The 67,813-nt window shown below is 50.2% G+C and overlaps 5 protein-coding genes and 1 long non-coding RNA gene across 11 annotated transcripts; 5 read left to right on the top strand and 1 right to left on the bottom strand.

Annotated features, from left to right (window-relative positions):
- Nucleotides 1-11,256: 11,256 nt before the first annotated feature.
- Fis1 (fission, mitochondrial 1) lies at nucleotides 11,257-15,559 on the top strand. The gene is made up of 5 exons (XM_020173678.2): nucleotides 11,257-11,415; nucleotides 12,267-12,399; nucleotides 14,411-14,487; nucleotides 14,909-15,014; nucleotides 15,246-15,559. The coding sequence occupies exons 1-5, from the start codon at nucleotides 11,371-11,373 to the stop codon at nucleotides 15,341-15,343; spliced, it is 459 nt and encodes a 152-aa protein (XP_020029267.1). The 5' UTR covers nucleotides 11,257-11,370; the 3' UTR covers nucleotides 15,344-15,559.
- Nucleotides 15,560-16,532: 973 nt separating this feature from the next.
- Cldn15 (claudin 15) lies at nucleotides 16,533-22,116 on the top strand. 3 transcript variants are annotated; one of them, XM_074075650.1, is made up of 7 exons: nucleotides 16,533-16,759; nucleotides 17,061-17,143; nucleotides 17,311-17,747; nucleotides 20,357-20,521; nucleotides 21,300-21,381; nucleotides 21,484-21,600; nucleotides 21,682-22,116. In XM_074075650.1, exons 3-7 carry the CDS (start codon nucleotides 17,531-17,533, stop codon nucleotides 21,782-21,784), a joined length of 684 nt encoding a protein of 227 aa, XP_073931751.1. In that variant the 5' UTR covers nucleotides 16,533-16,759; nucleotides 17,061-17,143; nucleotides 17,311-17,530; the 3' UTR covers nucleotides 21,785-22,116. The 3 variants fall into 3 exon arrangements, with proteins under 3 accessions (XP_073931751.1, XP_020029278.2, XP_073931750.1); XM_020173689.2 differs by having other exon boundaries at nucleotides 16,533-16,787; XM_074075649.1 differs by having other exon boundaries at nucleotides 16,533-17,143.
- A 2,712-nt stretch (nucleotides 22,117-24,828) lies between these two features.
- Nucleotides 24,829-31,693, bottom strand: Znhit1 (zinc finger HIT-type containing 1). Of its 3 annotated transcripts, none has more exons than XM_074075652.1 (5): nucleotides 31,560-31,693; nucleotides 26,969-27,139; nucleotides 26,214-26,293; nucleotides 25,918-26,087; nucleotides 24,829-25,816 (listed from the first exon to the last, which is right to left on the bottom strand). In XM_074075652.1, the coding sequence occupies exons 1-5, from the start codon at nucleotides 31,576-31,578 to the stop codon at nucleotides 25,795-25,797; spliced, it is 462 nt and encodes a 153-aa protein (XP_073931753.1). In that variant the 5' UTR covers nucleotides 31,579-31,693; the 3' UTR covers nucleotides 24,829-25,794. The 3 variants fall into 3 exon arrangements, with proteins under 3 accessions (XP_073931753.1, XP_073931752.1, XP_020029284.1); XM_074075651.1 differs by lacking the exon at nucleotides 31,560-31,693 and adding an exon at nucleotides 31,177-31,390; XM_020173695.2 differs by lacking the exon at nucleotides 31,560-31,693 and adding an exon at nucleotides 30,639-31,092.
- A 44-nt stretch (nucleotides 31,694-31,737) lies between these two features.
- On the top strand, nucleotides 31,738-39,006 carry Plod3 (procollagen-lysine,2-oxoglutarate 5-dioxygenase 3). Of its 2 annotated transcripts, XM_020173693.2 has the most exons (19): nucleotides 31,738-31,871; nucleotides 32,280-32,371; nucleotides 32,514-32,650; nucleotides 32,754-32,917; nucleotides 33,061-33,173; nucleotides 33,588-33,651; nucleotides 34,058-34,155; nucleotides 34,330-34,431; nucleotides 34,577-34,702; nucleotides 34,873-34,994; nucleotides 35,183-35,287; nucleotides 35,403-35,528; nucleotides 36,001-36,142; nucleotides 36,260-36,373; nucleotides 36,566-36,634; nucleotides 37,225-37,329; nucleotides 37,719-37,865; nucleotides 38,165-38,290; nucleotides 38,554-39,006. In XM_020173693.2, the coding sequence occupies exons 1-19, from the start codon at nucleotides 31,760-31,762 to the stop codon at nucleotides 38,707-38,709; spliced, it is 2,220 nt and encodes a 739-aa protein (XP_020029282.1). In that variant the 5' UTR covers nucleotides 31,738-31,759; the 3' UTR covers nucleotides 38,710-39,006. The 2 variants fall into 2 exon arrangements, with proteins under 2 accessions (XP_020029282.1, XP_073931749.1); XM_074075648.1 differs by having other exon boundaries at nucleotides 36,001-36,373.
- Nucleotides 39,007-42,005: 2,999 nt separating this feature from the next.
- On the top strand, nucleotides 42,006-50,526 carry LOC141424000 (uncharacterized). The gene is made up of 3 exons (XR_012448785.1): nucleotides 42,006-42,379; nucleotides 47,652-47,783; nucleotides 48,088-50,526. It is a non-coding gene; the product is annotated as an uncharacterized lncRNA (long non-coding RNA).
- A 12,266-nt stretch (nucleotides 50,527-62,792) lies between these two features.
- Nucleotides 62,793-65,081, top strand: Nat16 (N-acetyltransferase 16 (putative)). The gene is given in 8 exon segments (XM_020173683.1): nucleotides 62,793-62,814; nucleotides 62,817-63,049; nucleotides 63,896-63,932; nucleotides 63,935-64,018; nucleotides 64,021-64,115; nucleotides 64,716-64,782; nucleotides 64,785-64,992; nucleotides 64,994-65,081. Coding segments are annotated over 8 exon segments (834 nt in total).
- Nucleotides 65,082-67,813: the final 2,732 nt, after the last annotated feature.

The raw sequence follows: 67,813 nt of genomic DNA, 5'->3' as shown, positions 1-67,813 counted from the left end.
CTCTATCCCTAGCCAGGCCTTGACTCACGCCTATAATCCAAGCACTCAGAAGGCTAAGAAAGGAGGTTCTTGAGTTTAAGGCCAACCTGGGTTATATTGTGAAATCCTATCTTCAAATACAATCTATTCTAAGGTACTGGACTTAAGACTTCACTACTTGAATTTGAGGACAGGGGGAGGGACATGCGTTAGCCTGTAACAGATATAAAGGTCAGGCTTTTTTGTTCGATGTTGAACAAAAACTTTCCAAATATATAAAAACTTCTCGAAGTGAGAGATTTCTTCACAATTTTCCACTGCTTTCATCCTATCTCAGCGTTTTAAAAATACCTTAACGACTTTGACATTGAAGAAGGTTCAATGCCTTAGCAAGTTCGCAGATTTGCCCAGCTTGATAGAGTCATGTTTTTCAGAGGAAGCAGCCTCCACTCAGCTCTTAGTCACAGCTGGCCTTCTGGAACATCCTTTGTAGCATTTGAACACTTCCAAGTGGTGGGAGGGGACGTCTTTTCTATACTGGGACATTTTGAGTAATCTGACTGTAATAGCATTCCTCTTCCTTCATAAATGACTGAGCTACCAGAAAGGACTGGTTTCTTTTTTAACCAGAAACAGGTGATTGTACATCAGAACAACTTTTTGAAAAAGTTGATGTATCACATAACAAAAGAGGTGATACGGTATAGAAATATGACCAGGGGTTGAGAGTCAAGAGATCTAAGAAGGCTTTATTACCTTGAGAAAATTAACTCACCATTTTGATCATGTTTTATGATTTGAAAAATGAGCAACTGAATTAAATATCTATAAAATTCTAAGATTTTAATATAATAAAATTCTAAAGTTTTATGAAAAAAAATTTTTTTAGTGGGACTGGGGTTTGAACTCAGGACTTTGCATCTGCAAAGTAGGCACTGTATCACTTGAGCCACACCTCCAGTCCATTTTACTCTGGTTATTTTAGAGATGAGGGTCTTACAAACTATTTGCTAGGGCTGGCCTTCAACTACAATCCTTCCAATCTCAGCCTCCCAAGTAGCTAGGATTACAGGTGTAAGCCACCAGTGCTCAGCACTAAGGTTTTAATATAAAACAAACACACAGCTGGGACGGTGGCTCATACCTGTAATCCTAGCTACTCAGGAGGCAGAGATCAGGAGGTTCTCTGTTCAAAGCCAGCCCGAGCAAATAGTTCTGGAGACCCCATCTCAAAAAAAACCTTACCACAACAAAGGACTGGTGGAGTGGCTCGAGGTGTAGGCCCCAAACCCCAGTACTGCAAAACAAAACAAAACAAAAAACCACACAGCTTTCATCACACTGGCCTCTTTCTAATTTACCCTTTAAAATGGAAATTATTAAACCAAACATGGTGGCATACACCTACAATCCCAGCACTCCAGAGGCAGAGGCAGGAGGATTACAAGTTTGAGGACAGCTGTGGCTGCGTAATGAGACCCTGTCTCAAATGGTTTAGGGGTCCAGCCGGGCACCAGTGGCTTACACCTGTAATCCTAGCTACTTGGGAGACTGAGATGCTGAGGATCGCAGTTCGAAGGCAGCCGGAGGAAATAGTTTGAGAAACTCCATCTGCAAAATTAACCAGAGCAAAAATGGACTGGAAGTGTGGCTCAAGCAATAGAGTGCTTGCTTTGTTAAGTGTGAAGCCCTGAGTTCAAACTCCAGTCCCACCAAAAGGAAAGAAAGGAGGGAGGGAGGGAGGGAAGAAACTGATGAACAAAAATCATTGAGATCAAACTGCAATTTCTCCCACAGAATTTTCCCAGTGTTGTTCTAGGTTGTTCATCTAAGCAGGGACATGCCCAAACTCAGACACAGCTGTGTGGACCACAGTCCATGAGCATCTTCTCAGGAAAGCATTCACTTTCCCAATATCTTGTTCTTACTCCTAGTCTCACATGGAAAAAAATGTAAATATCATTAATGCCTGTTCAAGGAAAAGGAAAAGAATTGGGTATCATGGAGTTTTAGATGCAAGGGAAAAAGTGCTTCTGAGTATCAATATAGTCTGTCACTATTTGTCTTTCATAGCTAGCAACTTTACTCACAGTAAGTAACAGAAAAATATTTGTAATTTGAATGTAAATAGTTGGAAAGGAATCCTGTGAAAAATTGCTTTGGGTTTTCTAATTGATGGATATGATGATCATGTATTTTTGTGGTGATGGTAATTTGACCTATTTCTTTTTCTTTCTCTCTCTTTCTCTGGGGCTTGAACTCAGGACCTCACCTTGAGCCACCACCAGTCCTTTTTTTGTGATGTGTTTTTTTGAGATAGGGTCTTGCAAACTAATTGCCTAGGTTGGCTTCAACTGAGATCCTCCTGATCTCTGCCACCTGAGCAGCTAGGATTATAGGCGTGAGCCACCATTTTCTTTCTCTCTCTCTCTCTCTCTCTCTCTCCCTCCCTCCCTTTCTTTCCTTTCTTTCTTTCTTTCTTGTACTAGGTTTGAACTCAGGGCCTGTCGCTTGCTAGACAGGTGCTCTACCTCTTCAGCCATGACTCCAGGCCTTTTCCTCTAGTTATTCTGGAGATAGGATCTCACTTTTTGCTCAGGCTGGCCTGGAATTGCCATCCTCCCGAACTCAGCTTCCCATATTGTTGGGATGCAATCACTCCTAACTATTGGTTGAGATGGAGAATTGCTAACTTTTTTCCAAGGCTGGCCTCAAAGTGTAATCCCCCTGTTGTAATAGTTTGAAAATAAATTTAATATCTGAATTCAAATATCTCCTCTATTATACTACAACATATTGTTTTTCTTTTTCTTTTTTTTTGTGTGGCAGTACTGGGGTTTGAACTTAGGGTCTTTCACTTGGCACTCCACCACCTGAGCCCCACCTCCCCAGTCCTTTTTTCTCTAGTTATTTTTCAAATAGGGTCTCGAGTTTATGCCTCACTGAGGATTGCGGTAGGAGGACTGCAATCCTCTACTTGCATCTCCCACAGAGCTGAGGTGTGCCAGATGCACCACCATGCCCTGCTTATTTGTTGAGTCAGGGTCTCTCTTTTTGCCTGGGCTGGCCTTGCACCATCGCTATCCTCCGAATCTCTACCTCCCAAGTAGCTAAGATTACAGACGTGAGCCACTGTACCCAGCTAGCAATGTATTCTTGAGAATCTTATTTTTCCAATGAATAAACTTGCATTCCAAACCACAGACAGAACATCATTCAAATCATAGCTCTAATTAACAACATAGCAAAAAAGAAAAGACTCAACTATTCTAAAAGTAGGTTCCAGGTGTCATACAGTTATCATAGGAACCTTTTTTACTAGCTGTTCATTACCCAGGGCTGTTGGCCAAAGACCTGGGTCTCAGGGACCTTACTGCTATGCAAAGTTTAATACCACAAAAATGAGAAATGAGTACTCTTCAGATTAGCACTTGTTCTGTCTGCTCTTAATACTTCTGTGGCTTTTTTTTTTTTTTTTAAGTACTAGGGTTTGAACTCAGGGCCTATACGTTAAGCCACTCCATCAGCCGTTTTTTGTGATGGGTTTTTTCGAGATAGGGTTTCACGAACCATTTGCCCAGGCTGGCTTTGAACAGAAGGATCTGTTCTCTGCCTCCTGAGTAGCTGAGATTACAGGCGTGAGCCACTGGTGCCTGGCATTATATACATTTTTAACCTAAACTATAGAGAACTGTATAGCTCTCTACACAGGAATTTTCTGTACACAGAAATTTGCTGTGCAGATCTTCAGGACTGGAATGAACATCTTCCTAACATCTTCCGATTGTGCGTTAGCGTGATCCAAAATGGGATGGCATTGTGAAGAACGACAAGAAATGTCATTCGGTAGCAAACGTTAAGTGGAATGAGTTTGAAGGCGGTTCCGCCCCGCCCCTCCGGGGAGCTGAGCACGTTGATTGGATATCGTATCCAGTAGCCCCGCCCTATTTCTAGCCCCGCCTCCCCGCGGAGGACGGCTACTGCGCAGATGCCAACCTCTCTTTCTCACCTCCCGCGGTACCTTTGGTCCTCCAGACCACCGAGCCCTCCTCCTAGAGCAGCCCCTGCGGAGGTGCCCCCTTCTCTCTCCTCCCCGAGCCAATCGAACCGCCACCCGGAAGTGCAGATGTTCGAGAGGAGTTGCCGCGTCCTTTTTGGAAGGCTAGTGGTTGCTCAAACATTCACCCAACAGACGCCTCTCAGGTGGCAGTCTATGTCCATATAAACGACTGATAATGTTGTACTCCAAATTTCGGGATGCTATACCAAGGCGGGGCGGGAGGCCGGATGGAAGCTTGGAAGGACTTGGGCCTAGCAGCAGCCCGACATGTAGGCACGCAGGTGTCTAGGGACGAGGGGACTTCCGGTTGGTCCTCTAGATCTCTGAAGAAAGGCGGCTGTCATGAAAAACGTCAGCGAGTGTAGGGTGCGTAGGTGCCCGGAGATGAAGCTGGAAAGGTAAGCAGGGGCGATCCTGAAGGGCTTCGTGTGCGCAATGAGAAATTCAGAATAGTATTTTAATCAGGACATCATAGGAGCTCTGTTTCTCACTGTGAGATGCTACTGGTAGGTTGGGTTGGAGAGGGACAGTGGAGGCGGGGAAGGCCTGACGTGTATTCGTTCGTTAGCATCTAGTCTGATCCCCTAAGGTGTAACTTCCACGAGAGCAAAGACTCTTTAGTTTATCTTATAGCATTTAAAAGAATTCCTGGCATATAGGAGGCCCTTAATAAGTGTTATGGATGGATGGATGAGTAGATTTGCTCCTGATGGGATAGTAGGATGAAACTGGGAAGTAGATGAGACAGACTACGGAAAATTGGAAGAACACAGAGGAATCCTGGTCTATAGGTGTTTTTTGAGCACTTCTCTTGGGCTCTAGCTGCCAATGGACTCCACTTAGGAACCCAGAACCCAGAATCCACTTATACAGAACAAGTACCAGTTCTAGGTTGTAGTCTCACCAACCAAAAACGTTAGTTTCCTTTCTGCTCAGCCACATGACTGGATTTGGGAAGTACATGCTTTTTTTTGTTTTGTTTTGAATATTTCTATCTACTGCACAAAATCCATATGACTGTAATTTTAGGCCTGTATTATTCCATTATATTGATGTATTGTCATTGAATAAAACATTCCTTGGCATTTTTTGTTGTTTGCTTACTTCTCAGATGATGCAGGAATGAGTATCTTCACTGGATTTTAGCCAAAAGGCTTAGAAGCAATAAGAATGATTATCTTTATGGCTTTCTTTCTTCTTTTTTTTTTTTATTGAATGTGTTCCCAAAGGATTAGATTACTTAGCTAAATAATACTGCATTTTGCTGTATATTACCTTTTTTTTTTTTTTTTCCTTAGCGGCATTGGGGCTTGAACTCAGGGCCTACACCTTGAGCCACTCCACCAACCCTTTTTCAAGATAGGTTTGCTTAAACAGTCTGCCCAGTATTGGCTTCAAACCAAGATCCTCCTGATCTCTTGCCTCCTGAGTAGCTAGGATTACAGGCATGAGCCACCAGTGCCTGGCACTGTATTGCTTTTTAAAAAGTTAAAAATGACAAAAGTATCCATTTATGCAACAATTATGAATCAAGTATTGGTGCTAGTTACTGAACTGGGTTCTGGGGGCATCACATGAGCAAACAGACATAGACCTTGACCTCATGATGCTTCCAGTCTGGGACAGGAGGCCAATGTTAATCCCATCATCACTAAGTGTAAATTACACACTGAGAAATAGAAGGAAGAAAAACTTCAGGCCATCAGCCAAGAGATTAAAAATGAGGTTTACAGTTTCAGGAGAACTGGTGGTGATTGAAGGGAGATGTTTCTTTTAATTTTACTACCTAAAAAACAGCTCCTCGGGGTGCTTGTTTTGGCTTTGAATTAACCTGAATTGTTCCTTCCAAGTTCACCTACTACTAAAGGGTACTAGTGGGCGATGCCTCTAGTGTAGGTCAACAAAAAATTACAAATGTATGCTTAAATTTTTTACAGATGAATGACTAAGAGATAATTAGGAACTTGTCCTAACCGTTGTTCCTGTTTGTCGTTTACATGATTTGTCCTCTAAGCACGCAGCCCCATCTCTTATCTGAAAAGGTAGCAGAAACCAGGCAGGAGGACAGCACTCAGGTTCGAATCCCAGCTCCTCTGCTTCTAGCTCTGTGACATTGGGCACACACAGAACCTTCTAGAGCTTCAGCTTCCTTGTAGGTCAAAAGGAAGCAAAAAATAGCACCTTCCAGTGTGTGGTTTTTGGTCTTGTGTGAGCATTCCGTTATGTGGGAAAAAAAAAATAGGTGACAGTAGAATAAGGGTTCTGGCTCCTGGTGGCTGTATTGCCACACTCCTGTACTAGAATGGCTCGCAGTGCTGGCAAAATGGGTATGTGCATAGTACACACAGTGTATGATCTGAAAATGTAGACCTGAGAATGCTGTCTCTCTCACAAGATGCCTCGTAATCAGGGATAACTATGAAGGCCTACCCTAAGAAGGGCCTTTGAACTGAGAACTTGGGATTAGATGAGAATTCACTAAGCCAGCCAAGGCAAAAATCTCTTTGTTGTCCTGGTCTCTTCTCATATATCAGTCCATCAGCAGGTCACACCCACTCTCTCTTCCGATCATATATCCAAAATCCCACCTCCATCACTTCTGCTACCCACCAAGTCACACTTTTGTTTGGACCATCTAGAATCCTGCTTTTACTCTGATCCCTGCAGCCTTTTCTCCACATAGCAGCCAGTGGGATCCTTTTACAATGGATAGTTTCACTCTGTTGCTTCAAACTCTCCATCTCACAGAAAATAAAACCATGTTCCTTACCAGAGCCTACAAGGCCCCAAGATCTGTGTGTGGCTACTGTCTGTCCTCCTTTTCTTTTTCTCCCTTGCCCCCTCCACTCAGTCACAATGGCTTCCTTCCTGAGCTTCAGACAGTCAGGTTTTTGCCCTTCCTCGTTATCTGCCTGGAATGTTCTCCCATTGTACCTTTGTGGCTCATTCATTCATGCCCAGACTCTACTCAGATGTCACGATCACTGAGCGGGCTTCATTGAGACTCCTACAGGATCCTTCACTTCCTCAGGTCCTATACTTGCTTTATTTGTTTTCTTATTTTGGGGCGGTAGTGGGATTTGAATTCAGGGTTTCACACTAGGAAAGCAGGCAGTCTACCACTTGAGCCAGACATCTAGTCCATTTTGCTCTGTTTATTTTGGAGATGGAATCTGGAGAACTATTTGCCAGGACTGGCCTTGAACCTTGATCCTCAGCCTCTCAAGTAGCTAGGATTACAGGTGTGAGCCACTGGTGCTCAGCCTTTATTTGTTCTCATAGTGCTCTCAACTCCCAATGTTACTTTGTTTAAATGGAAAAAAAAAATTTCTCTACTCCCAAAACACTTTAGCGACCAAATGTGTAAGGTTTTCCCACACCAAGTGTGATGGGTTAATCTTGACTGTCAACATGATTGGATTGAGAAGGACCCAGGAGATAAGGAAAGCACACTTCTCAGTTTTCCAGAGAGAATTAACTAAGGTAGCAGTACCACCTCATGGCCAGGGGACCTGGATGGAATAAAAGGAAGAAAGTCCACTAGCATATGGACTCTGACTCACTCTCTCTCTCTCTCTCTCTCTCTCTCTCTCTCTCTCTCTCTCTCTCTCTCTCTCTTCCCCCCCTTCTTCCCTCCCTCCCTTCCTCCCTCCTTCCCGACCACCATGATGTGAGGTACTCTGTCATACCACACCCATGCCTTCCCCACAATAATGGACTGAAACCATGAGCCAGAATTAATTGTCCTTTCTTAAGTTGTTTTGCTCAGGTTGTTTTGTCACAGTGATGAAAAGTCTTAACACACGAAGCAGTTCTCCAGTTCTCTGTAGACCCCATCTTGGTGGCCTACAATTCATTGCTGACACTATCTACCTGGTATTTAGCATCTGATCCTACAAGTTAAAGAGCTTGGTCCTGGGCCAGGCATGATATGCATTCCCGTAATCCCAGGCATGAGGGAGGCGTAAGTAGGAGGCTCAGGGTAAGAGGCCAGCCTAGGCAAAAATGCAAAGTCCTATCTGAAAAATAACTGAAGCACAAAGGGCTGGAGGCATGGCTGAAGTGGTAGAGCGCCTGCCTAGCAAGCTAGGCACCCTGTATTTAGAACTCCAGTACCTTCTAAAAAAGGAAAAATAGAGCTCAGTTCCACAATACTGCCCCCACTTCAGATGCCAGTCACACCTCCTAGGTTGCTGTCTGTATTTCTGATTAACTAGTAATAAGCATTCCCCTGACCCCCACTCCCCAGGGTTGATAATTTGTTATAACAAATTATCACAGAACTCAGAGAAATTTTACTTAATATTGTCAAGGATACAACTGAGGAACAGCCAATGGAAGAAATGCCCAAGGCCAGGTATGGGATGCATGCACCAGCTTCCCATGATGCATGCACCACTTTCCAATGATCACCAGTCCAGAAGCTCTCTGAACCCCAGAGTTGAGGGATTTTTATGAAGGGATCATCATGGAGGCCTGATTAATTATTAACTCAGTCTCCAGCCCCTTTATCTCCCCTAGAGGATGGAAAGTGGGTAGAGCTCAAGCATCCAAGCTTTTAATCTTGACTGGGTCTTTCTGTGACCATCCCCAATCCTGAAGCTACTCAGGACCCACCAGAAATCACCTCATTAGAACAAAAGATGCTTCCATCTCCCAGGAAATCTCAAGGGATTTAGGAGCCTGTGTCCAAGATGCTGTCATCCCTGCCAGGAAAATACAAGGGTTTTAAGAGCTCTGTATCAGGACCTGGGACAGAGACCAAATATATATTTCTCATTTTGTCACAATGTTTTTATTTTCTGCTCAATTCTTTTTGTTTTTACCCCACAAAAATGTAAGTTGCATACAAATAGGAATTTTATCATTGCTGATCCCTAATGCTTAGACAGTGCCTAGCACATAGTAGGTGCACAATTGATTATTGTGTGAATTGAATCATGAATGAGCCAGATAAACAAAGGAGAAGGGATAGGCATAAATGTGTCAGGCGGCAGGGACTGCATATGCAAAGGGTTATAGCCCTGGGGGTTTCAGAACTGTGAGACAGGGAGAGCTAATGATAAGAGCAATGAGGAGAGAATACTGGACTAGACCGTAGAAAACTGTGTAGGCTGTGTTACAAGATTTTGACCTTTGTTCTAGGGCAATGAGAAACCATTAAAGGTTTTCCTGTGGATTGAGAATTACGTTTTTATAAGATCCCCCTGGTTACTTGCTAACTCTGTAGTGATGGGGTGAATGGCAGCAGGGGACCAGCAAGACAGCTGGCCATGCTTTGCATTCAGAAGCTGGGGGAAGAAGATGGAAAGAGACACAACTTGGATATAAAATTAACTGGGAATATTTCCTGTTCTAATCCAAAGTGGCTGGTTATGCCAAGTAGACTGGAAGAGACAGACACAAGCTAAGATTTAGGATCTCTTCATTGATACGAGCCAAGCAACTGGGTGCCAGTGGTTCACATCTGTAATCACTGCTACTCCAGAGGCAGAGAGCAGGAGGGTTGCAGTTCAAAGCCAGCCCCAGACAAATAGTTCATGAGACCCTATCTCAAATATACCCAACATAAAAAAGGGCTGGAGGAGTGGCTCAAGTGGTAGAGCACCTACCTAGCAAGCATGAGGTTCTGAGTTCAAGCTTCAATACCATTAAAGAAAAAATTGAGCCAAGTAAGTAAGGCATTCTTTTTCCTCCATGTAAATATTTAATGAGTCTTAATGGAGCTTTTTAAAAATTTCGTAGCATAAAATAATTGTACCGGGGGTTCATTGTGATATTTCCATTCATGCATATAATGTGCTTCGATCAAATCCACCCCATCTATGTTACTCTTTCTTAAGTAAGAAATAGTTTTCAGTGGGTTTCATTGTGCTGTTACGTACATGTACATAATGCACTTCAATCCTGATGGAGCTTCTGCCATGCACCAGACCTCTGCCAAGAGCTGCAGCAAACACATCCTAATGAAAATCGTGCCCATTTTGTCTTTCTGTACCTCCCCCCTTGCTGGTGGTCACTTCTTTCGTTCTTGTTTTTACCCATCTGCTTCATATTATGTACATCTTTTTTGTCCTCTCTACCTACCCCAAGGCCCAGTCAAAGTTAGGTGCTCAATACATCTTTGAATGAGTGTAAATTTTTCTGCTTAAATGCTAGTGGTCCTCGGGGAGCCAGTTTCCCAAACTGGGGTTTCTCTGCAAAGTTTACTGAGATCCTTATATCAAAGCCATTTCAACTGTCCTAGCCAGTTAAGGAAGAACATCTCCTGACTACCTATCTCATAAGACTATTGTTAGAATTTTAAAAATTAAGGACTGGTAGAGTGGCTCGAGTGGTAGAGCGCCTGCCTAGCAAGTGTGAGGCCCTCAGTCCAAACCCCAGAACTGCCAAAAAATGTATAAATTAATTAAAAATTATTAAAGGGGCTTTGCAAACATGAAAGCTCTTTGGATTATAATCCCCTGCATTCACACTGCTCTCTTTATTCAACAAATATTTATTGAGTACTCACTATAGGCCTGTGCTAGGTGCTGGATGGACAGGACAATCTCTGCCCTCGTGGAACTTACACTTCTTGGGTACTAGACGTCTGTGGGTCAAGGTGAAAAGGATCTGAAAGTCTAGCCGCTGTCACTTCACAGAACACCCCAGAAGCTGGCATTTCCCCTTGCTTCGCACTGCCAAGCTCCTCATTGCCCACGAGGAGCAAAACCCTCAGGTACTCCCAGAAGATGGTTTAACTAAATAATATTTGAATAATTGCACCCTGCAAGCGACAACAGCTTTTCTTTAGTCTTTCCCCCACTAGTCTCTGCAGTGATTATGTTTATAATCTGATTGTTCAGTCCAGTTCTCCATCCTCTTGCATTGTCAGTCAGCAGAGGCCTAAGAAACCCTGGTCCTAATTATAGTTACGATTTTGTGGCAGGCAGTGAAGTCACGTAGCTTCCAGAACCCTAGATTTCTGGGGGACGTTAGGGTGGTCCTGAAAATGATGTGATCCCTGCTGGGTTTCCAACCCTCCTCTTTGAACTTTATAAGCCTCGGTTCTGACCACCAAGACATAGTATCAAAACTTTCCTGGGGCAGCCTCGATTTGGGAAGGCACAGGCTAGGGAACCCGGGGAGCAGGATGCGGTACGCGGAGACGGGTTCGAGCGTGCACACTAGCGCCCTCTCCGGCCAGATGGCTCAAGAAGGGGCGGGGCCTCGCCTGACCGGTCTGGGCGGCATCCGCTGGGCGGCGGAAGTGCTTCTCTGCTCCTGCCACTGGATTATGGAGACTGTGGCACTGTGAATCCGGTGTGCCGATTGCAGGGGCAGTGGCCATGGAGGCCGTGCTTAACGACCTAGTATCTGTGGAAGATCTGAAGGTGAGGCCTGGCCCCGAGGGAAGCAAAGGGGAGAGTCGAAGGGAGGGTGCCTCGGATAGTCAAGCAGAGGCCAAATCCTCTCCCAGCCTCGGCTTTGTCGAAGGAAGCCGAACTATAGCTCCCGACAGCTTCTGCGGTGCCAGGCTCCTGCCCGAAGGGTGCGCTTTGCCCCGGAGGCTGGTGGGAGTTGTATTTCTTGAGCCTGCTCGCCTCAGACCTAAGGCCTGGAGTCTAATGGTGAAAGGCTGATGAGTTCGGGGTTCGTGCAGAGTTGGGAGCTCAGGGTGCCCCTTCAGTGGTGAGGCAAAACATCACCCATCATAAACTTTCATGTGGTTTTGAGTCTGGCACGTGATGTGTTCATTGCATGCCGTATTCCAATCTTTGTAGTTGGAGAAGGGAGGCACTATTTTTTGCCGTTTTTCAGGCAGATGACGTCCATATCCAGTAGGGTGGGGCAGGATGGGGCTGGCATCCTCGGGCGAGGACCGCATCCTCGGGCGAGGACCGCGTGGGATGTCGAACAGTTCCGACAGTGTGTTTACTGTTCAGCCACTCGGGGTCAGCTGCTGCCTGGAGCTGCCACCAGGTGGCATCTCCCCTCGGTACCACGGGGGGCGGGGCGGGGGGAGTTCCTCTCCAAAGAGCTGGGCCTCCGGCACCAAGAACAAAATGCCTGGGTCCCCAGGGATGGAGATTGCAGTGGCTGGGGTACTAAGTACCAAGAACCTTGAGGAGATAGGGACAGACACAGGAAAATGGAGGGTAACTGGAACATAGCCTGCCAAGTCCAGATAGAGAAAGATTGATGCCCCTCAGTTCTAAATGATTCCTCTCCTCTTCTATGGCAGAAGTTTGAAAAGAAATTTCAGTCTGAGCAGGCAGCAGGCTCGGTGTCCAAAAGCACGAAGTTTGAGTACGCCTGGTGCCTGGTGCGGAGCAAGTACAATGATGACATCCGTAAAGGCATCACACTGCTGGAGGGTGAGGCGCTGGGCTACCCAACTCCCCTTGCCAACTGCCAGCGGGGCTGTTTATTGCCATTGGCCTCATTCAACTTACAGTAATGAGTAAATTACTCATTACTGTAAATCTGCTGCACAGTTGGACCCCTAAGTCTACAGCTTCCACATCTGTGAATTCACTCAGATGAAAAATATGTTGAAAATAAGACACATTCTCTACTGAACATTTATAGGCATTCTGTTGTTATTCCCTAAACAATACAGTATAGCAGTTGTTAACTTAGCATTTGCATTATATTAGGTATCATAGTAATCTAGAATGATTTTAAAGTATGTGGAGGGAGAAGGGTGCTGTGGCTCAGAACTGTAATCCCAGCTATGAGGGAGGTGGAGATTAGGAGGACTGAGGTTCAATGTGAGCTCCGACAAAGAGTTATCAAGACCCCATCTCAACAAGCCAGGCATGGTGGCGTGCCTGTGATTCCAGCTATGTAGAGATACAGATAGGAGGGTCACAGTCCCAGGCCAGCCCCATTCAAAAGTTCAAGATCCTATTCGAAAAATAACTAAAGCAAAAAAAGGTATGGGGGCCTGGTTCAAGTGATATAATGCCTGCCTAGCAGAACCTGAGGCCCTGAGTTCTAAATCTCAGTACCACCAAAAAAAGGTGTCTGGGGTGGCTGAAAGAGTGTCTCAAGTGATAGAGCACCTGCAAGCATGAGGCCCTGAGTTCAAACCCTAGTACTACCAAGAAAAAGTGTCTGGAGGACATGAGTAAATTATATGCAAATACCACACCATTTTATGTAAAAGACTTGAGCATCCATGGATTTTAGAATCTGAAATGATTCCTGGAACCAGTCCCCCTCTTGTACAGATAAATGATTTTTTTTTTGTTTGTTTTTTGAGGCAGGGTCTTACTGTGTAGCCAGGCTGGTCTTGAACTGGCTATGTACCTGGAACTTAAGATCCTCCTGCCTTAGCCTCCCAAGTGCTGGGATTGCAAGGCATGTACCACCTCACCCAACCAAGAGTCTGTCTTAATGCAAATACTGACACCGTATAGTTGCCAGTTCCGATTTTTCAGGTTTCCTCTATAACAGGGCCCAGAAGTAGAAGTGGTGTTTGAGCATTGCCAGTCTAGTTGAGGACACAGTGAAGACTCTTGGGAACATTTCAGAGCCAGCAAATCTACTTATTGGCAAATTCATGCATCAAGTATAGCCTGCAGGAAGGCGCCAAATTAAGAGTCAGGCTGGGTCACTCAGGGAAGATGAGTTAAAGAAGAAGGAGGGCAGACATATTAACAATAATTAGGCTGGGTGCCAGTGGCTAATACTGAAATCCTAGTTATTCAGGAGGCAGAGACAAGACCCTATCTTGAAAAACCCTTTCACAGAAAAGGGCTGGTGGAGTGGCTCAAGGTATAGGCCCTGAGTTCAAACCCCAGTACCAGAATAAATAAATAATTTGGTGGTAGATAATTGCAATGAAATATACAACAGATGCCAGAACAGAGTAGAGCTGCCTTGTTTGGGTTTTTGTTGTTGTTGCTGCTGCTGCTGTTTTGTTTTTTTCTTTGCTTGGCAGTACAGGGGTTTGAACTCAGGACCTCATGCTTGCTAAGCAGGCATTGTACCACTTGAGCCACTCCACCAGCCCAAGCTTCCTTTTTTGTTTAGTTGGTTGGTTTGGATTTATTTTTGAAACAGGATCTCACTGTGCAGCCCAGACTGGCCTTGAACTCATGATCAATGCCTGACAGGGATAGAACTTGACTTCTCTGGTGCCTTGATTGCCTGTTGCTTCACAAAGTTAACTGTAAAAGATTCCCAGATGTCTGTCACTGGGGTTTTGAGCAGCCCTGGCTCATGCTGCCCCAGCTCTTAACTGGGAAGCTGAGACTGACCAGAGCTGACATGCAGGTCCAGGGTGGTGACTTTTCCGGGATCATAGAAGGAGCCAGAGAGTGATGGGGGAGGGGAGGACCTAGAAGCAATTTTCACCCTCTTCCCTCCACATTCCCCCAGAGCTGCTGCCTAAAGGGAGCAAAGAGGAACAACGAGATTATGTCTTCTACCTGGCTGTGGGGAACTACCGGCTCAAGGTCAGGCAGCACGCCTCCCTTCTTCCCACCTTACCCCCAACTTAGGAGACCACCTTCTCTAGGCAGAGCTTATCAGGAAGTCTAAAGAAGGGCAGTGGACAGGGGTAGTGGCAGGTGTACAGATGCAAGGTGACATCAGGACAAGACCCTGAGAAAAAGTTAGAGAGGATCAGGGTGCTGAGGGTGTGGGTACCAAGATGACGTCAGGATTGGGGTGCAGCCCCAAGCCTTAGGCTGTTATCTCCCCTGGCTTATCACCCCCACACAGTTAGGTTGTTTGTGGACTCTACTCCATTGGGTGGGGCTGGCGTGAGGGTGGGGAGGAGCCTGGGCCAGAGAAGGACAGGCCCCTGGGTTAGGTAAGAGGGGTGCTAGAGTCCCAGGGTGCCTATGGTGTGTGATGTGTTTTCCCTGAGTACAGGAATATGAAAAGGCTCTAAAGTACGTGCGAGGGCTGCTGCAAACAGAGCCCCAGAACAACCAGGCCAAGGAACTGGAACGGCTCATTGACAAGGCCATGAAGAAAGGTGAAAGCTTCTGCTTTGTTAAGCCCTCTGCCTTCCCTCAAGCCAGGGCCCTTTGGACCCCTCCTCTAAACAGTTTCTCAACTCCCTCCTTAAGCCTTCTGTCTGCAACCCTTGGAGTCCCATCCCCAGACTCCTCTCGTCTGTGCTGCAGCAGGGCCTGGGGGAGGCCATGGTCAGGGTCCCTGGGGGGCTGGACTGAATTCCTGACAGCCTTCCTTTTGCTTTCCCCAGATGGACTAGTAGGCATGGCTATCGTTGGTGGCATGGCCCTGGGTGTGGCAGGACTGGCTGGGCTCATCGGACTGGCTGTGTCCAAGTCCAAATCCTGAAGGAAAACCGCACTTCTCTGCTCGGAACACCTGGGAGCCCGTGGGGGACACTTGAAGAAGGGCCTGTCCGTTCTTGCCGGCCCTTCCCTGTTCTTCACCTGCACCCTGTTATTATCCTGTATGGCCTTCAACCTCCTCTCCCCTGAGACCTGTTGTTTAGCCCCAAGTCATGTGCTTTGAGATGAGTGTAAATAAAATTGGGCTCTGGCTTGGGAACCTCGAGTCTGTGTTGAGAGAGGCGCATATTCACTGTGTGCACTGTGGTGGTCACCTTTGGTCCTTCCCTGTCCTGTGCCCATCTGCCCCCACCCTGCAGCTGGTGGGTTCTCTTTTGTCCACTTAGCAGCATAACCACACACTTCCTTCCTTCCTTCCCCCCAATACCCCAAAACTATGTCCTTGAGCTGTGGTGGACAGCACGGAGACGTGTCCTTTTCATGGTCCCAGAATCCTGGTGGGAGAGAACCAGAGGAAGGAACGGGCTGGTATTTATGACTCTAGTCTCCTCTGACCCACTCAGCTGCTTTAGAGTGGAGTTTTCCACACTAGGGGGCTGCCACTGGGCTTCCTCCCAGACCCCCTCCCTTTGTTTTCCTGTGTCTCCCCTTCCTCTACACCATCCTTTGAAGGGGCTGCCACAGCAAGGGGAGGAAGCTCATCTGGCCTGGAGGAGGCAGGGTTTGGCGGGCGGCAGTTAGGGGCACAGCCTGCCCCAGTCCCAGCCTGTGGGATGGAAGGCAAGGCCCCACCCAGTCTTGTTCGTCCCACGCCCCCTGGTGCCAGGCTCTGCGTGGGCCTGTTTGGCTTCACTGCATACCTCTCGTTCCATAGCCCCTGCCAGGCCCCCTGGAGCCCGGAAGAAGCACCTGAAGGGAGCACGCAGGAAGCCTGACATGGGGAAGGTGGGGGTGTTTCCCCTTGGCCCGCACAGTGATGTCTCCTCTGACTGGGACTGAGCTCTAGGGCCGTTTGCCAGGAGAGCTGGCCCCGCTGTGGTGTAGAGGAAGGAAATCGACGTGTACACTAAGACAGGTGTTCAGCCTGGCTTGGGGTGGGGACCCAGAGACTTACAATCCATCATAATTAACTAATAGAGCAGGTGACAGTTTCTGGTAATTAAATGGATTAGAGATTAGCTGCAGGTCAGGTTCTGGGCCTGTGATCCACCCCTGGGGCCTTTGGCAGCAAGATCAAGCTCGATGCCGGAAGTCAAAGGTCAGCTCGAGGAGGGGGAAATTCAAGTTCAGGAAGTTTGGAGGAAAGCAGCTCTGGCCGCCTCACCTCAGTCCTGCGCACTCAGACCTGGAACGGTCCCTAATGTGTGCTGAGATTCCAATTCCTTTAACAACCTAGGAAGCCAATATCGTTATCTCAGCAAGCCCCAGGCAGCAGAAAAATCAAGTCTGAGGCCCTTTGGTAAATGATGGAGTCTAGTTTGAACAAGGTTGGCTGGATTCCAGAGCCGTTGGTCTCCCCCAGCTGCCCGCCCCTTACAACCTTCATCGTCCTTGGAGACTCAAGTGACCCAGCCCCTAGGTCTTCAAGTGCCTTGGATTGTTCTCACCATCCAGAGGGGGTGGCTGTGCTCCCTGATCCTTCGTGGATGGTCGTGGTGGGCTGGTTGGGTTCTTTCTCTCTCTGTTACCATCTCTGTCACTTGTCTCTCAGTCACCTTACCCCTCTTTGACTCCCTCTGTCCATTCTCTGGTCTTGAAAGCTGAGTCAAAGTCAGTCACTTCCCCTTGGCTCCTGATGCCTCCGGTGAGGGCCGTTCCTGGTCTGTATCCGTTAGTCTTCTGGGTAAGTCTGCACCCCCCGCCGCCACCCCCCCCCCCCCCCGCCCCGGTAGGGCGGGGAGTCTGGGGCAGCCCAGAGGCTGGGGGAGGGGGTGGACTTTTGGCCCGTTTATTCCATCCATCTCTGTCAACAGCTGCCTCTCGGGCTTGGCTCATTCCTCTGACCTGCAGGGAGGAAGAGAGACCAAGACAACCGAGGAGACAAACCTGGAGACAGACCTGAGCCTGGAGAAGACAGACAAAGGCCACAGCTGGACTTCTGCTCTTCCTCTCTCTCTCCCCCCAGCCTGTCTTAACACCCTTCCTTAGCCTAAGCCCCTTTGAGCTCCCTAGGGGTGTTACCCCTGCCCCTCTCTGGGGCCCCAGCCCCTTGGGGGGCCTGCATCCCAGGATGTCGATAGCTGTGGAGACCTTTGGCTTCTTCCTGGGGGCCCTGGGGCTGTTGATGCTGGGGGTGACCCTACCAAACAGCTACTGGCGAGTGTCCACCGTGAACGGGAATGTCATCACCACCAACACCATCTTCGAGAACCTCTGGTATAGCTGTGCCACCGACTCCATGGGCGTCTCCAACTGCTGGGAGTTTCCATCCATGCTGGCTCTCTCTGGTACAGAGTGGGAAAAGGGAGGTGGGAGGAGGAGGTCGGAGAAGCCCTAGGAGAGGAGGCTGCCTTTGGTATGACAGGGAGTAGGGATCAAGCTCTGGGTCCTTGGCTGCCACAGCCAGGAACTCTGGACACAACATGATCTGAAACTCAAGTGAGACCTTGTCACACGTGGCCTGCTGTCTTAATGTGACCCTCTGCCAGTGGTCACAAGAGCGGGCCCTCAAGTTAAGCTCCTGCCTTTGCCAGCTTTGTGCCTTGGAAAGTGATGGAATGAGCTTCATCCCAGCCACCTGCAAGCTTAAAGAATAATAGTGCCAGTCCAGAGATGGCCACGAGGTGGTTAGCTCACTGTTACCATATAGGCATTTATTTATAGGTATTTCATGCCAGAGGAAATGCTGGGGTTGGCAGGGTGAGGATGGGACCCCATCTTCTACTCTTAGTGATGAATACACTGCCAGTCTCAAGTGCCCATGGCCTTGAGGTCTCTGCTCTGCTGAGCTCCAAAGGGCCCTAGTTGAGGCTTGGTTGCAGCAGAAGGGATGCAGGTCTGAACGTGCGCAGTAGAAGTGGTGTATGGACATGCATGTGTGTTTGGGCTCTCACACTGTGTTTTTTGAGGTTCTCAGAGGGCTGCAGCCTGGGCTTTAATTTAGGCCTACCATTCTCTGATGGCTGCAGCTCCTCCTGCCTCTAGCTTACCCCGTAGGACTAGCTCCACCCCTGTCATTTTCCTGCTGTAGACCAAGATGTGACCATGAACATTCTGTGGGGGGGGGGTCCCCCACTCTGGGTCCTGGTCTTGCTCTTCTAACCACCCAACTGGTGGGAGGGGAGGAACTGAGGCCAGCACAGAGCAGGAAGCAAGGCCCCAGCAAGCCTCTCCTGGAATCTTGAAGATGCTCTGAGAGGTTACAGGGTCTGGGTGGGTCCTTGGTGCCTCACACTTGCCAACTCTCCTGAGGCAGGTGCAGAGGTATCATGCTTTCAGCCTTCTCTCCAGTGCATACTGTGTGTCGGACAGGTGCCACACCCCCTTCCAACCCCTATAAAACTAAGTCCAATTTCGGTCAAAAGTTCATAGCAATGAGTGTCCAGAAGGGGCTGTGGAGGCAGCAAGCCAGCAGCCTGGCCACCCACTGCATTGCTGTGAAGAGGACACTTTACTGCCAGCCTATCCACCAGAGAGGGGCCCCATGTGGCACTGTTGCCCTTGGCCTGCAGGAGGACATGAGTGTACAGAAATGACATGCAAGAGCTCACTGGAGGGGCTGGGTGCAGGGGTCACAGAGTTCCAGGCCTCCAGGTGCTCTTGTCACCCACCTCACCTTCTTCTTTGCATTGACACCTGTCCTTTCCTCACCTGTGCTGTTTCCTTAGTGTTCGCAGTAACCCTGCCCTGGAGATGCCAAGGTTAGCCTCATTTTACAGAAGCTAAACAACTCTGCAGAGCTAACAACCTGCCCAGTGTCACAGAGGTGGCAGAGCCGGGGAGCTGGAATTCCACTTCATTGTGTCTGAACCCAGGGCCCAGCTTATTACTCCATGGCCTGTTGTTGGGTCCCCAGAGGGATCCTGACTGTCATTTATCACCTTCCAGCTCTGCACCCTTAACCCCTTTCAGCCACGCTCGTGCAGGCCCTCTAATCACCTCTCCTTTGGTCTCCAGAGTTTCCTTGGGATTTAGAGTTGGTGGGGGAACTTTGGAGGGAATGCCTAGGAGTCAGAACATTCTCCCCGAGAACTTTGTCCCTCATCCCTACCCTCCAACTCCAGGCCACTTCACCTTTTCCTGGAAGGGACCCAGCCTTTCCCCTTCAACACCAAGCTCCAGCCCCACCCAGAAAAGGGGTGCAAGGTCGTTGGGAGTGTTTGGCAACTATCAGAGATGGAGGAGGAGGAGGAGTGGGGCCAGAAAGGGAGCCAGCAGCTTCCCTTTTAAAAAGGGGAAACTGAGGCACCCATCTGAACTAGACTGACTTGGATAGGTTCTGGGCCTTGGGTATCCCACCTTTCCAGATCAGAAACTGCCTAGACACTCAGCCACAGGCCACTGCTGCCCCCTGATGGTTATTCTGGGAAGAAACTCAGTTCAAGATGTCCCAGCCTTGTGCTAGGCACTTGGGTGGTGCCTGGAGAAGAAATCAAAGGTGGGGACCTGGATGGGGTGATCAGGAGCAGCTTCTGTAACACATGACAGCATGTGGTTGTGGTCTAATAGAGTGGTGTGTCTCAACCAGGGGAGATTTTGCATTTTCATTGCCACAGTTTGGGGGAAGGGAGAAATTGCTACTGACATCCCCCAGGTAGAGGTCAGAGGCACTGCTAAATGCCTGCCAGTACACGGGACAGTCCCCCAGAAACTAAGTATCCAGCCAAAAGTGTCAGTAGTGCCGAGGAGAAGTAAATTAGCAATATGTGCCCAGAGCAGGGGACGAAGGGGCTTGCTTGGATGGAGCTCAGAGGGGAAGGAGAGAACCTGAGAAACTGTAGGAATAAATCAGTGAGAAAACATAACTGAGCAGGGACTGCAAGGGGCTAGCTGTATGGACGAGGGGAAGGAGAGAGAGGGGCAAGGCTGACAGCTGCACCCTCTTCTCTTTCCCCAGGGTATGTCCAGGGCTGCCGAGCACTCATGATCACCGCCATCCTCCTGGGCTTCCTGGCCCTCTTTCTAGGCATTATAGGCCTGCGCTGCACCAGCATCGGGAGCATGGAGCTCTCTAGGAAGGCCAAGCTGGCAGCCACCGCAGGGGCTCTAAACATACTAGCCGGTAATTGGGGAAAGGAGATGGGTGGGGGTGGCTGGCTGCCACAGACCTTTGGGTTCTTGGTCCTCATCTCCAGCTCCCCACTCCTGGCTCTTCCACTCTTCCTGTCCACTCCACCTTCACACCTAGCCAGGTGTGAGCCAGGTGTAGCAGGGACTCCAAAGCCAAGAATGAGTATCTTCCTTACACCTGGCCAAGAGGCAGAATTGCACACAATAGCAATTCCATAGACGGGCCATCACTTCTCAATTTGCATCTTTCTGCAGAGGTCACCTCACAGTAAGCTTTGGAGGCAGGGATTGTCCTGTTTCCTAGATGTGAAGAGCTAAGAAAAGTCAGGTGCTTTCTGAAGGACAAGCCTCCAGCCAGTGAAGCAATGATAGTCCAGGGCTGTGAGGGCTTTATGAGGTCAAAGAAAAGGGAAATTTTCTGGCTTCCAACATGGTTTTGGGATACATAGATTCCAGGTAAGGGAAGGAGGTGATCAAGGCCCTTGAGGTAGGAATGAACAAGGCGGGTCTGGAATAGCATGGTGGAAGATGAAGAAGGAAGGTTGGGTTTGGGGTCCTGAGTGCTAGACAGTTTACAGCCCACCCCAGGAATAGGAAGGTTTATAGGCTGGAGCAAGACAGAGGAATTGAATGAAACCATTGCTCTTGGACTTGACACACCACACACCCACAGCCCTACTCTGGACACCCCCGGCCTGCCCTTTCCCCACCACCCACCTGGCCGCTGCTGGCCGACGTGTACTAGTGCGATTCTCCCTCCGCCTCCCTAGGACTCTGCGGGATGGTGGCCATCTCCTGGTACGCTGTCAACATCACCCAAGATTTCTTCAACCCCCTGTACGCTGGAACCAAGTGAGTGAGGAACCCCACCCTTCCTCGGGGACAGCAGGTGGGACTCGGCCCTGTCCCCCGGACTGGCGCGCTCACCTTTTACCTCATCGCCCTTGCGCTCAGGTACGAGCTGGGCCCTGCCCTCTACCTGGGCTGGAGCGCCTCCCTGCTGTCCATCCTGGGTGGCATCTGCCTGTGCTCCAGTTGCTGCTGCGCCTCCAAGGAGGACCCAGCAGGCAGGTGAGGAGGTGGCGAGCGGGGGAGGGGGCAGGGAGCAAGGGCTGTGCCTTTCTGTGATGTGACCTCCCCCCCCCCCAACAGGGCTGGGTTTCCCTACAAAGCTTCTGCGGTCGTGATGGCCCCCGCCCTCTCGGATGAAGGCGACAGCAGCTTTGGCAAATACGGCAAAAATGCTTATGTGTAGGAGTGCTGGCCTGTGAATCCCATATCCCTTCCTACTGCCCCCAATGGAGAGGGGACCCAGAGACCCACCCTCCCTGTAAGAGCCTCGGGGCAGGCCACGCCCAGGCTCCGCCCTTGCCTCAGGGCCATGCCCCGTTCTGGGCTCGCCTCAGACCTTGCCTCTGCTGGAGCCACGCCCCGGGCACCCTTCCTACCTGGCCCCTCCCAGGTCCAGGATGACTTCTGAGTACTCACCTCGGCCGGTGCTGCTGGACCTGAGGGGATGGAGGCGTCCCCCAGCGTGTGGATTCTCTATAAATACGTGCATAAATAAATGTATACTGTGACTGTTCAGGGGTTGTAGGTGTCAGGAAGTAGCTGTCCAAGCAAGGGGTGGGAGGTGGTGCTGGAAAGTTCAGTTCTCTGTCATGTTACCGTCCACCACCTTTGGACTGTCTCGTCCAACAAAATCGAAGGTGTTACAAGGGATGGTACTTAACTGCTCAGAGTCACTATGGGGCAGAGATGGGAAGCCCAGCTCCAAGGAAACTGGAAATAGCATAGACACCCTTGGCCAGTTGGAGTTAGCAAATCCCTCCTTTGACTCTGTCTCTCACAGCTGCACAAGGGGCCTGGGCAATGGCATCAGGAATGGGTGGCCCCTTTGTTCTGTGACAGATCAGCTGAGTCTGGTGCAGGTACAGTTCCTCTAGGATGGTTCAGCAGCATCCAGAAAAGGCTCTGAAGCTCTGTGAATGTGCTTGGCTCACTGGTGACCAACTCAGAGCCAGTACTGGATGGTGGGCAGGCTTGGCACAGACCCAGAGGTACCCATTTAAGACAGGAAAATGAGGTCACTAGACAGAAGCCTGGCACCCATCAAGAAAGAACGGATTATGTATCCTCTGCAGCCCTGACTGGTGGCCAGTCACCTGGAGTGCCCTTGCCTCTGCCAGCAGCCCCACCTCATCTCTAACATCATCGACTCCCCTGCAATGACTTTCTTGTCTGCCTCTTCTCACACCCTTCCTTTCAGGAAAACTAACCTGAACCAAGCTCCACAATTGGACACCTAAGTATGTGCCTTAATATGATCACTAAGTGGTTTCCATTTCTATGTCCATCACATGATCACATGGCTATGAAGGGCTATGGGCACATTTACCCCCTTCCACTACACTTACTGACTTTCTTCTTGCTAGAAGCTATGAGGGTGGGCACCAAGACACAGACCCTGCCCTCAAAGAGCCCAACCTAGGAGCAGAGAAGTAAATACAGGTTACTATCCTATGGCCTAGAGGCTGGGGTTGCTTTGTGGAGGGAGCTGGCCATGAAAAAGCCCAACAACAATCTGCTCTGGGTCTTGGGCAATGTGACAACAGTTGTCACTACTAAGCACTCACTGGTTGCCAGGCACTGGGCAAAGTGCAGTCTCACTCAGTCCTTGCCATTATCTGTGAGGTGGCCATACCTCACAGAGAGGCAAAGGACCTATTCACGCTACATGACTGGTACTAAATGAAACCCAAAACTGAAAATGCAACTTCCCTGCTTCCCAGGATTCTTAGTTCTCCTAATTCAATTAAATGCAATGTTCATGGAAGGTCTCTTAATTTTCCAGACCCTGGCACTGACCTCTTCCCATGTTCCCAGGAAAGAGCTGTGTTGCCTCTATCATGACAGTAGGTGTGACTTCTACAAGCTTTTGGCATACAGCGGATCTCCCAAAGACCAGATGAATCCCAACAAGTGGTACAGAGAAATCTGGTAAAAATTGTTCTAGACTTTGTTTGGAGACCTCTGGTTTTAAACAGGGTCCACACTTTCTGGATGACTCACAGAGCCATCAGCCTTGAAGAAAGGGTTGGACACTGAGGTCTGGCTATAGCTTCTCAAGGTAATTTGGGAAGCTGGAATGTATCATTAATGAGAGAAATCTTATACCAAGCAGAATCAACATGACTCTTTCGATGACAATGAAATATAAAGCAAATCTAGTGAAGATAGAGAAATGGCCCAAAAAGGGAACTGGGCTGATACACAATCCTTACATGGGCAATTGGTAATGCAGTCTTTCAGTCCTTGTGACTTCTGTTTTCTGGCTTGAGTATAGTTCCTGGTGGAGGAGGAAAGATGGAGGAAAGGAGAGAAAGATTTGGATTTTCCTTTCGTGGGAGGGCCAATGAGCCCAGGCAGGTGCTGCAGCAAGCAATAATTCCTGGGTCCCTGTTACTCTTGCTGCTGACAAGGCAGTCCAAGACTCAACAGCATAAGCCAATGATTTGCATATGCACACAGGTCTTTCAGCTCAGGAATTCAGACAGACACAGTAAAATGGCTTATCTCTACTCCAAGATGGGAGGTCACAGTTGGGAAGCCAAACAGCCGAAGGTGACTTGATGCTGGGGCATAATCACCTGGAGGCATTTCCACCCTGAGGACTTGAAGGCTTGGTCCCTCCAGGCCTGTCAACAAGGGTCCCTGCACGTGGCCTCTCTGGATATCCTGGACTTCTCATAGCACAGTGGCTTCAAGAAAGCTACATTTCCTCCATGGTTCCTCAGGGATCCAAAAGCAGGTGTCTCAGTCACAAGGCAGGAACCTTGATGACTAAGCCTTGGGTGTCACATTTTCTCACTTCTTTCATTCTCTGCTGTTGAAACCATCATAGGCCTACCCAGATTTTAGGGGAAAGGACAAATACCCCCCTCCACCACACACCTTTCCATGGAAGGTTTTTGTTTTGTTTTGGTTTTGGTTTTTTTGATATAGGGAATCACTAAGAAGCCCAGGCTGGCCTCAAACTCACAATCCTCCTGCCTCAGCCTCCCAAGTGCTGGGATTACAGGAGTGTACCACCATGCTCCTCTTTAAAGTCATTTTTTAACCACCACACTTGGATTATCTCTAAACCCTGTGGTCACCTTCATATAATAGGAAGCTTTCACCAACACCACTTGCCCCTCTGCAAGTCTTCAAAGAAAAGGAAAGCAAGTCCCCAGGAAAATACTGTCCCCCAAGTAGGGGAAAGAGCCTAAGAAGACACTAGCATTGAACTCTGCTGGATCTCATTAACAGTTTATTAAGGCCATTTATTCAACAAACACTTACAAAGCTCCTGCTCTGCTATGTGCTTAACAGGGTGACTTCAAGGAGCTATGATTCCAGCTTGCAATCCACTTAAGACAAGATGTAGGTGAAAAGGTCTAAAACTACAAGTCACAGCATCCAGGGCCACCAGGGACAGAAGCCTCTACATCAGGAATCCCCTCTGCTTCCCAGGAATTCTTGGGGTTCTGTGCTGCTAATCATTTCACATGCTGCCTCCCTGGACAACAGGGGCTTCCCAAGCACAGCTGCTCCCACAGACTAGTGCAGCCAGGGACAAGGGCCCACCTGACCATCCTATTTGGTTAAGTACTAGATGACAGATAGGATGGCACCCATTCCCTAGACCTCACCCTATTTCCCAGTCACCCAGCTCTGGAAAATACTCAGAGGAAGTAGATTAATTTAAAAAAAAATAAAGGAAAAACCTAACTAGATTAATAAACAAGACAAGAAGTAAAGAAACAGCCAAGAAGCCAGGAGTGGTAGTGATCTGCAGTTGCAGCACTTGGGAAACAGAACTAGGCTGGGTTATACAGTAAGACCCTCTTCTCAAAAAAAAGCAGCAGCCAAGAAAGGAAAAGGTAAGACATGGGTGGGAGTGGCAGGAGAATGGGACAAAATCTCAGGGACACAGAGGAACAGACAATAGAAGACAGAGTAAGAGAGACAGAGCAGTAAGCAGAAACAACAGGAGATCAGGGACCCTCACTCCAAACACCCCATGACCCCATGAGGCAGGTTCCTCACACTAGGCTTTTATTACCATGCACACTGCAGCTGGGCCCACCCCGCCAGTCCCTGGATAAGGTTTTCTCTGGCCTTCCCTGGCAGGTAAGTTGTAGCTTTGCTGGGTAAATGAACAGCTCCTCTCTCGATATTCTGGTGATGTACAGAGGCCCTTCCTCTCTGGGAACGCCAGGTTCATACAGTCCACTTCAGACACCTGCAGACAGAGGAAGGCCAGGAGGAGAAAGCGGTCTCAGAATGCCAGGTGGGAACAAAACAGGAGTGTGAACAGGTTGAGGCCTGTGTGTCTGGGCTCACCTGGTCTCCTGATGGGTGCCAAGACAGCGCACAGTACAGTACCGGGCACCACAGCTGACACAGGTGTATGGGGATGGGAAGCCACACACAGCACAGAAGGGACGCTGGGGCCGGGATGGGGGCCCTGCACAGGCTGTCAGGTAGTTGGGGCCCTCTGCCATGCTCAGGTTCTGCAGAGGCAAGTGAGGCAGGATTCATGACCAACCTGCCCACCCACGTAGCCAACACCTGCCAACACCTGGGATCTTCCCAAGTTCACACCTTCCCAAGGGTCCCCCATCACCAGTTCCTCTCACCTGCTCCTCCAATAAGGCCTGGAAGTTTTTCCGGAAGCGAAGTTTAAAATGATCACCCCGAGTTTTCTTCTTTTTCTTCCCTAGGGGTCAAGAGCAATGATGTACTTGACACTTGCCACCTTTCTCTGGCTCATCACACAGGAGACCTTCAGGTCCAGCTTCTACCCACATCTCACCTGGGGACTGAATCTGCTCTTGCCTGCCATACCATGTCACCAAAGCACAAAGGGAGGAGCTGCTCGCTTACTCAACAAAGCCAGAGAAGACCTTCCCCAGGGACTGGCTAGCAGGTAGGCCCACCCTGCAGAGTGTGCGGTAATAAAAGGTCTAGTGCGAGGATTATGTCTGCTTGGTCATAGGGTGTTTGGGGTGAGGGTCACGGGCCAGCTGTTACTCCTGCTTACTGCTCTCTTTTCTGGCTGACCAATCATCCTTTCCATTGTTTGTCCCTCTGTGTCTCTGACCACTTCTAGGATCCTGGCCCAGTGTCATCCCCCAATCTACACACCCCCAATCTATAGCGTTATGTCAACCTTTCTACTCTAACCTCTTTATTCCACTCACATAGGGAAACAGAGACACAGAAAGGAGAGGGTGGGTGTTCATGCTCACAGGAGCTAGTCACTGGTGGAGCCAGAAGGAACTCTTAGGATGTCTGCCTCCTGGTCCAATGGCCCTCCACAATCCTGACCACCTTCCTCAGTCTTGTTTCCCAAGACCTGTCTTTCCCTTTCTCCAACCCCAGCCCGTCTCACCTGTGTCTGTATCATCATCAAACTGGGGCAGCCTCTTGCCGAGCTGGGGAAGGCCTGCATGGGGGTCATCCTGGAAGTTGTCATTCTCCAAGGCCTCAAGCTGCCTATTGATGCGCCGCTGCCTGGCAGCCCGGTCCAGCACCCGCCGCTGTCCAGGGTCCTGGGAGCGAACTAGATGGGCAGGACAAGAAGAGTCATGGGGGTATGGAGAAGAGGGACACTAGGGTGGCCTTGGCTCTGGGCAGTGCATGGAAGATGGCCAGAGGGTACAGAGCCATGGTCCTTTGATCTCATCCCAATCACTACACTATGCACTCCTCCCACTGTGTCAGCCCTCCAGTCTTGCTTCCTTCCTGCTAGCTAAGACTATGTCAGCCCCTCGCGCTATTTTCTAGCCCTCTGAACCCTTCCTGAAAGCCCCTCACTGCTGTGGAAAACACAGCCATGCTGACCATGTAGGCCACTGTGCACTCAAGCTCTCAGTCTCCACTGGAACCTTCATGTACTCAGCAATCCTGCTCAACAATCTCATTTCCTATCTCCGAGGAAATGGATCACCTACAGGTAGGCACACTCACTTTCAGTCTCACATGCATCCCAGTGGATGCACTGGCATGCACCCCAGGCCTGCTGCTGAATCCAGCCCTTTACCTCCAACTAGAGTCCATCCTTCTTTCTACCAGCTATGGTTCTTAGAGAGCGATCTGCCATGTCTCACCACCTTGTCTCCCATCCTCCACGCTCCCAATCTGAGTCCCACTGACCATTCAAAAAGAACTGCCCACACTTGGGACACCAGTGAGCTCCTAAGGCCAAGTCTAGTGTGCATCTCTAGAATATTCCCTCATCTTGAGCTCTCTATGCCCTCTGGCCATGGTGACCACCATCCTTTGGGTAAAAGAGTCCCTCTGTCTGCTTCCTTGGCATGACTCCAGCTTTCCTTCTCTCTCTCTCTCTCTCCCTTCTTCCCTCTCTCTCTGGCTACGCCTCTAGTCCCCCACCACCTCAGCTGCCCCCCAGTCTCTGGGAATCTCTGTCTGTCCTTCTTCTTAGTCTATATCCTTTTCCTAGAATTTCTAATATAAACACAGACCTCTATCACCCACAAGCAAATCATTCCAAACTTGATTTTCCCAGCCCAGAACCTTCTTCTGAGGTACAGAACTAGCTACACCACTGGCTGTAGGATGTCACTGCTGACCCTGTTGACACTGCAACTCAAACGAAACCCTTCCTACCCAGGCCTGCTTCTCCCTTGTATACTCCTAGTGAACAGCACCATATACAGACATTCAAACCAGAAACCAAGCAGATATGTTAAACCTCTTTCTTCATTGCTATCGCAGCTGTTTACCAGGTTCTTGAAATTCTACACAAATATCACTTTGTTCATTAGACAAATACTTATTGAGTGCCTGTTATTAACCATATTAATAATGGCAACAGCACCAGTAGCTGCCACTTACTATGAGCCAGATGCTATTCAGTAGGCCCTCTGCATCCATGGGTTCTGCTTCTATGGATTTATCCAGCCCCCAGACTGAAAATATTTTTAAAAACTTGCATCTCTATTGAACACGTTCAGACATTTTGTTATTACTATTCCCTAAGTAATACAGCACTTAAATCATATTAGGCATTATAAGTAATCTGGAGATTTAAAGTATACAGAAGGTAGCTTGGCATGGGTGATGACTATCATTCCAGTTATTTGGGAGGTGGAGATCAGGAGGATAGCAGTTTGAAGCCAGCCTGGGCAAAAAGCTCACGAGACCCCATTCCAACCAATATATAAGCACAGTGGCACATGCTTATCACCGAACCGCAGTCCAGCTGGTGAGGCAAAACGCAAGACCCTATCTCAAGAAGGACTGGTGCAACTCAAATTACAGTAGCGTGCCTACCTAGCAAGCACAAGACCCCAAGTTCAACCCCTAGTACCAGAAATAAAGTACTGGCTGAAGCCTAGGATAAAAACAAGTCAGATTCTTTTTTTCTTTACTTTTTTTTTTTTTTTTGGCAGTACTGGGGCTTGAACTCAGGACCTATACCTTGAGCCACTCCACCAGCCCTGTTTTTTTTTTTTGTGAAGGGTTTTTTCGAGATAGGGTCTTGCAAACTATTTGCCCAGGCTCATTTTGAAACATGATCCTCCTGATCTCTGCCTCCTGAGTAGCTGGGATTACAGGAGTGAGCCACCAGCACCTAGGAGCAGGTCAGATTCTTAAGTATTCTACCTTTAAGTATTTAAAGGAAATTGGATTTGGGATTTTATGGCAAGAGCTATGAGAGCCATTAGGGTTTTTTATTTGTTTGCTGTACTGGGGTTTGAATTCAGGGCCTCAAGCTTCCTAAGCAGGTGCTCTTACTGCTTGAGTCACTCCATCAGCCCTTTTTTATGTTGGATGTTTTCAAAATAGGATCTCTCAAATAATTTGCTCAAGCTGGTTTTGAACTGTGTTCCTCCTGCTCTCTGCCTCCTGAGTAGCTAGGATTACATACATGAGCCACTGGGCACCTGGAAGCCATTAGGGTTTTTAAGAAAGGAGTGACTCTTACCTTTTTCTCTGAACTACTCAGTATTTTCATAACTGGACTTTCAGCCCTTCACCTGCTCCTTACAATACAGTCCTAGTCATGTGTTCATTTATATTTAAACTGAGACTGAGATTCAATGAAATTATAAATTCAGTTCCTCAATTGCTCTAGCTACATTTGAAGTACTCAACAGCCACATATGCCTAACACTGGCACACTGCACAGCACAGGCTAAGAACCCGTGCTTCGCCCCAGCTAGTTCTACAGGACAGCACTGTGCTATGACAGCCTTTCTAAAAGATGAATCTGCTTCTGCCACTCTCCTGCCTTAAAAACCTTTGATGGTGGGGAAGGGACGTGGCTCAAGTGGTGGAACCCCCGGGTTCCAACCAAAGTACCACAAAAAAAAAAAAACCAAAACCAAAAAAAAAAACAGGTCGGAATAGTGATGCACGTCTGTAACCCATCACTCAGGAGGCTACTGATGGAGGATCACCAGTTCGATAGGAGGATCACACAGCCAAGACCCTATCTCCAATTCTTTTTTAATTTAAAAAAGCCATTGATGGCTCTCCACTGCCCCTCCAAAGAGTTCAAACTCCGCAGCGTAACCTTTTCCCAGCCCACCGGCCTCTCTTACTGTTTCTCTGCAAGTTCCAAACTATGAACTTGGACTTCCTTAAGAGACTTGCTTTTCCTTACTTTCCTGCATTTGCTCGTGCAGTTCCTGCTACAGAGAAGGAATTCCCCCGCACTTCCATTGAGCCAAAACCGTATCTCGACTTTCAAGACTCAATTTAAGCATTTTTGTTTTCAACTTTTCTTCCAAGCCTTCCCGGTCCCCTCTTTCTCAGGACCTGGGTGTCACTGCTCACTGCGCCCAGGCACTGTGTCGCATTCTGCCTTGAAATGCACGGGTAGGTCTGTGCGTCTGTCTCCCTGCCAGAAAGCCATTTCTGGGGTAACAAGGATTTTTGTCTCCACTCCATCCCCAGCGGCCGGCTTGGAGCTGGCATCAATAAACCATGAATGAATGGTTCCGGTGCTGCTCCAATGCTAAGATCACTGGGCCGATGAAAGGACTTGAGAAATCCTAGGCGGAAAGGGGAAGACCCGCTGAGGGTTCACATACCCGAAGTTTTCTTCTCCACCATTTGCGATATACAGCTGCCGGAAGAATCAACTGCGCATGCGGACTAAACTATCGCCTGTGGTACACACCATCACTTCCGGTGATTTTGTGCGCATGCGCAGAATACTCCACGCTTAAGTCATTATGTGGAGTTCCCTTGGAGACAAAAAAAAGCTTTCCGCCATGTTTTATAGGGGCAAACCTACTTTCGGCCTCGCTGTGGTTGTGCAAATTTTAAGAGCCCCCGAAACGGATCATTATAAAGAAGTGGTGACGGTGGCCTTTCGAAAAATGTTATTTTCCTTGGGTCCTTCTAAAAGTGCTATTATAACACGGGCAGCCCCTGGAAGTTCTCCCTGGAGCAGAAGGAGGGTAGGCCGTACTGCAGAAGAAAGTGGGCTGGCTTGAGTGGGCAAATCGCGAGGTCCCTGGTGGTCCTCTCTGCAGACTAAAGCTCAACCTATAGTTCCCCTGGGTCGCAGTCCTTCCGCGGGGGCCTCCTCGGCTTCTCCCTCCCTGCCGATCCCACTCTGCGCACCCCCATCGCCTCGCTTCGTTGTCATCAGCCCGGCCTCTGCGGACCAGGAATGTGGCCAGGATCCGCCCCTGCGTCCCGCCGGACCCTCCGCGAGGGGTCACTTCCCGTCTCCAGGTTTTGATTTCCTCATGTGTGAAGCACACGGTGAGCCCGGCAGGCTCGGACACATCCGTCAACTCCTCCTCTGCCCCGGGCCCGTGCGCCCACTCTGCGCTCTGAGCGCAGCCCGCGCGCCCGCGCCCGCGCCCGCGCCCGCGCCCGCGCCCGCGCCCGCGCCCGCGCCCGCGCCCGCGCCCGCGCCCGCGCCCGCGCCCGCGCCCGCGCCCGCGCCCGCGCCCGCGCCCGCGCCCGCGCCCGCGCCCGCGCCCCGGGACAATCCTTGCCTTGTCTCGCCGCCTGCATCTCGAGTTTTCTGCAGCCTCAGGTTACGCCTTTTTTCCAGGGCGGAACCCCAACCCAGCTCCTCCTCTCAGTGGGCCGCTCAGCAGCTCGGGTTCCTCCTTTCCTAGAACCTTCTCCCGAACTGGAATTGAGGCGCGCTGCTAAGCCCGGTGCAGGCCTGTGTGCTGCCCCGCTCCCCGCCATGGCCCTGTCGGGCCTGAAACCCTGTCTCCTGCTGCTGCTACAGCTGCTGCTGCCGCCTCCTGTGTCCTCTGCCTCCGACAAGCCCCGAGGCAGCAACCCTGTTAACCCAGGTGAGAACACCGGTGGGCCGAGTGGGTGCGGGGCTGACGTATCTGCCAGCCTGGCTGGAGAGGGGTCCGAGACTCCAGGGGAAGTCCGGCCTCTCCCCGGCCCAGCGGGCTCTTGGGACCCAATCACAGTGACGTCTTTACCCATTCGACACCCTGAATTGAGCTTTCCAGCCTACCCAAGCGTATGGACCCCAAATTCCTGGATGTCACTCCCACCAGGGTCTCTCACTTGGGGGTAGAGATGTCCCTGGGCAGGAAAAGCTTAAAAGGGACCTGGAAACCAGAAGAAAAGGACAGTAGTGAAATAAGGGGAGTGGAAGGGGTGGAGGTAAAAGGGGAGAGCCAAGCACGTGGGGCACGATGCAGCAGTTGGGTAGTTCTCAAGTGTCTATTCCTGACTGGTGACAGAGAAATTGTTGTTGATCACTGTGGCCACCTCAGAGACAGAGGGATACCAGCGTTTCTTGCAGTCTGCAGAGTATTTCAACTACACTGTCCGCGTGAGTGGGGACCCCCAGGGAGGGGTTCCAGCAGGAGTGGGCTGGAGGCTATGTGTGCCTGGGTACCCCCAGTGAGCCTGGTCACGCTCCCCACACTTTGGCAACCTGAACCCCTCCCTGGAATAATGGGTCTTCTTCACAGACCCTGGGCCTGGGACATGAGTGGCGAGGGGGTGATGTGGCTCGAACAGTTGGTGGAGGCCAGAAAGTCAGGTGGCTAAGGAAGGAAATGGAGAAATATGCAGACCGGGAGGACATGGTCATCATGTTTGTGGACAGGTAAAAGGGCTGGGGTTGGGAGAAAGGAGAGGGAGAACATGAGGAAGGAGAAGGATGCTGACATTCCTAGTGGTCTCCTGCTCATCCTCCTCTTCTCGCTCAGCTATGATGTGATTCTGGCTGGCAGCCCCTCCGAGCTACTGAAGAAGTTCGTCCAGAGTGGCAGCCGCCTGCTCTTCTCTGCAGAGGGCTTCTGCTGGCCTGACTGGGGACTAGCAGAGCAGTACCCTGAGGTGGGCACGGGGAAGCGCTTCCTCAACTCTGGTGGTGAGTGGCAGAGTGCCTGAGACAGAGGGGCCCAAAGTGGTGGGGCATGGAGCGTTCCAGGCATCTGAGGGCTGGAGAGGGAGTTGGGATAGGTCTGTGGGATCCTGGGAGTCTTGGGACCAACCCCTCTCCCACCCCACCAGGATTCATCGGCTTTGCCCCCACCATCCACCAAATTGTCCGCCAGTGGAAGTACAAGGATGACGATGATGATCAACTGTTCTACACGAGACTCTACCTAGACCCAGGGCTAAGGGTAGGAAGGGGCAGGAGATGGGGGCACCCTGTGGGCCTGTGGGGTGGGAGGCCTGGGACTAGATGAGAGAGAAGTTATTAAGGATTTGGAGAATATGTAAAGAGAAAAGTGAAGCCAGGTCCCAGTGGATCATGCCTGTAATCCTAGCTACTTGGGAGACAGAGATCAGGGATTTCGATTCAAAGCCAGCCCCGGGCAAATAGTTCATGAGACCTTATCTTGAAAAAACCCATCACAAAAAAGGGCTGATGGAGTGGCTCAAGCAGTAAGAACACCTGCCTAGCAAGCGTGAGGCCCTGAGTTCAAACCCCAGTGCCACGAACAAAAAAAAAAAAAAAAAAAAGGAGAAAGAAAAGTGAGAAGTGGTGTCTCCCTACCTCTCTTCAGTTAACTGCCCCATCTCATCCCATCCAGGAAAAACTCAGCCTTAATCTGGATCATAAATCTTGGATCTTCCAGAACCTCAATGGGGCTTTAGGTGAGGAGGAAGGCAGTTGGAGGTGGGTAGTGAGGGGTCCCTGATGCTGGGGGGCAGGTCACAGACTAGGAGGAGCTCCTGGTGGAACCAAGCTGATCATGCAGTAATGGAAAAACATCTATTGGGCACGTGCCTTGTGCTTTAGCACAAAGATTCTATGGGGGTAGAGTCCCTGGCTATTCACCTCAGACAGATCCTTGGGCAGGAGAGGCCACTAGTGAGCACTGGGGCTCCAGGGTGGCAGCAACAGTCTGAACCCACAGAAGAGCAAAGGTTCCCACCCCAACTGAATGCGCACCACTTTATCCCCTAGAGAAATCAGGACCCCACATACAGACACTTAGAAGACCCTATTGCTTGGCAGATCCCAGGAAAAGGAGTCTAAAACCTGTCCTTTCTCCCTCAGATGAGGTGGTCTTAAAGTTTGATCAGAATCGTGTGCGAATCCGGAATGTGGCCTATGATACACTCCCTGTTGTGGTCCATGGAAACGGTCCCACTAAGGTATCCCCCCAGCCTTTGCCCCTTCTTGATCCAAACCCTAGGTACCCCCAACCATTCCCAGTAGGCAGTCCTCCCCAGCCCCAGCAACATAGGTGCCAGTCCAGCTTCCTCCTCACGCTGCTGCCCCTCAAGTCTGCCCCTGCTCACTCAGCTATTTGCTCTCTCTCCTGATAGCTCCAGCTGAACTACCTGGGCAACTATGTTCCCAATGGCTGGACTCCCCAGGGAGGCTGTGGGTTTTGTGACCGGGACCGGAGGATACTCCCGGGGGGGCAGGTGAGTAAGGGTGTGGGCAGGTTGGGGCGGGTGGGGACAGAGGGTCCGGGGAGCCTATACTGGCAAGGTGGGCAGCAGCTAGTGAAGGTTATGGGGCCCAGGTAGGCCTAGACTCCCTCTGAGCTGTGTCTGTTGGATCCTCTAGCCTCCCCCCCGGGTGCTTCTAGCCGTGTTTGTGGAACAGCCCACCCCGTTCCTGCCTCGTTTCCTTCAGCGACTACTGCTCCTGGACTACCCCCCTGACAGAGTTGCCCTCTTCCTGCACAACAGTGTGAGTCACACTACAGCCTCCCCTGGGCTCCCCAGAGACCCTGTCCTGTTCCTCACACTTGCCCTGTACTCCCATGCTTATCCCCACGGCCTTTACCTTCCTGTCCCATCCCCCCCATCTTGGGTGCTACTTCACCTCCTTCTCAGTCCAGTCCCCTTCGAATCTCCCAGGAAGTGTACCATGAGCCACACATCGCTGACGCCTGGCCACAGCTCCAGGACCACTTCTCAACTGTGAAGCTGGTGGGACCAGAGGAGGCTCTGGGCTCGGGCGAAGCCAGGGACATGGCCATGTGAGCAAGCACTAGGAGGGGAGGAGTGTGGGCTGCCATCTGTCACCAGCTTTACCCCCTGGGCCCCCACACTTACCAACACCTTCCCTTGTTACCTGGGGCTGGGAGAGTCCAACCCATCCCACTGTCCCTTCCCCCCCTGCCCCCATTTTGACTCATCTGCCTGTCTATGGGTCTGTCATCTCCAGGGATAGTTGCCGGCAAGACCCCGAGTGTGAATTTTACTTCAGCCTGGACGCCGACGCCATCCTCACCAACCTGCAGACTCTGCGCATCCTTATTGAACAGAACAGGTCACTGCGCCCCCCTTCTCTACTAAACCCCCCAGGAGTGCCCAGGAGCCCCACCCCTTCCCTGGGTACATCCTTGTCCCCTTCCCACTGGCTCTAACCCCCACCTTGTCCACAGGAAGGTGATTGCCCCCATGCTGTCCCGTCATGGCAAGCTGTGGTCCAACTTCTGGGGGGCCCTAAGCCCGGATGAGTACTACGCCCGCTCCGAGGACTATGTCGAGCTGGTGCAGCGGAAGCGAGTGTGAGTCTTGCCTGGGCTGCTGCCCTTCCTTATACCTCAAAGGCACCAGACCTGCTGGGCTCACACCTGTAACCCTAGCTACTCAGGAGGCAGAGATCAGGAGGATTGGGGCTCGAAGTCAGCCCAGGCAAAAAGTTCTTGAGACCTTATCTCGAAAAAACCCACCACAAAAAGGGGCTGGTAGAGTGGCTCAAGGTGTAGGCCCTGAGTTCAAACCCCATACCGCAAAAAAAAAGGGCATCAGACCTCCCCCAGCCCCCCAATCAGGTCTAGTACGGCCACCAGACATGCCATGGCGTGGTGGTGGAGCAGGCTGTTTATCAGGTGGTTAAGATCAGCAGTGCTTGGCAGAGAACATGAGGGCCCTTTAAGCTCTTGGACTAGGTGTCCTGAGGAAAGGAACTGAAATGAAAAAACTGGGCAGAACATGGGGGGCTGCCAACCTTGCTGACCCTAGCAACGGTGTCCACAGGGGTGTGTGGAATGTGCCCTACATATCCCAGGCATATGTGATCCGTGGAGCAACCCTGAGGACAGAACTGCCCCAGAAAGAGGTGTTCTCAGGAAGTGACACTGACCCAGACATGGCCTTCTGTAGGAGCTTGCGGGACCGGGTGAGTGGTGGGCTAGCCTGGGGTGTGGGGCCAGGGGGCCTGATGCTGGGATATTGGGGGATAACCATGTCAAGTCATCTCTATCCTTCTCACACACCCGTCCACCCCACACACCAGGGTATCTTCCTCCACCTCAGCAATCAGCACGAGTTTGGCCGGCTTCTGGCTACTTCCCGCTATGATACAGACCACCTGTACCCCGACCTCTGGCAGATCTTCGACAACCCTGTTGTGAGTGGGGGGGGCCTTTGCTCAGACAACGCATGCTTCTGTGCCCTTTGCTAAGTCTAAGGAGAATGGCAGTGCATAAAGGATGCCCCCAAGCAGGGTTCCCCTCTGCATGGTCCCCCATTGCCCAGCAAGAGGTGACATAAGGGCAGGAGTGAAGATGGCTCCACTCAGATACTCCAACCCTCCCCGCAGGACTGGAAGGAGCAGTACATTCATGAGAACTACAGCCGGGCGCTAGATGGAGAGGGGCTGGTAGAACAGGTAAGCCTCTCAGGACCCTGACCCACCTGAAGGCCAATGCCTCTTGGACCCACTGCTGGGATTTGTGGTTTTTGAACTGAGCTCCCAGGGACCTTTTTGCTCAGGCAAGAAGGAAGCAAAGACTGCAGATGGGGCTCCAACTGCCAACTCGGGCATTAATAGGTGACTCCTCTCTGTCTGCTAAGTATACAGGTGCTCCTTCACTTAGGATAAACCCATTGTAAAATCCCAAGTACTAAGTTGAGGACTGTATTGGTATTATGGTTGAAATGATATCTTTAAAGAGGATTGTGATGTTCGAAAGGAGTTTGAAAACCACTGTCTCAGATACTGGGGCTCCAGGCCTCTCCTGCCACTTGTGCCACACTGGACAGACAGCTTCATGCCCTGTTCCCAAACACTCTCTGCTGCCTCTCCCACAGCCCTGGGCCTGGCTTGTTCCCCATCTCTGCTCATCTTTCAGCAACTCCTCTCCTCTCTAGCTCTCCTCCCACCCTCCTGCTTTTTCTCCCCTCTGTTTGCTGCCTATCTCCTTTCCCTCTTCTGCAAGCATCACCCAGCTCTGGTCCTCCTCCCCTGCCCATTCCCAGCCATGCCCGGATGTGTACTGGTTCCCACTGCTGTCAGAGCAAATGTGTGACGAGCTGGTGGAAGAAATGGAGAGCTATGGCCAGTGGTCAGGAGGCCGGCATGAGGTAAGGGTGGGGCAAGAGGGAGGAGGGCTTGCAGGAGGAGGCACACTGGTTCTGATGGAGCGACAGTGGAATCAGGAGAGTGGGAGTCGGGAGGGGGATCCAAATGGAGGGGTTACAACTGCATTCATTCATTCATTCAAGTGGGGATAGCTTATTGTAGTGGAAAAACGTGCAAATCAGAGCCAAACAGGAACCCTTGGCTCAATGTGGGAGGACCAGGGGACTTCACAGGAGAGGTGACATCTTAGCTAAGACTTTAAGGCCCAACAGCAGTGAGTAAGGCTGAGGAGTGGAAGAGAAGACTGTTTCAGATGGAGGAAACACAGCCTGGAAGCAACAGGAATTCAGTGACCCAGGTATGTAGGTGGCTTAGTATCCATTGTCCACAGGACTCACGGTTGGCCGGTGGCTATGAGAACGTGCCCACTGTGGACATCCACATGAAGCAGGTGGGCTATGAGGACCAGTGGCTGCAGCTGCTGAGGACCTATGTGGGGCCTATGACCGAGAGCCTGTTCCCTGGCTACCACACTAAGGTGAGTTCTACAACCCACCACTGCTATGTCCCACTTCCCTCTGCCCCAGGCCAGGCCAGAAGTCTCCATGTGGAGCCTCTCGGCCCCTGTAGCAATTGGGGCTCTTTGAATCAGGGTTTAGATTCTAGACACTGTAAAAAGGAATTAACCAGGTGAGCCCCACAGCTGGCTCTAATACAGTTAGCAAAGAGGTCCTTCTGTGGCCCCGTATAGACAGGGGCTGCGATCTGGTTAGAAGGAGTCCCCCTCCTGCCAGCCCTCTCAGCCCTCCCTGCAGCTTCTCTCCTGCGTCCCTACAGACTCGGGCAGTAATGAACTTTGTGGTCCGCTACCGGCCAGATGAACAGCCCTCCCTGCGGCCACATCACGATTCATCCACCTTCACTCTCAACGTTGCCCTCAACCACAAGGGCCTGGATTATGAGGTGAGGCCTCAGCCCTTCCCGCTTCAGGGTACTGCCAGTCCCTACACACATTCACCTTGTATCTTTGTCCCTCAGCTGCCTTCCTAGCCTTTGGCTAGGCCTTTTTGCACTTCCCAGTTATGAGTATTGTCTCTTGGGTCCCTTCTAGGGCACCTGCTCCCTCTTCCTCTTGTCCCCCTCACCTGGCAGCCCCCTTGAACCTGCCTGACCCCCGTCCCTGTGTCTGCTCACCCTCCTTTCCTGCTCCCTTCTCCTCTCTCCAGGGAGGTGGCTGCCGATTCCTGCGCTACGACTGTGTGGTTTCATCACCGAGGAAGGGCTGGGGGCTCCTGCACCCCGGTCGCCTCACCCACTACCACGAGGGGCTGCCTACAACTCGGGGCACTCGCTATATCATGGTGTCCTTTGTCGACCCCTGAAACTCAACCACTCTGCCAAACATTCCCTGCCAATTGTGCCTTCTTGGGGCGCCCGGCCCCCCATCCTTGGAGAAGGGGCTCTGTCCCATCTCCTGCTTCTTGACTGTATGTCCTATGTGCCGGGGACTGAAAGTGTTGCCTCACCTCCACCCACAGCCCACTCAGGAAGCTCCTGGAATCCCTGCCCTCCCTGCAGCCCCCAAGGATTCATGGGTAACAGGCTTCTGGGGGTTCCCAACATGATAAGTTATTAAGGTTTCTCAGCCTCCCTCTCAGTAAAGGAGGGTTTGTAACTCAGGAGTCTCTGTATCATCTCTCACTTCCCTGTTGACCCCAGCCCACCTTCTGCCACCCAGAGTAGAGGGGAAACTGATACGCTTCAGAAAGGAAGAGAGAGGAAGCAGAGTGTTAGGGTTGTGGGGACCTGGCAGCTTCCCCAGGTGCCACTTCTCACCCCTTGAGCTTCTCTCTTGTTTGAGCTGGGAACGTGTGAAACGGCAAGGAAGAAATCAGGCTTATTCCTGACCCTCTGCTCTCTTGGGGCAAAGCTGCAGGGACAGTGCTAGGGAAGGAAGTCCCAGTGAGGAATGCCAGTGGAGCTTGCCTGTGGCAACTTGAACAAAAGTTTTAGTCAGGCAGGATCGGGAGTGGGGAATCTCTGGAGGGTGATCCCCTGGAAGTTTTCTGCAACAGGAGTGTGGAGAAGCAGGAGAGAGGCCTCCCAAAAGCAGGACTTACTTCGAACCTCTAAGGTACTATGTAACCCTGAGACTCCTTGAGGCACCCTGGGAAGAGCAGGTCATACTGCTTTAGCTTAATCTTGCCAGCCTTGAGCTAAATTTTGAATTTATCTTTCAACTGTTCCCTTTGGCCTTTTAAAAATTTAAGTCAGAGGGCCTAAGTACGGGATTCATGCATTGAATCCCAGTACTTAGGAAGCTGAGGCAGAAGGATGGTTAGTTTGAGCCTGAGTTAAATGATGAGACCCTGTCTCAAAAAATAAAAATTTAATGGCTGGGCACAGTGGCTCAAGACTGTAACATTAGGTACTTGGAGGATTGTGGTTTGAGGCCAGCCTGGGCAAAAAGTTCAAGAGATGCCATCTCAACCAAGGGCTGGACATTAGGATGTGCAGCTATCATCCCACCTACTCAGGAAACAAACAGGATCATGGTCCAGGCTGGCCAGGGTGTAAAGGGATACCTGTCTCAAAAATAACCAAAGCATGGGCTGGCGGAGTGGCTCAAGTGCCTGCCTAACAAGTGTGAAGCCCTGATTTCAAACCCTAGTGTCACCAAAAACAAATAGCCAAAGCAAAAAGGACTGACAATGTGGCCATGTGGTAGAGCACCTGCCTAGCAAGCATGAGGCCCTGACTTCAAAAAAAAGGTTGAGCAGGCAACCTGGTGTGGTGGCATGCACCTGTGGTCTCAGCCACTTGGGAGGCTTGAACCAAGAAGTTCAAGTCCAGCTTGGGCAACATAGACCCCCATCTCAAAAAAAAAGTTAGGAATTAAAGAGGTTTATTCACCTATCCTAGAATAACTCCCCACTCACAGCTAGAATTCCCTTCCGCCATCTCCCTGCCCAGTCTCCTTCCCGGTAACATGGCTCACCACCTTTCCAGGTTAGCTGAGCGCTTTTGGCCAGTAGTGCTGGACAGCAAACCCAGGGCTTTTATATGCTCGGCAAGTGCTCTACCACTGAGATACACCCCTAGCCTAGACCAGACTTTTAAATCCCTTTCACCCTGGCTGCCACCACTCTTATCCCATGTTCTGTGGACAGAAGTGGTCTGAACAGGGACAAGAGAAACCACCTCTTAGCAAGGTCCTCAGGTGGGGAAGAGCCTGCACGAGAGTGACACAGGGGACAGAAAGGATGTGTCTAGCTGCATTGTAGGGCCTGGGCAGTAGAACTTGACTTTGCCTGTCTGCTCCAGCCCCACTTGCATCAATCATCTGTACACTGGGCACTGTGCAAGTCATTATGGCTGCCCTAATGGGCACAATCACTGTCTTCTTATTGCTTACAGCCTGGTGGAGATGACCTGAATCAGAGAGTCACCAGGTGTGAGCCACCAACACCTGGCTGGCAAAATATTTTAAGCTGCCTGGGCATGGAACAGAGGCACCTATGTGGGGAGTGGCAGAGTCAGACTTCCTAAAAGAGTGACATTCCCTCACAATACTCCCACAGGCCTCTTGGCAGTACTGGGAAGGCCCTAGTGATGGTGAGGACAGATGAGGGTGTGTCTCAACTCCGAGGGTCCTAAAGCCCTCCTCTCTGAAGCATCCCTCTTCCCTTCCCCCAGGCCTAAGCTGCTTCTTAGAGAAGAGACCCTTCTGAAGGTTCTGGACCTCAGAGACCTGGCTCTAGTGACTAAAGGGTTTTTAAGCAGCTCTCCCTAATGTAGGGAGCCCTGTCCCACATGGTACATCTCAGACCTCCACCAACCTAGCTGCTAACAGAGGCCTGAGGCCCCAAACCGCCACCAAGTTCAAACACCTCCCCGTGGCTCCTGGCCACACCCCTGATCATTTCTACTTGGTCCTATTGGTCACAGCCCTGTAAGCTTGGGAGTGATTATCCTGCCTTGCCCAGGTCATGAGGCTCAGTGTGCAGGTCAGCAAAGAGGCAGAACTGGAGGTAGGAACAGGACCAGGGCTCAAGGTCAGTGGTTAGGGCCAAAAAAGGGGTGGAGTGCCTAAGCTGTGGGTTGCCCCTATACAATTCACCTTTATAGTATGGAGGCCTCCTCAGGCCTTCTCCAAAGGATACTCCAAGTGTTTGCTGTCCTGCAGTGGATCTTCATCCTGGCTCTTGGTGAGTTCCCAAAGCCTGGAGACCTAGGCAAACCTAGTACTGGTGCCCTCCTTCCCCATTACCTGGAAAAAAGCTGTGTAGGGATCTCCAGGTCCTGAAGGAGTCTGGGGAAGGTGGCCAACAGGGATGGGTGGGCTTAACCTGAGTTCTGAATGGCCTTCCGTATCCTCCAGCCCAGGTGTGTCTGGTGTCCTTGCTTCTTGCTTTCTTGTGTCGGGTGTGAATCCTAGCGGTCCTCTACCTGGGCTGGATCTATCAAGACAGAGACATACCCAGGACAGGAGGCCGTCACTCTGACAGTGTCTGCAACTTGGCAGCCTGGAGACATTACTGTGACTACTTCCCCATCTCGGTGAGGGCTCCAAAATATGTCTCTGGGGCCGGGTGGAGGCTTTTGGATAGGTACTTGGAAACTTATGCTCCCCCACCCCCGACCAAAGCCCAATCTCACTTGTGGATGGTGTGCACATTTCTGTTCCCTAGCTTGGTTAAAACCAAGGAGTTGGATCTCTCCCAGAACTGTCTCTTTGGGTTTCACCCTCATGGGATTTTTAGCAACTTCTGTACAGAGGCCACAGGTTTCTCCCGCCTCTTCCCAGGCCTCCTCTGGACACACCTGCTCATGCTGCCCTGTTGGTTCCAAATGCCTCTCTTCAGAGACTACATCATGACTAGTGGTGAGAAAGGAGAAGTTCAGCCTCAAACTCTCCAGTCCAGTCCTGGCTATCACCTCCCACCTCTCTCCCATCAGGAAATCCTGGGTCCACCTCTACCTTCCTGATGTCTTTACCCATTCTTCTCTGAAAGACGAGGCATCTGGTTCCCCATCCCCTCCATTCCCCAGGTTTGTTTTCCTCTGACAAGGCCAGTGTTTACTATCTGTTGTCCTGTCCTGGGAGAGGCCAGGTGGTGGTCCTGGCCGTGGGAGGGTCCTTGGAGGCACTGGAGGCAAAGCCTGGAACACAGAGCTTGAGGATCCATGATCAGAAGGGACTTGGTTAAGTGGGCTCTGGAACACAGGTGAGAGCGGTGGGATGGCCAGGGTGAGGACATCCACCTGGACATCTGCTTGCTGGACAGGACCACGGTACACCTTCTGCCAGGAGTCAGCCTCGAACCTGCTCCCCCTGGTGCCTCTCCTCTTTTGGGGAAAATGTGCTCTTCTAGCAGTTCCCAAACCCACCCAGCCTATGGGTGCATTGGGTGCAAGAAGCACTGTAACTGCTGCTGTCTGTGTCCTTGATGCTGCCCCATGGTTGCCTGGGCCTCTTGCTGCCTTTCCTCACACCCATCTACAACATTGGTGAGCCCCAACTTTCCCCCATCCACTTGCTCCCAGCCCCAGTGCCTGTTCCCGGATCTGTGCCTCCTGCACCCTCCCTTTTCTGCAATGGTTAGGGCCCGATGTCCCAGCACTGGGCCATTCATCTGTCACGTCATCCTCATCCCCCAAGCCAGACTTTGGCAACCGCCCCCAGCCTCAGACTCTGTCTGACTGACCCCTGCCAGGGGCCAGCCCCCTCGCCTTGTGTTCCTCCCACAGTGGGCACCCCGATTCCCATGCAACAAAGTCCACTGCCCAACTGGGAGCAGGTGCACACTCTGTGTGAGCTATATGTGGAGCTGCTCACACAGCTGTTCGAGGACCACAAGGCAGTCTATGGTGCCTTGTCCTCACCTAGGCTGGAAGCAACTTCCTGGCCTCACCCTGGCCTCAGTGACTGCAGATCGGGGGAATGACCGACGGCATTTGAGTGTTTGTGCATGGTGAGGGAGGTCAGAGTGAGCCACAGGGCATGGGGGCCACAAGCCACACTGCTCCTGGTAGCCTTTGACACTCCCAGAGACCGGCAAACAGATTATATGCCCATGTGTCAGGGTCGTCCTGCTCCCCATGCTAGAGATCAAAGTCTCGGGCTTCTGACCCAACTGGGTCAGAAGTGGGAAGTGGTCACACCGGTGTCTGTGACCCAGCAGGCAGGCGCCTGCAGTGGTCAGCTGCTTCTTGTCCTCTCCCTACCCCAATTCCTCAGGCATCTGGGTGCGGCCCCTCTTCTGCAGACCCTCTTCCCCCACTCCCAGCCCTGCCCAGCGACCTGCCCAGGCCCACCGACCAAAGAAGTTCAAAGATCAGTTCAAGAAGGATCCTGGGCCCAAAGTCCAAGGATGATCTCCTGGGAGGTGAACTGTTAATCACCAGAGTATACCCAAACCTTCATCATCATCTGTCCTTTGGGTCCTGGATCTGTGCTGGGGGGGAGAGCTACTAGGATTGACATCTCCATAACCCCTCCCACCTCAGGCCCATGCAAACCCTGTAGAAGCAGTGTCTAGAGGTAGAGAGTGCTACCAATATGTGCTGACTTTCTTCTTCATGGGCCAGAGGACCAAGAGAGGCAGGGGGGCCAGGGGCCAGGGGAGAAGAGACTGGAAGGAGAATAGGTGGCCTGCTGGTCTCCATGCCTGAGCCCAAAGGAACCAGGAGAGGGCCAGAGGAGATTGCCGTGATTGGATATTGTGCTATTGGGATATTCAGAAGGGAGAGGCTGGACCAAAGGACTATGTTGCAGAAGTCAAGGCATTTTCCATTCTCAACTCCACCCAGGCCCTTTCTTCACCCTTCTTACCTTCTTTCCCTTCTTTTCATCACTCTGCTCCTTCTCTGTTCTCTGTTGGTGAAGCTCTACTTGAACTGGGACATGCCCAACCAAGATAAGCTCTGAACAGTGGCTCCAGGTAGTGAAAGATGGGAACAGGGTGCTTCCAGCGACTCGGCTCCCCCATCTCTCTGCCTGAAGGTGGAAAGTACTCTAAATGGATGAGGAAGTAGACAATTTGAAAACACCAAAGAGATTATTTTCCTAGCAAGGAGATGGGTCGCCCTCCAGAAAGACAGCCTTCTCTCTCTCCCCTGCCATCCATACCTGGAGCTTCCTCCTGATGCCTAAGCTCAGGCAGCATGGCTGGGGGCAGAGTGGAATATAAGAATGGATCTGCTATGCCCATGATCCCACGTAGGACCTGAGGTCTGTTGAAGTGGCGGGTAATTCATTCCAGCTAGTGTCTTGCCTGCAATGCCTCCCTCCTGTCATCCTGCCTAAGCTGATATAAACAGTAGAGCTTTCCCTAGCCGGAACTATGTGCTGGGTGCCTACCCATATGAGATCATGGACACTGGCGTCTTCTGTAGTTTCTTCACCAACAACCATAACTTCTCCCAGCTTTTTCCTGGATTTTGGCCCTGTGTATCTGGACTGGCTGGTGTCTTCTGCCTTCCAGTCCATGTAGAATACATTGTGTAGAGCTGGGCATGGTGGTGCGTGCCTGTAATTCCAGCACTCAGGAGGCAGAGGCAGGAACATCTGGAGTTCAAGGCCAGCCTGGATTATATAGGGAGACCCTTTCTCAGGCTGGGGGCATAGTTCAATAGAGCACTTTCCTAACAAGCACAAGGCCATAGGTTGAAACCCCAAAACTAAAAAAAAAAAAAAAAAGTTCCCTATGAGACCTTGCCTCAAGAACAAAACAAGCTGGATGCAGTGACAAGCCCATAACTCTACTCAGGAGGTTGAGATCAAGAAGATCGAGGTTCAAAGCTAGCCCGGGGAAAAAGTTCACAAACCCCATCTCAACCAATGACAGGGACCAGTGGTGCATGCCTGTCATCCCAGGTACTCTGTGAAACGCAAATGAGGATGGGAGTCCAGTCTGGCCAGGGATAAAGGGGGAACACTGTCTCAAAAATAACCAACACAGCAGGGAGCCTGTGGCTTAGGCCTGTAATCCTAGCTACTTAGGAAGCAGAGATGTGGGGACTGCAGTTCGAGGTCAGCCCAGGCAAATAATTCTTTGAGACCCTATCTCAAAAATACAAACAAAAGAGCTAGGGGCATGGCTCAAGTGGTAGAGCATCTGCCTAGCAAGTATGAGGCCCTGAGTTCAAATTCTACTCCTGCAAAAACAAAACAAAACAGAGATTATGTGTTTAAAGGTAGGCCTCAAGCTGAAGGCAAAGAGGCACTGCCAGGCCAGGGTCACAACAGGACCCCCACTCAGGACAGAGACCTGGCCTGAACATTGGCCAGGCTTACTGAGGGAACAAGTATAAAGAGTGTAACTGTTGAGTGTGCTGCATTGGATGGGAGGAGGTAGGGACCTTGAAAGGAACAGGACACAGGGCTCACCCTTCTTGTATCAAAGGCCCGGATGAAGGGCTAGGGAGCCATGGAGGTGGGGAGGAAGTTGTCCATAGGAGTGTGTCCAGTGAGTAGACTCCATCCTGCCACAGCCCCAGTTGAGCAGGCAGTAGTCATCCTGATAAGGGTTCCCTGGAATCCCTGTATGCAGTCCCAGGGGAGTACTACGTCACACTCCAAAAACAAAGGCTTTGTGTTTCTTGGCACAGATGAGTGGGTGTACACATCCTAATGGCTGGAGCCATGCAGCATACCTGGAGCCTTTGGTTTTCTGTAGGACCACGTGTTTTCTCAGTTTTTGGAACCCAGATCTCAACAGATGGTTCTCATGTCCCATGCCTGGAGGCTCCTGTGGCCCTTGAGTTCCTAACTCTGTGTCCAGCACTGTGCCTGCTTCCCCAGGCTCTCTTTTACCCAGAGTGAGGCTGGATCCTAGTACAAATGGCTCAGAAACCCTGATCCACTGAGCGTCAGTGACTCACACCTGTAATCTTAGCTACTTGGGAGACAGATCAGGAGGATTATGGTTTGAAGCCAGTTGGTGGTGTAGGGGGCACAAGACTCCACCTCAACCAATGATAGCTGGGCATGGTGGCTTGTGCCAGTCATCCCAAGCTATACAGAAAGCTGAGATCTCTGTGGATGTTCCTCCAAGCCCCTGCCCTTCCTTCTCTCCTGTGAGCAGTGGGGGTGCCTCTCTCTGTGGTGGTAGGGGGTGGGGATAGGTGAGAAGTGGGACTGGTGAGTAGAAGGGGCTTTAGTCCCCATCAGGCCTGTCTAAAATCCTAGCCAGAGATCTGCGTAACTTTATCAGGAAGGACTGGCCTGAGGCAGGAGAATGATACAAGAAACCAAATGGTGAGAATCTACTTGGGAAGCTGAATTCAGGAGGATCACAGTTCAAGGCCAGCCTGGGGAAATAGTTCCAGAGACCCTCATCTTCAAAATAACCAGAGAAAAATGGACTGGAGGTATGACTCAAGCAGTAGAGCGCCTGCTTTGTAAGCCCAGTCCCATCAAATAAAAAGAAAGGAGGAGGAGGAGGAGAAAAGAAGGAGAAGTCAGATGGTCCAGCCAATAAAGAGGATTTTCCAGTTGAAAAATCAGGGTTGATGCTGAAGACAGATGTGTCATAGGGGGGACTACTCCCAGGACCTGTAAAGACAGTTGGGCAAATTTATCAGGAAAGTAGCCAATTCTGATCTGACTGAGGGAGGGATAAAGTGGAGAGGAAGTCCTGCTCCATGTGGAAACATAGGGATGGAGAGAGAGGCCATTGCAGGTAGCAGAGAGATTCTGGGAGGTGAAGACCAGGCCGTCTCTGGTAGAGACTGGAGTCCACATATGGGTGTTGGAATGGCATCTAGCAAGTAGAATAAGGGTCTTAGAAAGACTATCCCAGGGACAAAGGGGATTGGGAATGTAAGAGGTGTCTAAACTGCTTTTGCTGAAAAGCACTGACTCTTGGAATCAAGGAAAGACAGTAATAATCTTTATGACAAGGGACTGATACCCCAAGGAACATGGAGATTTGCAGGACAGACCACCCCTCCAAATGAAGACAGTCATTACCTATAATGATAAGGTTGCACCCTGGACCCTGGGAGCAGGAGTAATCATCTCATGGGAATCAAATAGCTCCCCTCAGGTAATGACAGGGATAACTTCTCAGGAACCCTTCTCTGGGAACACTCAGAAAACGAGAACTGAGGTAATGGTTACCCCTGTGACTGGGACTTTTAACTATGCATGCCTTTCACCTCCTGCCCCTAATTCTTTGTCTATTCGAAGTTAAAGCTGTGTCTGTGCCCAGAAGATGGCTGAGGATGGGCTTAGTCTGCCTCCTCCCGCAGTGTGTCCCGAGCCGTGTAATAAGCCTCCTTTCTCTGCCTTCACCATGTCTCTTTATTTGGCAAATAGGAGCGAGTGGCCAAACCTGGCTTGTGGAAGCCCAGGAGTTTGAGCCTGGAGTGCAAAACTCTGGTTTCTGGGACAACACTCTTAATCACATGTGTGACTGTCATTGGAATCCTCCTGGTCCCCTTCAGCAAGGTGAGAGCTACGTCCCTGTTCATCACTCCAGTTTGGCATCCTTCCTGTCCACTGTGACAGGGTTGCCCATGGCAATTGCCTTACCATCAACCTTCTTCAGTATGTGTGGGAGGGAGCTGCAGGTTGCAGAGGGTCTTTTGCATCTTCCTCACCTTCCTGCACCTCCCCATGCATACTCTGCTTCTGGGATCTTATCCAAACCTGGCCATCAGTGAAGGTCATGTAGTCCCTTTTCCCCTTCTATTCTCTGGTTTTCTAGCCCTCTCTTATCAGATTCTGTCTTGGGTGCAACTTGGTCTCACAGCCTGGAGCCCCTTATGGAGAAGAGTGGAGAATCCAAGAACCAGATCCGAGTCACATACCTCCCACCTATCCCGACCCCAGATCATAACATCAGTGCCAAGGGACAGGCTACCAGATGGAGATGCCAGCCGAAACTCTCAGAAAGGCTTGTTGAAGAGAACAAGAACAAAAGATGCATCTCTGGCCGTTTCTCCACAGCTGCTGTCATCAGGATTACAACTTTGGAGCTAAATCCTCCGAAGACAAGTGTCAACTTGACCACTGAGGTATGCTAGGCTGATGAGGCCACAGATCAGACATTGATCAATGCTGAAGAAGGCCCTGTCAGGATTCAAGGCTAAGTTGGATGCCAGGGGCTCATGCCTGTAATCTTAGCTACTCAGGTGGCAGAGATCAAGAGACTGTGTTTCAAAGCCAGCCCAGGGAAATAGTTCACAAGACCCTATTTCAAACAAACTCATCATAGAAAAAGGTCTGGTGGAGTAGCTCAAGGTATAGGCCCTGAGTTCAAACCTCAGTACCGCAAAAAAAGAGAAAAAGATTCAAGACTATCCCTGGTGGGCTCAAGACCAGGTCTCAGGGCAGGAGGCCTATCTTCACCCCTTCCAACCTCCAGGGACTGGCTGGTTACCTAGAAATATACCCCTTGCCTGCCTGGTGCTGTGACAATGGCCATTTATTGGGGAAAGAAATAGAACAGTGAAGTGGAAGACACAGATGTCAACAGGGGATAATGAACTAATAAAGAGAAAAGGTTTTGGAGGTTCCAGGCCATGACTTCCTGGCCCCTTTGCTTTGGGCCAGGAATGAGGCAGCACATCATGGCAGGAACATGTAGCAGAGAAAAACTGCTCAGCTCATGGCCAGAAAGCTGAAGAGAGAAAGATGCTGGGCACGGTGGCACATGCCTGTGATCTCACCTACTCAGGAGGCAGAGGCAGGAGGACTGTGATCCAAAGTCAGTCCCAGGAAAAGCAAGAGACCCTATGGTAGAATGTTTGCTTAGCAAGTGTGAGGTTCTGAGTTCAAACGACATACACCAAAAAAGAAAGAAAAGAAATAAAGAGAAAGAGGAAAGGAAGCTGGGTGTGGTAGTACATGCTTGTGGTCCCAGCCACTTGGGAGGTGGAGGTAGGAGGATCACAGTTCGAGGCCAGCAAAAAGTTAGCTTGAGTCTCTATCTGAAACTAAACTTAAAACAAAAGGACTGGGGACATGGTTCAAGTAGTAGAACCTAGGCAAGCCCTAGACCCTAGGGAACATGGGGAGGAGGAGGCTAGAGTTCCACAATCCCTTTAAAAGACACACCCCAATGGTTTGAGGACCACCCACTAGGCTGTTCCTCTACCTAGCTGCATGAATTTGGGGTTACACTCACTCAGAAGTGGTATGTGTTGGATGGTGACAGACATTCTCCATGGGTTTTTCTCTCGGGGGAAGGGTAAATGCCAAGTGCACAGAGAGAAGGTGGGATGTTATGGACTCTAGAGTGCCCCAGAGGGTATGAGTTTCCATTTTATTTCTATGGTAGCAGGAAGGAAGGCCAGAAAAGAAGCAAGCAGGTCTGTGTTCTGATAATGTAGAAGGGGGGAGGGGATGGCATAGCAGGGAAATAAAACTTAAAAGAATCTAAACGTGAAGAAGGTCACTTAGCACTGAGAAAAAGCTAGCCAGTGAAACCATATGTAATCATATATGGGATAGGTGTTGCTTCTTGCTTCTGTAACCTGCTTACAAGAATATAGAAGGCAAGACCCCTTTGTTCTTGGGGCTCAGCCTTTAGACATGAGTCCACTGAGTTGCTGCTGGCATGCTAATAAGCATTACTTCCTGAAAAAGCCTCGGTGTCTCATTTTCCTGTTCTTGAGTATCCCGTAACATTTCTGGGACACAGAGACAGTGTTTTCACTAATTTGTCACTGGGACTCAGCATCCCTGTCTTGTTGGGAGAGCATCCCACCAGTCACCAGTAGACCTGTTGATCTGATGGAGGAACTCACCTCTCCTGGCATTTGGGAGAGCAAGTCTCGGTTACACAAAGGATCCTGGAGAAGCCTCAGGAACCAATTGGGAGCCCTGCCTGTCAGACTGGTAAGAACCCGGGTTCAAATAATCGGCCTGCCTTTGGGAGTCAGAAGGAGAGTCTGATCACCCCCCAGAGACCCCCCGAGTAATCCAGTCTGGGGTGAAACTGGGTCTCTCAGGTTTAGGGAGCAGGGGAAAATGTGTGAGACATCTCTGGGACTTAGGGAGTTTGAGCACCTACCAGGTTTTCTCACCAGCAAGACAGACCAGCATGGGGAACAACATAAGTAAAAAGAAAGCACTTTGGGTAAAATGCAAGAAACCTCCAGTACTGGGGGGTTGAGCTTTCCCCAGGGAAATAGCCACAACCAAGATTAAGGGATAGGTACCAAAAATTCAGTTCCAAAGAGGGAGACTCACAAGAGAACACATGCATCACCCACCATTCCACCAGATAGCCCTCTGGTTATGGTTTTAAAACTTTTTTTTTTTTTTTTTGTGAGTGCACTCTAATTGTGTGTGTGTGTGTGTGTGTGTGTGTGTGTGTGTGTGTGTGTGTAAGCAGTCTTTTCTATCAAAGTGTGTGTCACCATTTTAATTACCTGCATTGTTCATAGTTTCAGATTCTTCTTCCAAATTCTTGCTATGCCCCTTTGCCCACAAAAATTGCCCTCCATGCTATGTATCTTAACACCTCCCCTGAGTTAGTATAGAATTTCAGCCAGTCAAGAAGATTGTGAACTTATGATCTGGCCCAATCCAGGTCGAGGCAGGGTCAGCAGCATCAGGAATATAAGGAGGAACAGACTGTCCTGCCCCACCCCTTTGTGTGTGCTGTGCTCATGTGCCCACACACCCTTCTGCAGAAGTAAATTTTGGGGCTGGAGGTGTGGCTCAAGTGGTAGAGTGCCTGCCTAGCAAGCATGAGATCCTGAGTTCACGCCCCCATACTGCCAAAAAAAGGCAAAAAAAGTAAATTTTGCCTTGCCAAGACAATTCTCCATTTCTGTGTCTTCAATTGTGACTCCAGTGGTCTTCAGGGGTCTTATTTCTAATATGTCAATTTGTCTACTGCATTAGGCAAAATTTAATTTGCTCCTGGAATTTCAACTCATGTATGCTTAAGTTGACGTTTTTTTCTAGCATGCTTAATTTATAAAACTTGTGTGTGTGCGTGTGTATGTATGTGTAAGCATCTTCAAAATGGTTCTTAAACTGCTGTTATAAGGTTAATGTGATATTTGAGGTGACAAAAAAACACCAGGATGTTTATGTCAAAGCTCTCTTATAAACCGCTTAAGCTTTTTACATATGAATATGTAAACATCTTGAGGATTTTTTCTTTTCTTTTTTTTTTTTTTTTTTTTTTGCTGTACTAAGGTCCTAAACCTTGAACCACTTCACCAGTCCTTTTTTGTGATTTTTTTTTTCCAAGATAGGGTCTCACAGACTATTTGCCTGAGCTGGCTTCAAACCGTGATCCTTCTGATCTCTGTCTCCTGAGTAGCTAAGATTACAGGCGTGAGCCACCAGCGCCCAGCTGAGGATGGTTCTTATTAGAGTCAATGTAAAAAAAAAATTGTTACTTTTATTCTGTTCTAATGCTACTTTTAAGAAAACCAGTTTTCAAAATTATTTCAATCAGGCCTCACTAGGATGCAAGCATTCAGGGGTTAACACTCTGGCTTAGACCAGAGGGAAAAGAAAAGTGGGGGAGGGGACATAGCCTCCAGCAGGAATCTTAAAATTTGGGTAGTTAGCCTGTTTCATTCTGTTGTAAATAAAATCTGGAATTTAACAAATGGGCTTTCTATAAATTGTTTTTATAAAAGAAAATTTTAAGGTTGCTTTCTTTCTGTTTTTTTCATGCAAATATAAGGCTCTAAGTTAAAAGGTTTTATGAGTTATTTTCGAGTAACAAAAAATATATAAAAGGTATTAAGGATATGGTTTTTAAAAATAAAAGGTTTAAAAAATACTTTGAAATAGAAAAAAAATGACCAATGGGAAGGATCTTCGGTCTACAGCTGTACCACCCCGAATGTGCCCAATCTCATCTGGTTTTGTAGCTAAGCAGGGTTGGGCCTGGTTAGGCCTTGGGTGGGAAAAAGATCTTCAGAGGAGACTGCTCAAACAGTTTGGAGACAATCGGGAATGCCATCAAAGTTCAAATGGAGTCACTTGTGCCAGACCGCTCAAAAATAACCAAGGGGGAGAGGATTGAGGAAATGGTTCTTATACATGTGTGGCTATCTGCCATTAAAGCCCTTCCAGACACACTCATATTTTTTAGACAGGGTCTTCTACTTAAACAGAGACAAAGTGACTGTTAATTTACTGGCTCCAAACATGTCCTTTAGTAATTAAAGATGGTGTTTTAAACTCTTTAAGCAATGCTTTTTCTTGGACATATATATATACTGATAATATATTGTTGCCATAATAATTCTACTCTGTCAAAAACAAAACAAAACAAAAAACCAGGAGATACTATCTGGTTTATGAAATGCCCAACCATTAAAATCCCATTGGAGGGGCCCTTTCATGTTGTCTTGTCTATCCTTACTACAGTTGAAGTAAGAAAATTGCTCCCTGGATCCACCACAGCCAAGTAAAGACAGCCTCTCCCGAGCAGGAGTGCATCCCTGCATCCCTGACTCAGCCTCACCATCCAAGATCACCCTTCAGAACACCTGTACTCTTCCTCAACAGGACCCCGCTTCCCAGGAGACAACAGGGGACCACAAACAACAGGAGGACAGCCCCACTCTAGTCACTTTGAATGCTGACTAGTCTACACACGGAGGAATCTCGAACATGGGACTCACCCCTTCTCTCCTCTACACACTTGGACTCCTACCTCTTGGGTTGGCCCTTGTAAGGTTTCCCCATGTAGTAAATGTTATAAGAGCGCCATTGTTGGGACCTCTGCACAGCCATGCTTTGTATCATGTACCCATCAACAGGTCAGATGTCACATCGGCTCATATACTCCCAGGTTTGCGAGGTTGCTGGTAATTGATACTAAAAGTTCCAGAGTAAGAGGAACAATGCAGGCTACGTTTGTCATGAAAAGCAGGGTGATGGGGCTTGTCTTGGGACCCTGTTTGGTGTCACTCTGCCTGGCTCCCTTGGTACCGTGGTCCATCAGGACCATTACAGAGGTCACTATAGAGAGAAAAACAGCCGTCCATGTAATGGTGTTATGAAAATACAAATCCCTAAATCAAAATGATGCTCTTTGATCCTAGTGGGGCCGAGCATCAAAGTGGAGGAGGGGGGGATGTAGCAGGGAGGAAGGCCAGAAAAGAAGCAAGCAGGTCTGTGTTCTGATAATGTAGCAGGGAGGAGGGGATGGCATAGGAGGGAAATAAAACTTAAAAGAATCTAAACGTGAAGAAGGTCACTTAGCACTGAGAAAAAGCTAGCCAGTGTAATCATATATGGGATAGGTGTTGCTTCTTGCTTCTGTAACCTGCTTACAAGAATATAGAAGGCAAGACCCCTTTGTTCCCGGGGCTCAACCTTTGGACACAAGTCCGCTGAGTTGCTGCCAGCATGCTAATAAATATGCTTCCTGAAAGAGCCTCGGTGTCTCATTTTCCTGTTCTTGAGTATCCCATAACATTCTTCTTCTTTTTTTTTTTTTTTTAGGTACTAGGATTTGGGCCTTGTTCTTGCTAGATAAGTGCTCTACCACTTGAGCGACCTACGCCCCTGCCCTTTTTTGCTTTAGTTTTTCAAGTAGGGTCTCATGTTTTTGCTGGGGCCAGCCTCAGATCATGATCTTCTAACTAAGCCTCCCACAGGGCTGGGTTGACAGGTGTGTTACCACCACACCTAGCTTGTTTGTTGAGGTGGGACATCTCAGTAACTTTTTTCCCAACTGATCCTCACTATCTCTGCCTCCTGAGTAGCTGGGATCACAGGTGTAAGCCACAGCACCCTAGCCTATTCCATTCCACTCCACTCCACTCCACCCCATTCCATTCCATAGGAATGGGCTGCAGAATTCAGGTCTATTGAGGACTTCCCCTTAACTCTCTCCTCCCACGTGGATGAACAATTTGCCCCAACACTGTGTGATTTCTCCCTCCAATCTGGCAGAGTCTAATTTATAACTGTTCATGAACTAAAAAGCATGACATATGAGCTCATCTTGTTACCTCTCAGGGCTTGTCCTCTCTCTGCCATCCTCCACATGGCCACCAGAGGGTTGTCTTTACTCACAAGGCAAATCAATCTTTCTGCTTAATGCTCTCAGCCCCACCCTGAGGCAAGCAACAGAACTTGTTTTTGTTTTTCTGTTGGGACTGGAGTTTGAACCTCAGGGCTTTGCCCTTGCAAAGCAGGCACTCTACCACTTGAGCTATAGCTCCAATCTATTTTGCTCTGGTTATTTTGGAGATTGGGGGGGGGGGGTCCTCTGGAACTATTTTCCTGGGCTGGCCTTGAACTATAATCTTCCCAATCTCAGCCTCCCAACTAGCTGGGATTATAGCCCTGTGCTTAGCTAGACATTGCTTGTTCTTATAGACAGGTTGGTTCTCAGGCCTGGGTTTTGCTCAGGCTTTGCTCAGTGCTGCCTGAGGGACCCTGCTACCCCTCTGCATCATCTGGAGAGGAACTTGTAAGATTCAATTTGGGTTCTACTTCCAAGGCACCATGCCTGACCTGCAAACTACTAGGTGGCTCAGAGCCCTTGTTGGCCTCTCTGTATAACTCTTCCTAAAGAGCCACCATGACCCTCTGTGTTGTTTCCAAGCACCTCTTTATCCAAAAGTTGAATAACCTGAGCATCAGTAAGAACAGAACTGCACTGAATTGCAACATATTAAACATGTTCCAATCTGTGGGTTCATGATGTTACTAAAAAAGAATAAATAATAACCACTGAAGAATGCTGAACAAGCAACTGTTTTCTCCTCTGTCTCCCCTCTCCTCCCTCTCCCCCTCCCTTTCCTTCTCTTTCTCCCTTTCCTCCTTCCCCATCTTCCTTTTTCCCCTTTTTCTTTTCTCCTTCTCCTCCTCCTCCTTCTCCTTCAAAGTTCTTGCCCTGTAGCCCAGGCTGTTCTACAACTCACTATGTAGCCCAAGCTGGCCTCGAACTCTCAATCCTTGTGTTCAATTTCCTATGTGTTGGGATTACAGGTGTGCCTCACCACACCTGGCTCTTTCATCTTTTATAAGGCCACTAATTTCATTCATGAGGCTCTGCCTCCATGATTCCAACCACCTCCTAAAGTACCCACTACCTTAAGTCATTATTCTGGGAATGAGGATTTCAACATGAATTTTGGGAGGAAATAAACATTCAGACCATAGCAAATATATATGCAGAATTTATAAAATTTACAATTGAAAAAAGTAGATTTACAATTGAAAATTTATTCTGAGCACTCTGAAAGGTTTTCTTGTAACTGAGTCGATTACCTATTTTTAAATCCAAATTAATTTAAGTTAACTTAATTAAAAAGTCTAGTTCTGCATTTGCATCAGTCACATTTCAGGTACTCTATAGTCGCAGGTGGCTACGAGCTACCATATCAGGCAGGGCAGAGAGATCCTGTCTGTAGAACAAACAAGAGGCATCTATTATGTCTGAATTGCACCATAGGAGTTGTAATGCACCTCATTAGATTGCCACTCCAGTTGGCTAGATAATAATTCCTACCATTAACTGAAGTTCTTTACCGATAATGCTGTGTCAGGCATTTTATATACTCATCTTATTCCGTCCTTACTGGAAGTTAGGAATAGTGTGCTCTCTATAGAGCAAACTGCCTTCCTGATTCACTGATGAGTGTGTGGCGTCCGTGATACCCTGCTTTCTGGAATGATTTGGAAGATTCCTTTAAGTGCTTTAATGCTGAGTAAGTCTTTTAGGCACTCACTGGCTCTGGACCCTGGGCAAATTACTTAACTCTTTAATCTCCGGTCTCCTTACTTATTTGTGAAAAACTCAGTTTTTGTAAAGTGGTCACATCTTTTATTTCCTTGGTCCATCAAAGTACACGTGTTCTGTAGATAGCTGAAGAGAAGCTGGAAAGCCAAGGCTTGACCCATAGGTGGGGTAATTTCCCAGAAGGGTCTCTGGATGAGGAGGCTAACAGAGAAAGCAGTGGGCTCAGCCTGGCCTCACAGCTGGAGAGGTGAGAGGGAAGTGGGGCCAGAGAGAACACTCAAAACCAAAAATCTGAGAAGGAAGCCCTGGGGGTGCAGAGGACTTTAGAAAGTCAGAGATGAAGACTCAGGGTGGGCCAGGCACTGGTGACTCATGCCTGTAATCCTAGCCACTCAGGAGGCAGAGATCAGGAAGCTCGCGTTTCAAAGTCAGCCTGGGCAAATAGTTTAAAAGATCCTATCTCAAAGATACCCAACACAAAAGAAGTCTCGTGGAGTGGCTCAAATGGCAGAGTGCCTGCACAGCAAGCAGGAGACCCTGAGTTCAAACCCCAGTCCATTAAAAAAAAAAAAAAAATCCTTGGTAGGAAGAGGGTGGAGCCTGAGAGCTGGGAAGTTCGGGAGGGAGGAACTCCAGCAGACCTCCGCAGTCCTTAACATTCCCTAAAACTCTAGAGCACTTCACAGTTTTGACTGGCTTCGTCATCATTTTCATGGCTCTTTATAGCGAACAAATGCAAGCATCCTTATCTCCCTTTTTGGAGGAGAGGGTAGAGAGCCCCTCAGGAGTTAAGAGCTGGGTCCCCAGCTTATTAGTCAGGGGCAGCGTTGCATCCACTAGGGTCACAGGTTCACACTTCACTTTTCCAAGCACCCTTTCTTCCACCCACTCAAGTTAGGAGAGGGTGCAGGGCTGGAGTGCGTGGGTGTATGGGTGTGTGTGGGGGGGGTGCTCTGGTGTACACCTCTGAGCCTGGAGTTTTTCTTTTTGTGTGCTGCCAGGGCTCCTTGCTCCTGGGGGACTGGACTGCCCTGGGCCCCTCTGCAGTTGTGGGAAGACCCAGACGTAATTTCTCCCTTCTGTTCAGCTTCTCAGCTTCTGTCTCTCCGCATCTCTTCTCTTCAGGTCTGCTCGGGTGAGAGGTGATTCCGAGGAGTCCGAGGGTTCAGTTGAGAAGGTGGCCCAGAAGGAGTGGGACTTTGGGTGGTGGGGACTCCCGGACTGAGAAAAGAGGTGTTGGGTTGGGGGTGGGAGCGATTGATCATTAAGCCAGCAACCACACCTCCAACAAAATCCGAGACCCCCACTCTTCCCCCATTCCACTCCCCAGCTGGGGCAAGCGGCGGAGCCTTGCCCACAGGAGTCAAGGCCACGCACCTGCTCCTGCCTCCGACCTGCGTGGCCCTGGGCAACCCCTCTGGGCTCCAGTCCGATCCAGATCCTCCGCGTTGCTGGGGTCTCCGCCCCTCTGAGCCGCAGCTTGGGCCCCGGCTGAATGTCGCTGCCTGGAGCCGCCCGAACCCCGACGCTGGAACCCCAATCCTGAGCTGAGCTGAGCTGCGGCGCAGGCCCCACGTCCAAGTCGGAACTCGACGGCGCGGCCCACTCCCTGCGCATCTCCCTCGCTTGGCTCTTGGGGCACTGACAGTGGCTCCATTCTTGGCACCATTCACTGCCGCCCACTCCGATTCTCAGCTCCAGCTATGGCGAGGTAGGGGGTCCACCCAGGCAAGGGGGGCGGGGCACTGGCGTGCTCCTCCGCTGCACAATGGGGCCAGCAGAAAGTCACCTCCTCCCTGGGGACAAAGCGGCCGTGCCCCCTACGGTCCAATCCCCATCGGTCCTGTGACCTAGATAACTGAGACGGAGACTCGGCTTAAGTGTCCAGAGGCGCGTTGGTCTTACCCTTCCATTGCCATCGCCCACCTGTCCCCAGAATGTGTTGGCCAAGGGGACCGATGCCAAGTTGGACAGCTTCTGTACCCTCCCCCACTGACATCCTGGGAAGAAGGGGGTGTGTCACAATGCTTTCTATTTGTGGTTCTCCTGGGGAGGGCGTACGTGTTAGGATTTTTTTTTTGGGCATCTGCGAGCCGGGAGTCACGAGGCGTCATGTCTCTGATTCAGGCTCAGTACCTCCTAGGGATCCTTTCTCTCGTTCCCTACCGGCCCTCATCTCCCCCGGTCTGACTTTGTTTCCTTTCAGCCTCGCCCCTGTCCTTTTGGGCTCTTTGTGTGACTGCCTTCTTTGTCTCTATCTGGCCGAAATTCTCCTCTTCCTTCTCCTCCCTACCCCAGTTCTGAGAAGCCACCAGCCTCAAGGGCATTAATGTTTCAGGTGTGTAGGACAGTGGGCGTGGCGTGGGTGTGGGTGGGCTCTCAGCATGCCCAGAGATGACTCCAAACACCCCCTTACGTGAAGCAATCATTCTTATCGATGACATTGAAAGAATGGTCCTGTGGATGTGGGGATGGCCCGGGAGCCCCTGCTCCTGGAGTTTGGTCCAGGATATGCCTGAACTACATCTCCCACCGTGCCCTAGAAGCTCGGGCTTCTGCCTCTGCCTAAACATCCTATGGGAGTTAGTTCCAAGGTTCCAGGTTATAGAGGGTGCTGTACTGGAGTGTGGAACAAGATGTATGGATCCAGCCCACAGCTTGGACTTGTCCAAGAGTTTCTGACCTACCTTGTTCCCAGTACTCACCTCACATAGGGTTTAGGGACCCCTTCCCCCCTCTTTTTTTTTTTTTTTGGCAGTACTGGTGTTTGAACTCAGGGCCTCACGCTTTCAAAGGCAGGTGCTCTACCACTTAACCCACTCTACCAGGCCTGTTTTGTGTTGGGTATTTTTGAGATAGGGTCTCATGAACTATTTAACCAGGGCTGGCTTCGAACAATGATCCTCCTGATCTCTGCTGATTAGCTAGGATTACAGGTGTGAGCTACTGGTGCCTGGAGGGTTTAGGGACTTTGAAACCTTTGCTTATGCCCCCTTAAAGGGAACAAGGGAGAGGGAGTACCTGAGAAGGAAAGGTGAGAGAGAAATTGGACAGTCCTTTTTTTCCTGGTAACTCCCCAGCCCAACATCTCATCCCCCAACCCCCAACCAACTGTTATCTGAGATATTGAAGAGCCCTTTGAAAACAGTCTTCCTCTTCTGAAAGCAAGGGAGGGAGGCCTGCCTTATGACTTGAGTTAGGAGGGGTGAGTTCTAGTTACAGCCTGCTTTGCCCCCATGGGAGCAGTGGGGTATTGCTGGATTCACCACTGAAGTGCCAGCTTGTATTTTCCTGGGACCTTGGTTGGTTCAGATTGTCTGGTGATGCAAATGAGAGCCAAGAGGTAGCTTGCTCATCTCTGGGACCCATGGTCCTCAGAGCACATGCTAGGAGTCTGGCACTTGGGCTGGTCCCAAGTGTGCAGGTCTGTATATTGGTCAGGGCAGAATGGGGGCTTTCCTATCTATCTCTGGTTCTGGATCAAGGTAGCCCACCTTGGACCTTTGACCTCTGCCAGGGACCCATTAGTTCCTGTCTGCACTCTTCAGGCTGGGTTTGGAGACCCAGCTAAAGCAAAAGAGGTCTCTTCTACTGGTTTAGGAGGCAGGGAAGTTTAACTTTTAACCTGGCTCTGCCCAAAACTCCTTTTGGACCAGGTTTTTAACCTCCTGGAGCCTCAGTATTCTTCCTGAGAAAAAAAGAGAAGGTTGAACCTTGGGTCTTCACACCAACAGTCCAGTACTTGCTAAAAATTCTCTGAGCCTGGATTCCCCTTCCCTGTGATGATGCTGGTCAGATGCTACTTCACCCAACCTGGGCTTCCCTGGGAGAGTCTTGGCACTGGAATAAGAACCACATAAGAAAGAGGGAGCAGGAACTCTTGGTTTTGAAGATTCTTGTACATAGTAAGCATGATGTATTTACATAAGCTGTGTTTATGGTATAGAAGTTTAAATCATCCCTGAGCAGGGTGTGGTGGCTCACACCTATAATCCCAGAACTCAGGAGACTGAGGCAGGAGGATTTCCAGTGCTAGGCCAGCCTGGGTTACATGATAAAACACTGCCTCAAAAAGGGGGACAGGAGTGGCTCTCACCTGTAATCCCAAATACTGAGGAGGTAAAGATTGGGAAGATTGAGGTTTGAGGCCAACCAGACCAAAAAGTTATACTCTATCTCAATCAGTATGCCCAGCTTGGTGCTGCTCACCTATCATCCTAGCTATGTAGAAAGTCATAGGTAGGAGTACTGAGATCTGAGGCCAGCCTGGACAAAAAAAAAAAAAGCAAAATAACTAAAAATGACAAGTAACTAATGTGCTGGGTGCCCATGGCTCATGCCTGTAATCTTAGCTACTTAAGAGGCAGAGATCAGGAGGATTGTGGTTTGAAGCCAGCCCCAGACAAATAGTTTGTGAGACCCTATCTAAAAAAACACATCACACAAAAAAAGTTGGCAGAGTGGCTCAAGTGGTAAAAGCGCCTACCTAGCAAGTGTGAGGTCCCAAGTTCAAACCCCAGTGCTGCCAAAAAACAAAAAACAACAAAAACCAAACAAACTAAAGCAAAAAAAAAAAGGGCTGGGGACATGGCTTAAGTGATAGAGCCCCTGTCTAGTAAGTGGGAGGCCCTGAGTTCAAACCTCAGTACTGCAAAAAGAAGACTGAGGAGGAGGAGAAGCTGGAGGCTCATGCCTGCAATCCTTGCTACTCCAGAGCCCTATCTCAAAAAATACCCAACACAAAAAAGGACTGGTGGAGTGGCTTTGGCAGCAGAGCACCTGCCTAGCAAGTAGGAGGCCTTGAGTTCAAACCCTCAAAAAATGGAGTATACCCCAAACACCCCTTGGTAGTACAGATAATCCCCTCCCTCAAACCTGGGTCACATTTTTGTTTTCAAAAACTCCAGCCAAGCCTGGCATGGTGACTTACACCTGTAATCCTAGCTATTTGGGAGGCTCAGATAGGGAGGATAATAGTTCGAAGCCAGCCTGGGCAAATAGTTTGAAAGACTCCCATATTCAAAATAACCACAGCAAAATGAACTGGAGGCATGACTTAAACAGTAGCGCACCTGCTTTGAAAGTGTGAAGTCTTGAGTTCAAACCCCACTCCTACCCCCCTCCCTGGAAAAAAAGTCCAACCAAGCTAATATTCCCACAGAGTAGCTGGCTTGTGTCCCTGAGGATGTTGGTTAATGAGGTTTAATGCAGGTAATGTGAAGGGAGCATTATGATTGGCTGAAGAGAGGAGGGGGGTTCAGTTGGTTAATTTGGTTGGTCTGGAGGAGACAGGTCTGGCATGAGGAATCATCAGGACTTGGGAGGGGGGATTTCTCTTTGGCTCCATCTCTCAGCAGGGAAAATAAAAGAGCTGGCAGTTTGGGGTGTCAGATCTATAGGGGACTAACACGAAAGAAAGACACTGAGGGGCTGAGGAAGTAGCTCAGTGGTAGAGCACTTGCCTAGCACCTATGCACAAGACCCTGGGTTCAATCCCTAACCGCACACACACACGCACACACACACAAGACTTTGAGGAATAGGTAGGGCAAAGAAACTCCTGAGTGAAGAATGATGCAAAGAATACAGAAGAGCCTCTGCGCTCAAACTCCAATATAAAAAACAAAACAAAACAAAAACAGGAAGAGAGGTTTCCTTTTCTTTTTTCTTTTTGGCTGTACTGGGGATTGCACTCAGGGTCTTGTACTTGCTAGGCAAGCAAGCACTCTACCACTTGAGCCATGCCCCAGTCCAGGAAGAGATTTGAGATTTTTAAGATGAATTGGGGCAGGGGCAGAAGAGGGGGTAAGTGTAGTTATGGTGGACATTTTCTTTCCTGGACCAGCAGTGTCCTTTTCAAAATTACCACCTAGCCCTGAAATGGAGCCCAAGTCCCTCTAAGGGAGGAGAGAATAACCTCAAGCAGGAAGAAAGAAAGGAGGTTTTGATTGTCCTACAAGGAATAGCTTGACATTTTCCAGTGGAACCGTTCATCGGCCCACTCAGTCTCCTGTGTATGTGGTAGTGGTGGTGGTGAGGTCCTAGTGCAGCAATATGGAACACACTTGGGGTCTGCATCCTCTCCCTTTTCCCCTGGGGTGATACAGTGGCAGAAAAGGCGCTGATGAGGGGGAGTGGTGGACCCTCTGCCCTTCCCTGGGGCAGAGCGGTGAGGATGGGATTTCCCCTTTGTCTTTGCAAAGGAGGTGGGCCCCTTGAGGGAATGGCCCTTCCGAGGGCCTTTTTCTTTTGTCTGGGCACAGAGGAAATCTGGGGTTAGTCTCTGGGGAGCTCACTAAGGGTCCTGCATGTGTGAGGGTTGAGGACATTCTGGTAGAGGTGGAGCTGGAAGAGTGGGATTTCTGGGAACTGGTGGTGGAGGGAAGGAGCTGGTCTGGGAGCTGAGTTGCCATTTTGGAGGTCAGCCTGAGGAGTAGAAAAGAAAACTTTTTTTGTGTGTGTTGAGCGATACTGGGGTTTGAACTCAGGGCCTCCCACTTGGTAGGCGGGCACTCTACTGCGCCACTCCGCCAGCCCTTTTTTGGGTTGGGTATTTTTGAGACAGAGTCTGGCAAACTGTTTGCCTGGATTGACTTCAAATTCCCATCCTCCTGATCTCTGTCTCCTGAGTAGCTAGATTACAGAAATGAGCCACCAGAGCCCTGCTAAGAAAAGGTGTTTGTATAGAAGGGGATGTTGAGACTGTTGTGTAGAGGTTCATATATGAAAACTGAGGCTTCTGACATCAGAGTGGATTCTATCTTTTATGCAGGCTAATGAAGCTGGAATCCACCTGTGGCATAGCACCTCAGAGGTCCCTAAATTGGAAAAGGAGGCTTCTCCAGGTGTGGCGCCCACCTTCAAACCCAGCTACAGGAGACTTGGGCCAATTCCAGTTCCAGATCAGCACCTCTGGGGGCTCAGGCAGGACCTGAGACTAAGGTTAAACAAGTCCTTGGGGGCCAACCCTAGGTTCAGTTGGGGACCTGGGGCAGAGATCGAACTGTTCGACTTTGTGGTTGCCACTGAGTTTGTGATAGCCAGGGAAGAGTGAAGAGGCACTGACCATCTCAGGGGGCATCAATAGTGGCCTCCACTTCCTCTGAACCCTACCACAACTGGCTCGGGGATCACTAGAGCAATTCAGCACATCGGAGGCTTAGCGAGAGCTGGGGAAAGGGGTCCAGGCTCAAACCCAGCCAGGTTTGGGAGCTTGGACCTTAGGAAGGAGAGGGAGCGAGCCTTCTCCCATCTGGGAATATAGAGCCTGCTTTGGGATAAAAGTGTACGCCTTACGGATCAGAGGCTATATCAGCGAAGGTGGGGCATATGGAGAACTCCAAACAGCGGAGGAACACAAGGGAACAGTGACAGCTACGGTGTTTGGGGATTAATTTGGGAGTTTCTGCAGGCAGAAGCACAAAAAGAGTGAAACAGGCAAGAAGAGGTAGACTAGAGGTGGGACCAGGACCCCGGAGCAGACAGAACTCTTTCTGAGAAATGACCTAGAAGTTGAGAGTAGAGCTAACAGTTGGCTGGGGGAGGACCTAGGAGAAAGTCAGGCGCAGTGGGTTGCCAGCACTGGCCACTAGCTTCTGGTGTGGAGCCAAGGAAAGGGGGCATGGTGCATAATTTAAACGTGGTGCTGGCAGAACTGGATCATCTCAAGAGGCGGAGAGGCCCTGGCAAAAGACTCTTCTGCCAGCTCTGGAACCCGACACCGAAGTGCTGAGGAGAGAGCTCCCTGGGCTGTCCCGCGTCTGACCTGGCAACCTGGGCGGTGACGACAACCCCTGTGCTTGGCGTGAGAGTCCTGTGAGCCAACAGTCCTGGCAGGGGTGGAGGAGGGGAGGGATTCCCTAAAGGCTTCCGTTGGCAGATTGCGGCGGAGTTGGTGAACTTGATCCACGCTGGAAGAGACTGCTGGTGGAAGGGCTGCGCGTGGCGCCCCGGGAGCGCGCCAAGGGCGTGGCTGGGCTGCTGCAGCGCTTCTCAAAGCTGGTCAACGACAACACCTGGGGGTCAAGAAGGCATGGCTCACCCGAGACAACCAGCTGGGCTCCTGGTAGCTGAAGAAATACTGTTTAATCACTAAGCAGGTGAGAAGGACAAGGGAGCGCGCATGGTCAGACTTCCGCTGCGGCATAAGGGCGTCCGTTCGCACGGACTTTCTTTCTCTCTGGGCTCTAACAAATGGAGCAACCTGTACCCTGGCACTCTCAGAGGAAGTCAACTCCAGACTCTCATCGCTTTAGTCACCTCTACATGATCTTGCCTTTCTACAAGGACCCCAAAATCCTACTTTGAGCCTTCGTGCTCTCCCTGGCCCCCTACTGATCTGTCTCCCTCGCTTTCACTTCCGCTTGGAAACTCAGGGACCCACATCCTGGCTCCCTTATCACTCCATACTGATCCCTACCTCTGGCCCATCCCTGCTACCCTCGGTGACCCAGGCTTTTACATACCCCCATCCACCTGGGTCCCTCACAGTGGGTTCTCCTGGAGGGCCTAGGTGGGAATCTGTGGGTATGAATGTGGAGTGAATTTGCAGAGAGGCGTCAGGCTTGCCAGCCCTCTGGCCTCCTGGCACTCCTCCCGCAGGCATCCTTTGGGCTCGATTTAAACGTATCCATTACTGGCCAAGTGAGCAGGGTTTGAGGCTGCAGGCCTCAGGAATCTTCGAACTGCTGTCCATATAGGCAGTGTCTGTGTCAGGCGGAGATGTGACACGCCGCCTGTTGTGGCACTCCGTGCAACGCAACGTGCTTTCATCATCCGGGACTGACAACAACCTGCGCCTCTACTGTCTGCTTAGGGCCTAGAGTGGCATGTGCGACAGGCGCGCGTCCTCGCGTGCTCACGCTGCGCACGCGCTTCTTCTCCATTCTGCTACAGCACCTGGCGCCACCTCAACGTCCACGCGTTCTGCAGCGGCGGCGCTCATGTGCAGAGCCAGCTGCTGTGGCACCTGCAGCGCTGGCCTCAACGTAATGTGCCAGCTCTTCCTGGCGCCCCAGCTTCGGTTCTGTCAGGCTGGCCAGTATCTGCTGGAGGCCAACATCTGAGGCCTGTCTTTCTAGAGGGGAGCAAAAAAGCACTTTAGGCCAGCCCCCTTCCGCAGATCCCCAGCCAGCCACGCCTCTACCATTTCCAAACTCCGCCCCCTGAGATGTAGGTCTCACTCCTACCCTTACCCGGTGTCAGTCCTCGTCTTCCCATTTCTCCTTACCTTTGTCTGCCATCTTGCCTTTAGCACTCCCAAACGCACTTGTCAACGCTGGCATCAGAACTGATGGATTTAGGGGAGCCCTTGCAGTATTATCTACCCTCTCTCCTTCCAAGAGCTGGTCCCTTTAGATCCCTTCTCCAATCTTGGGAGTGGACTCCGAGCTTCTAGGCTTCTCTCTTCTGCCCCCTAGTGGGTGGAAGCCGGCAGAAGTTTGTGCTACGCCCAAGCCCCGGCTGGGAGGGGTGTGTGGCCCAATCCATGATACTCCTCTCCCTCCCTTCTGCCCTTTCTAAAACCTCCGTGCTGGTCCAACGCTCCCCTCCTCACTGCCCCTTCAGTCTTGCGTGCCTGTAGATCTCTGTGTGGTCCCGGCTTCTCTGTCCCTTCATTCTCTTCCTCCCTAGACCTCTCCGACACTTAGCTCCTCAGTGCCCCTATACTGAAACCTCTTCGTCATCGTCCCTGAGTATGAGAGAGAGAGAGAGAGAGAGAGAGAGAAAGAGAGAGAGACCCTGTAAATGAAATACATTTAGAAGCCCCCCTCCTCCAATTTGGGCCTCTGTTTACCTCAGGCAATGTACTTTTTTGAGCATGTCCCTCTGACTGGGGTTTCCTGCAACTTCTCGGGAAGATACTATTTCTCAAGGTCCCTCCCCTAGACCTCCAGTTCACCGGAATTCTGGCTGCAGACTTTGGCAAAGTGGAGGGTAGATTCCTCAGACTAACATATGGGACACCTCTTGGTTCCAACCAGGCTGACATAGTAGGACCAGAATCCTCACCTCCCAGTATTTCTGGACACCGCGCCCTCCCTGTGTATAATATATGCTCTTTGGAATATTTATTTATTTATTTATTTGCAGTACTGGGGCTTGAACGCGGGGCCTACACCTTGAGCCACTCCACCCACCCTCTTTTGTGAAGGGTTTTTTCGAGATAGGGTCTCTCAAACTGTTTGCCTGGGCTGGCTTCAAACCTCGATCCTCCTGATCTCTGCTTCCAGAGTAGCTGGGATTACAGGTGCCCAGCTTACTTATTTATTTATTGGAGACCATCTCTCATAGGTAGTGCAGGCTAGCCTGGAACTCAAGATTCTCCTGCCTCTGTATGGGATTAAAGGAGTGAACCACCATTCCCAGCCTGGACTTTCTATTTAAATTCAAGTAGTAACCTTGTATTTGTACAGCACTGTTTACTATACTGGAGATTCCCCCCATCAGCGTCAGAGGGAGGAAACAGAGAGGCTCAGATAGACTCCAGTGACTTCTGAGTCACTCTCAGTAGCTAGAAGCCAGGCAGGGACTGGAACTCAGGTGTGCCAATCCAGAACATGCCCAGAACCTTGTTGTGTGGTGTTAGCCTGAAAGTCTTGTTGGACAATTTCTGGGGAAATGTTAACCCCAGCACAGGGTCGACTGAGGATGGAATCTAAGATGTGGGCAGTGGAGGGTGTCAAGAGGTGGGAAAAGATGGGCTAAGGACACAGTCACTGCTTCACCATTCTCCCCAGATCCGGGTTTGCTGCTGCATGCTCTGCCTTGGCAGCCTCTTGTACCTGGCCATACTGCCACCTTCCTTGACATTTTCACTATGCTGTATGACAATTAAAGAACCTTTTGCCCACCCTCTATGTGTGTGTTTCACTTCCCAGTGGGGTTGGGATGAGACATTATCTCCCCCCCTCCATTCTCCAGCAGCCTGTATTAGAAAGGATCTCTAAGCCCCGTGGCAATGGGGCTAATGACTTCCTGGGGTGGTGGTGCTGGGGAGGGCTGTGGACACTGGGCGCCCCCACCTCCACCGAGCGAAGGAAAGAAGAGACGGTTTAGAACCAAGCGGGCAGCAGCGCAGCACCCTGACTAGACCCCGGCCTCCCTTTCCCAGGATGTGAGAATTGACTGCTACCCAAATTCTGTGGGTTCGGCTCCCAAGTTCACCCTGGCATCCAGGAACAGCTTCCTTCAGCTCCAGCATCCGTGCGCCTAACTCCTAGGTCTCGACTCGCTTTCCAGCTGCTCTGTTTTCCCCATTCTGGGTGGGCGACGCGTGGTGGGGGAGGCTGAGGAAAGAGCCCTGGCACCGCCCCCCGCTCCCCGGGATCCGAGCTCAGGAGCGGCGGAGACTGCGATCCCGAAAAGTAACACACGGGGGCGCCAAGACGAGTTGCGGACGCGGGCGAGGCAGCGCAAGGTGGTTTCTGTCCATGTGAGTGTGTCCATGGGCGTCTTTGTGTGTCTGTTTTTGTACATGTATGTACAAGTCAGGGGATGTCTGGGAGGGGATGTATTCGGGACAACATGCCAGATGTATCCCAGAACAGATACCCCAAGTGGCTTCTTGAGGAGGGCGATGCTTGCTTGATATGTCACTATGTACGTGTGGATGGAGAGGCAGGAGACTTGTGTGTATTGTCGCATGTGTACGGTGCAGACTGTGAGTCCCTGAAACGGCGTCTTGGATTTTCGAAGTCGCATTCCTTGAGGGTTTGACCGCCCCACCACCACTCTGAGAAATGAATGAGGACTCTCAATGCAGTTCTTCATTGCCTTGGATACATCCTTATCATAA

The sequence above is a fragment of the Castor canadensis genome, chromosome 6 (genome assembly GCF_047511655.1).
Source record: "Castor canadensis chromosome 6, mCasCan1.hap1v2, whole genome shotgun sequence".
NCBI lineage: Eukaryota > Metazoa > Chordata > Mammalia > Rodentia > Castoridae > Castor > Castor canadensis.
The sequence above is the reverse complement of the archived record's forward strand: the minus strand, read 5'-3'. Positions and strand labels throughout refer to the sequence as shown.

Coding starts and splice junctions, on each gene's coding strand:
- Cldn15 (XM_074075650.1), top strand. CDS start 17,531: ATGTCGATAGCTGTGGAGACCTTTGGCTTCTTCCTGGGGGCCCTGGGG. Junction 17,748..20,356: donor ATCCATGCTGGCTCTCTCTG/GTACAGAGTGGG, acceptor CTCTTTCCCCAG/GGTATGTCCAGGGCTGCCGA. Junction 21,382..21,483: donor CCCCTGTACGCTGGAACCAA/GTGAGTGAGGAA, acceptor CCTTGCGCTCAG/GTACGAGCTGGGCCCTGCCC.
- Plod3 (XM_074075648.1), top strand. CDS start 31,760: ATGGCCCTGTCGGGCCTGAAACCCTGTCTCCTGCTGCTGCTACAGCTG. Junction 35,288..35,402: donor ATCCTTATTGAACAGAACAG/GTCACTGCGCCC, acceptor CCTTGTCCACAG/GAAGGTGATTGCCCCCATGC. Junction 36,374..36,565: donor AGATCTTCGACAACCCTGTT/GTGAGTGGGGGG, acceptor CCCTCCCCGCAG/GACTGGAAGGAGCAGTACAT.
- Znhit1 (XM_074075651.1), bottom strand. CDS start 31,201: ATGACAACGAAGCGAGGCGATGGGG. Junction 27,140..31,176: donor AACGAAGCGAGGCGATGGGG/GTGCGCAGAGTG, acceptor CTGCCCATCTAG/TTCGCTCCCAGGACCCTGGA. Junction 26,294..26,968: donor TGATGATGATACAGACACAG/GTGAGACGGGCT, acceptor CTTGACCCCTAG/GGAAGAAAAAGAAGAAAACT.
- Fis1 (XM_020173678.2), top strand. CDS start 11,371: ATGGAGGCCGTGCTTAACGACCTAGTATCTGTGGAAGATCTGAAG. Junction 11,416..12,266: donor TATCTGTGGAAGATCTGAAG/GTGAGGCCTGGC, acceptor CTTCTATGGCAG/AAGTTTGAAAAGAAATTTCA. Junction 14,488..14,908: donor TGGGGAACTACCGGCTCAAG/GTCAGGCAGCAC, acceptor CCCTGAGTACAG/GAATATGAAAAGGCTCTAAA.